This window comes from Arvicanthis niloticus, chromosome 9 (genome assembly GCF_011762505.2).
Source record: "Arvicanthis niloticus isolate mArvNil1 chromosome 9, mArvNil1.pat.X, whole genome shotgun sequence".
NCBI lineage: Eukaryota > Metazoa > Chordata > Mammalia > Rodentia > Muridae > Arvicanthis > Arvicanthis niloticus.
The window spans coordinates 49,850,413-49,922,501 of NC_047666.1; positions in this window are offsets into that span (position 1 = coordinate 49,850,413).

Sequence of the window (72,089 nt, forward strand, 5' to 3'; positions counted from 1 at the left end):
ATATATTTTTTAAACTTTGCAAAGCATATTCTTAAGAGTAACAGAGACACCAGCAATGAAGCATTGAGTAAGACACTAGTTATTACAAGTTACAGTCACCCCCACCAAACATGCATCTTCACTAATCCACAACACATAATGCCGGGCAAAAACAAAAACAACAACAAACAAACAGAAATTAAATAAATAAAATATGCCCAATAAGCAAGGATGAGGCCCCAGAAATGCAGGTAAAGATTTTTATGCATGTGTAGGATTAATGATGGTACATTCCTAATATTTTATACTTTATAAAATACAACTACATGTCAAATCTATTTAGTCATCTGTATGTAGGTATGTATGTATATATGTATGTATTCTATGTATGTGTGTATCTATGGAAGATAAATGTAGACTGGTATATGTGCTTACTAAATCATTATGTTCCTCTGAAATCCATGTTTTAAAAAACCTTCTCATACGATAGTGTTGCAGGTGGGACCTTCTGAAGGGATTAAGATTAAATATGTTGATGAGTGATGAGAATGGAACCTTTGTGAATAGAATTATTATGCCCTTAAGAGACACTGGAATATAATGAAAAATAATCAGTGGATAACTGGAAGACAGCTCTCACTCATATCTGACTAACATGCACCCAAATCTCAGATTTCCAACCTATGAAAAATACATTTGTTTTGTTTATAAACTACCAAACTTTTGCTACTTTTAAATAGCATCCTGAGCCATTTTGTCATTGTGTGTGTGTGTGTGTGTGTGTGTGTGTGTGTGTGTGCATCTGAATGTGTGTTTATATGCTGATTTTGATGTGTATGTACATGTGGAAATAAAATATTAAGAACACACTAACCATAATCTCACAAAAGTCCAAGGGATATAAAATGAGCAAATTCAGCCATCAACTTTTTTGGATTAAGAAATGCCTAGGATATCTTCAGGTATACTTGTGAGGGCATTTCCAGTGATGTCTGATGAATGGCCTTCATCAATAAAAGTGGCCCGATCTCATGGGCTGGTGTCCCAGGTTGAACAAAAACCCAGAGATGTGGGGATTTCTCACAGTTTAGAAGGTTGGAAATCTGAGATCTGGAAGCATGTTGGTCAGATATCAGTGAGGGTTGTCTCCTAGTTGCAGTGTCTCCATGATGTGTCCTGCCCCCCACCCCAAGCCCAATTTGATCTCATGATCAAGAAGCTGATAAAGGAAATCTACAGGTTATCTAAATGTAAGAAAGAAAACTATTGCATTTAAAAACCCTCAGTCCGTTGATTCTTAGTTTAATGTTCAGCTAGACATCACAGAGCCCATGCTTGTATCTACTGATGCCCAAGAGATGAACACTAGAGACTTTAGACACGGTAGCTACTAGGAGGATTTCAGAACCATAGCAGAAACCCATCTCAGAGAAATAAATATCTATGAAACATTTATTTAAATGCAGATCAGTCTCTCAGCTCATCTCCAGAAAGGTGACCAATATCGTAATGTTTAGCCTGGGACTTTCCTCACGTTAACGCTAAAGAACAACTTCTAAGGAAACCGGCCAATCCTAGACAAAATAAGATTGGCAGCCACACTATGCTTGAGCCACTCATTGATTCTATGGGATTAAGTCTCAAACTATAATAGTTCTAATTGAGGCACAGGGGTTTATATACGGACAAGTTCATACCTATTTCCAGGGAGAGAATTGATAGATCAGACAGAACATAAATTTATGTCAAAGATTCCTTAACTCTCTTTTTCTTTTCCACATTCCTCTAAAGATTTTCATTCATTCTGAAGGTCCTTCTAAAGGTCCAATTTCCACATTAACAAAAATGACACAGGGATACATATATTTTTTGAACAAAAAGCTTCTACTCTAAAGTTTCTAACACCTAAAGAATTATAATGTAAGTTGAAGTAGGATTTTAAAAAAAGACAAGAAAGGTGAGCAACATCTTAGTTTTTGCTTGGGATGCTCCTCACTTTAGCATTGATACGTGACTTCTAAGTAAGTTGTCCAATCTAGACTACCAGATGCAACTATTTAATTGACAAGCCAGTTTCTCTATATCTCATGAAGACATCAAGATCAGTTACACTAGGGAATGAAATTGCAAGAGAAGATGTGTATATGAATAGAGGAATTTTAGACCACAACATATACAGAGGCAAAAAGTCACTAGTAACATATTGCAACTTTATTTTTACATTATATCAAAGGTCTCTCATGATGGGTGTTTGCAGAATATTGTGGTTTGATCGAGAATAATCAATTATTTGATCCTCAAATAATAAAGTTTCAAGTGATCAATGAACACACCTAACATCAACTTTAGGTCTCTACATGTCTGTGCCCACCTGTACATATGCAATTTTATCTGTACCACACATGCACAAATATGCAAGCATAATATCCACATTCATATGTAACACACACAGTACTTAGACAGAAAAAAGAAAAAACCACTTTTGCAGCTGAGAATTACTTTTATATTGACAACTCAGGGACACTCCAGCACAAGGGGGATGAGGCAGGAGGATTTCAAATTTGAGATGTTGATCTTAGAATATAGAATTAATACCTATGTAAAAACCACAATTTATATAGTACATGACACTAGGCAATGATGAAAGGTGACTATGGTACAGGTTTAAATGTTCCCTGTACATATTTATACCTATTTTACAGTGTATGCTTACTTAAACATCTGCTGTGTTTTTCCAGTAGTCTCATGCACTTCACCTTTACCATATCTTTAGAGTGCATTAAGGTTATGCCAAAGTTAAGTGATAATACTTTGTATAACTTTATGTTTTAACACACATGCACAAATACACATTCATATATACACACACATGCACACTCATATACACACACACTGGATCGTAATTACATTCCTTCATCCTTCTATTCATGAAATGGCTGCTGGACTTTCAGACATCAAACCCATATCCCATGTTATAGTAAGGAAAGGGCAACAGGAATTCATCCCATGGACCATTATTCAGATGAGAAATTATTCCCTCAATGGGTGCAATTTTTTTTTTTTTTTTTTTTTTTTTTTTTTTTTTTTTTTTTTTTTTTGCTTCCAAGCATGTCAGTGTCTACTAAAACATTGCTGCTTCTGAAAATAAGAACACAAAAGTAGGTGACTGGGATAGTGTTTGTCCAGTTATATCCAGGGAAATGTCACACACATCTCCCTATTTCTAGCAACTTCTTTCATCTAACAACTATATAATAGTACCTCTAAACACTGACACTAATAAGACACACCTAGGATATCTCCATCAAATTTTAGAAATTTAATCTTAGTTATTGAAACTGGGTAGAGAAGAGATAAAGCAGAGATGGGGCAGGGAGAGAAGGAGATGGAGAGGGAGAGACAGAGACAGGAACAGAAAGAGAGAGAGAGAGAGAGAGAGAGAGAGAGAGAGAGAGAGAGAGAGAGAAACAGAGAGACAGAGAGTCAGAAGGGGGTAGATGCTAAGGGAAAGGTTACTCCTTTCAGAGACCTGGCAAATATGGGGGGCAGGGCTGGCACACTGTGTTCTGAGTATATCTATGGTAGCCTACCTGAGCAGATACGGCTACTAGACTTACTTAACTAATGCTCACCATTGAAAACAGCAAGCTGGTGAGGACCACTTTAGCACATTTTACACAGGTTGTTAGGTACTTTCAGAAGCCCATTCACTCACTTAAGTAGCAGCCACTGTCCCATGTTTGCTTCATGCTGGAATGCATTTTAAGGAAAATTTCCTTTCCAGGACCCTACTGCTAATGCTCAAGGAATCACAATGACACATTGGGTTCCTGCAAGTTCTGTGTCAAACAGTTTTAGAACAGATCTAAGGTTGGTCTCAGTCTAATCTTCCATGTTTCAATCTTATTGTATCTTCCTTAACAAAATTAAAACAGGGTAAACTTCATCTACAACTCAGGTGGCACTAATCAAAACAAAACAAAACCAAACCCAAACAAAAAAAACCCACCAACTGTATTTGCATCCTCATCTAAATAAACATGTTATCCACCTCTGCACAGATTGGAGACACATTTCCTTTACTTGTGGGTGTTCTCTACTCTCATTTGTTAACTGCCTTAGACTTTCTTAGGGTCCTTCAAAATCAACATCATCTCTGCAGTGATTTTCACTGCTAAAGTGTTATAAACACATGAAGGTATCAAGATGTTTCTGTGAATCTCTGGCCAAGTTCTATGTGCAGCTGATGTCCACACACTCTCAAATCTATCTACCCCAAAGCAGAGTCAGTGTATTCTGAAGGCCAGGGAGCACATAGTATGACTTGGACTGTGTAACGACTGTGAAAGTTAGAATAAAACATAGCAGGGTTAACCTACTGTGTGCTGAATACTGCTCAAGACCTAGTTCATCTACTTTTAACTAAGGGGTGGCAGAGCTGAAAGATAGGTTTCCCTAATGGATTTGCAACTGAGATTTCAGATACAAATTAGTTTTGAAGAAGCACAGAAAAAGACAGAGAAGTTTCATAATAATAGAATAGTATGGGGGACAATGGGCATGACTTAATGGTTAAAATCATGTAGCAACCACAAGGACCCAAGTTCAGCTTTCAGTATCCACACTTATAGCATACCTGTAACTACAGCACAAGGGAGTCTGAAGGTCTCTACTAGCCTCTACAGGTACATGTGACATGTCTACACATACGTACATACACAGCAGTATTTTTTAAATATTAAAACAATACTTTGGGTTGAGGGTGTGGCTCAATGTTGGTGTTTGCCTCACATGTGGGAGGTATTAAGTTTAAATATCCCACAAGAAGATGAGAAAGGAAGATAATAGAAAGTAAATTAATAAGATGGTTGGCTTAAGTCTAAGTAAACCAATAAGTTTGGTGAATATATATATATATATATATACCCTAAATATGCTAAGTAATAAAATATACCCTAAATATGCTAACTAAGTAATAAAAACTAAATAGTTATTTTTTACCAAGGAAAACACAATTACCAATGATCAAGAACTATTACTCAAAGACAGAGTATATAATACGTATAAAGATGCACTGATGAGTTGGATTGTGCACCAAAGGTATCAAGCCTAAGCCATGATATCTATAAGAATCACACTTGTTTTAAATGAATCATTTGTAGTTGCATCCTGTAATGGGGATGCCTTCCTGGAATATCTAGCTGGGTCCTTAGCATCTTTAAAAGGGGCAGTGGTGGCGCACGCCTTTAATCCCAGCATTTGGGAGGCAGAGGCAGGTGGATTTCTGAGTTCGAGACCAGCCTGGTCTACAGAGTGAGTTCCAAGACAGCCAGGACTACTCAGAGAAACACTGTCTCGAAAAAAACCAAAAACCAAACAACAACAACAACAACAAAACAGAGTGGCCAATGAATATTTGATGGACAAGAATGGATGAAGAGGATGCAGTGTGACCACAGAAACATAAAACTAAAATGAGGTATCTACAAGTCAAGGAAGGCTAGTAGCTACAAGAGCTCAGAGACCAAAGCCAGGAATGGACTATTCTTACTCCTGAGTCTTAGATAGCACAGGGGAGTGAACCAGAGCTCCATTTCCAGTGCCATCTCTGGAGATCACAGCTGTAGGATAATTGACTCCTTACTGGGCAGGTGCTTGTGATTCAAAATGCTCTTACAGCAAAAAAATAAGAATTGCCAGCATAACATTTGGGGAGCTTACAAAACTAGCGTGGATGGAAGAGATGCTTTCTCCACAGTTCCTAAGCACAGGAGGAGGCAACCATTCCTGTGCTTGGTCTAGAATCACTCCTTCAACCTGGCACATAAGTGTTTAAGCATCTCATTTCTAGGATTAAATATCTTCCTCCTGGAGAGATGTTTTTATACCAAAGCCAAACTTATATACCCTTCAAATGCCAATTTCTCTCCTTATGCCACTTGTATATGTACCCTAGAAGCCCAAATACTAACTACAGGTATTTCTTGACTTATAATGGGAACATGATCTAATAAACATGTGGCAAGTAGAACACACTTCAAACTATAAATGCAGTTGATGCTAATCGGCCAAACAACTAGAGCAGCACAGAATACTCTTTAGTGTCACAGTTGTCATAGATCAAAGGCTGATTGGATGCTTTTGTTTGTTGTCCTGGCCAGCACGATCAGGGCATCCTGCCCTAAGTTGCTAGCCCAGAAATAAATTTAAATTTAGAAATCATAGTACAGTTTCCATAGAAGGCTTATTACTTCTGTTACATCTTAACATTTTAGAAACCATAATCTGAGTCATCTGAATTCATGCCCCATCTGCATCTGGCTATGCATTGCTTCCTGGAGCTTCCAGGCACCTTTCCATGACCCTGTGTTGAGTCACCTCATTATTCTTTTAATCTAAAGTGCTCTGACACCTCCTCAGGGACATAAAGCTATAAAGGAGCTGAAGATGCTGCATTTTTAGGATGGTACGGGGCCTGTTCTCATATAAATATACTGCTGTTTTTTTCTCTATTACCCAGTTCAACATCACTACCCCAAGAAGCTCTTGCTAAAACAATGCCAGCTCTCCTGGTAATCTCTGTGTATGTGGATTTTCTCCTAATGATACAGCCCAGGAATAGACACTAAAACACCATAGTGCAAACAATATCTCAGATCATAAGAGATGCTAGTTGCTGTGGGCTTGATCCCATGTTCCACTTCAGAAGAAGGCAAGGAGTACAGACACATGCCCATAGGAAAGCAATGCCAAATAACACTGGTTCCTCACATGGAAAAATCAGGAACCATTAATTTACGTTCCAGGAAATGTCCACCACATGGAGACATTTGTAGCATGTTGCTTTACTATACCCATGAGGATGATGTGCAAATCTTGTTCTACTGTATATCATTTCAGGCATATGGAGAAGTTCAATAAACACCTACTGATGAAGAAATTCAGGCCAGTATAACAGAACTCCTATAAGCCTTTTTATGTTTCATACCAGGCAATCATTGGACACTTATTTAGCAATAATTACAGAAAATAACATTCCAAAATCCATTGCTGTTTTGAAGACTTGCTAGAATCCAAACCCCCCACCCCACAAAGGGCCAGGAAGCACTGTCACTCACCAGATGCCAGGCAGGTGGTTATTTAGGCAATAGGCAGCAAGCATGGTCTAGCCAGGCTTGGGGGCCACTGGTGCTTCTGAGTCAATAGGTTTCATTCTCACAGGTTAAATTACAGCATAGAGTCGTAAAGGACTATGTTCAGAAGCAAATTACCTGAGGAAGGGTAGCAACCTACACCCAGAGATTGCAGGGAGCAAGATAACAAGAGGTGAGACCAAGATGTTCTGGGACCATGGTATTTGTGTACAGGCAGAAGAGTAGGTTTCTAAAAATTCTATCATCAAGAAAATCTAGGTACCTCCATCAGGAGGGGAAAAGTGAGACTGTACTCTCTGATGTGTTACTCATCTCTAAGATCCATGGACTTCCCACAGCCTAGGCTCAGTTCTGTCTCTGCCCTGCTGTGCTTGTCCATAATTCTGCATAAAATGTTTTCACTTTAAGCACAAGAAAGAGAACTGGACATAAAAGCCATAGTAACCAAGAAGTAATTGATTATGCTTAATTCTGTGAATTAATTGCTGATAATAGTAACTGTGATGGCTACTTGTAATTGTCAACTTGACACAAACTAGAAACACTGGCAAAAGAGTCTTAAGGAAGGATTGCCTACCTTGTCTCAGCTTGTGGTCAATTCTGTGGAGATTGTCTTCAAGATGGGGGAAGGTCCAGCTCACTATGGGTGGTGGTATCCCCTAGGCAAGGGGTTCCAAACTGAGTGAGAATGTGTATATAGAGCTGAGCAAAGACAAGCAAGTGAGTAGCTGGGCATTCATTTATCTTTGCTCTTGGCCATGGATATGCAATGACTAGCGTCTTTGAGCTCCCACCACTTTGAATTCTGTGCAATAATGGACTGTAACTAGAACTGTAAGCTAAAATAAACCACTAAGATGCTTTTTGCCAGAGTAGTTTTATCACAGCAAGAGTTGTGGAATTTGCCATTATCCAGTGAGCCAACAGGAAGTCCCACCAACCTCCAATTCTGGAATAGCACTGAGAATTTTCTTTACATATAAAGTCAAAAAATACATTAATTCCACTTAAATGTCATCAAGTTTTGATCCAACTTTATCCAAAAGTTGAAATAATTTATGGATAGAATTCTAGCATCTGATTTCCTTTACAATTTCTTCTAAACTCAATGTATACATTTCCGATACATGCCATCTTTGGTTCCCCATAGACCAAACATACAGGGTCTTTTCAAATTCTTCTTCATATTATGCATGTAGGTTGATCATATAATCTAGAGGCAGAATGTTTACACAGTATGACTGGAGTACTGGGTTCCACCCTTTAGTGTAACAAAAGGAAAAAAAGGGAGGGGATTAGAGAGAGGAATGAAAGAATAGAAGAAGAAATATTGAATGAAGAAGAAAAAAGATGAAGGGGAGGGAAAGAATAAAGAGGTAGAATGGAGGGAGAGAAAGAGAGTGTAAAGATCTGGAGAAAGGGAGGAAAGGAGGAAGGGAGGGAGGAGAAAGAACAAGAGAGAGAAGGGAGAAAGAAGAGTGGTTGGGAGGTAAAAAAAAAAAAGAGTATGGAAGGAGAGATAGATATGAAAAAAGGAAGGAGGGCAAAAGGATATAAAGGGCCGTAGAGGGAAGAGAAGCCAGAGAACTGGGGGAGAGAGAGAGGGAGGATGGGAAGAATAGACAAGAGAGAGAGAGAGACAGAGAGAGAGAGAGAGAGAGAGAGAGAGAGAGAGAGAGAGAGAGAGAGAAAGATGTCCCAAAGAAGTACTATAGTAGTAGACTCAGTAAGACCCAGAGGTCCATCTGTAGCATCCAAAAACAAAATGAAGAAAGGGAAATATTTACTACATAGATGTAGTTTATTTCAATATTAGCCTCCAGCTGTGTTGTGTGCCCTCCAGCTGGAAGTTAGGCCTGGCTGCTCACTAAAGGCCTCTCCATGCCTCCTCACTGCATGGCCCCAACACATGAGAAAGTCCTTGGGTTTCCAAAACAGGTTTATTAGCATGATGGATGGTGGATGGATCTGGATGCAAGCCCCCCACCCCCAAACCCAGGGTAGTCCTGAGTTAAATAGGGAGGGGAAGAGGGGGGAGGGGTTGGGGAGGAATGCTTAATTGACTCCACCCTCTGGCCTTCAGGTACCTCATTAGTATGTAAATCTCTCTAGGGCCTGAGGCCTGTTTATCATGCCCTCCACCTGTGCACTACCTGACTGAAGGGTATATAGGTTGAATGAAGATCAAGCCTCCTGTCAGGAGCCTGGGTTCTGGGGGCATGGCTGAACCCACAACCCAAGACCCAAGATACCCTTCCACAGCCCAACATGCCCATTTAGTCTGGTTCACCGGAACTCACAGTGCACTCAAGCCTTGGCCTTGACACTGGTGACAGCAGTGTACCAAGTACCTGGCTTTCCTCCATGATTAGCACAGAGTGAGCCTTGCATGGAGAAAATACTCAACAGTAAACAAACAGATGCTGCACAGCTGCCTGGAACTCTATCCAGCCTCTTGGCAAGCCAGCAGGATGGACAGAATGAAGCATCTTGTGAGCTCTAGCCAGGAATCCCTTGCCATAGTGAGGACACAATGTAGGCATGGCTCTTCCTGCCATGTTCCTTTTCTTCAGACTCAGGAGGCCTCTGGAGTTTTTTACCTCAGGGTTGTGAGTATAGATGTTGGCTGCATCTATAAGACTTTGGGACACAGAGTCTAAAGAATCAATAGAAGATGACAGATCAAGCAGGGAAGGGGAGAAGGACAGAGGAAGCAGGGCTCTGGGTAGGAGACTGTGGAAGTTAGAAACAAAGGGTATGGAGGAACATGGTACATATGGGAAATGAGTAGAAAATAAAAGAAAATTCTAAGAAATAAATAGTGTACTGATGATGTAGCTTTCCCTTCATTCCTTCATGAGGATTTGGTTCCATTTTTGCAAAAGTTTTCACTTTGTCATCCAGGGTAGCATTGCTACTGCCCTGGCTTCTATAGAGTTACAATATAGATATGATCCTTTATTTTTAAGTTCATGATAATTTTGGACGATAATTAAAGTATTTAAATTGTTTTAAAATGATCGTCTGGTATCTGGACCCTGTTGCTTTGACTAAGTCATCATCATCATAAATATGGCCCCAGAAGTCCCTAGAGTTTACACAATCCTCCAGTTTAGGGAGATTCTACTTCAGTACAGTAGTAGAGTCAGTAAGAACCTGAGTTCCATCAGTAGCATCCAAAACAATAGAAAGAAAAAACTTAGTACATGGATGTACTTTATTTCAACATTAGCCTCCAACTGTGTGTCTTAATGGGCTGGTTCTCAGGAGGCTCAGGGAACTCACTCTTCAATCAAATCTTGGCCCTGACACTGGTAAGTTGTCTCCCATTATGAGAGCATTTCTATTTCAGGTTGTGGTGGAAACATGGCATTTACATGTCTTTTTTTTTTCTTTTCTTCATTCTGTTTTGTTTTTGTTATTGAGACACGCTTGCCTAGAACTTTTGATGAAACTCAGGCATGTGTGAAACCAAAGATCCTCCTGTGTCTGTTTCCTGAGTGCTGGTATTTCAGGAGAGCAAGCATCATGCCCAGCTTTGTTTTTCCTTATTTTCTTACAGACAAAACTGCAGAGAAGGCAGGGTGAGTGAACCTACAGTCCACTCGTGGTATGGAAAAAAGTCAGCATCATTTCCTTCCTGCATGTTACCATAAGGACATTCAGAAGGCTGCATGTCCAAAAATGTTTGTCGATTGACCAACCACCTTACCTGTCACTCCTAGAGTTTAGAAACATACTTTAGAACAGGATTTCAGATTCTAAAATAATTTTGGAGACATAAGCATTCCTTAGAGTCTTGGATGTGCCAGACTATCTAAGTTTATTATTTCACGTTCTCTTCCTCCCAGCTTTGCAAGCCTTTGTTTCAGAGGAAAGCACATTATACTGTACTAGGATTTGATCTGTATCTCCAAAGAAAGGGCAAGATGTTGTGGTACTAATGCAGAGTAACACAACACTTGAAAATAAGTTCACCGCAGATTTAGTTAGCTAGGATGACCTCATTCCCACACATGGAGTTTTATTCAGCTGTAGAGAAGAATGAAATTGTATTTTTCCTGGAAAACGGTTTCAACTTGAAATCACTGTATGAAGTAAAATAAGATATTTGTAGAGAGCCACATATGGCACTTTTTCTTTTATTCCTGGTTCCTGGATTGTATGTGGGTAATAAACACACACACACACACACATACACACACACACACACACACACACACTTTTATGAGAAAAGTAGGAGGAGATGGTTGAAAGAATAAGAGGGAACATAGAGAGGAGAAGACACAGGAAATGATAACAGGAATAATGGCCCAAGCAAAGCCTGTGGCACCATCTAACAAAACCGTCTTTATGAAATGCAGTACTGTGCACAATAAATACACACCAATAAGATGAAAGGGAACATGGAATCAGACACAGGAAGGAGATGAATAGTTATAGGTGATCACATATGGGTGTGACACATGGGTCAGCCAAGGAAATCAAAGGTTACCTGCAAAGACCTTAGTTTAAGAAAATGGAGGTAGTGGTGAGGGTAGTGGTGGTGGTGATGGTGGTGGTAGTGGTGGTGGTGGTGGTATGTGTGCATTTGTGTGCATGTTTGTATGTGTGTGCGTGTATGTGTGTGTGTGTATATATTCTCCCTCAGTCTTTCATGGGGCATATGGCCCTGTCAAATATCCTGAGGTTGAACTTGTGATCCCTAGGATTACAAGATGATTCATTTCTCTTATTTACACAAGTCAGTTTGCAGTACTGGGTAAGAAAGGCCTGGTAAATTCAGGTCAAGAGTTTTGTCTATTATTGCTTTGCCTTGGCTTGGACAAACTGTGCCTATTACATCAAGCATGATCACCCTCCAATTTCCTCAGCTGAAAGATGCAGATCATGGTGTGTACCACTGAGGGAACTTTGAAAGATGGCTTCAACTGAAATGTCTGTCATCTTTAACCACAGTGTATTTCATTGACTGGGAATTTTATGTCAACTTTTTCCAGAAATTTTACAACTCAGAGCAGAGGAGATAGCTTAGTTGGTAAAAATACTTTGTGCCAAGATGAGGACATGTATCTCAGTCCTCGAACCCAGGGAAAAATGAGGGAGGTAGTTGTTCACATATGGAGCTTCAGTGCTGGAGAGCTGGAAGCAGGCAGATCTCTGAGGCTCAATGACAAGCCAGCCTAGGCTACTGGGAAATCCTAGTCCAGTGAGATGCTATGTTTCAAGAGAGAGCAACATGGGCTGGTTCCTGAAGAAAGACATCTGTGGTTGTCCTCTTACCCATGTATGCATGTGAACCTGCACACATATGTAGTCATGTAATCTCAAAGAACATGCATTAACACACACACACAAACATACACACCTTTGCAGTAATTATTCCTTACTCTTTATGAGTTAAACAATGAAGAAATTGATTGTTCAAACATAACCATGAGTATGGCAGAGTTTGGTTGTAAAATAAGGCCTCATTGACTCCAAAGAGATCATGAAATTTTATTATGGAGACAAATGAAACTTGCTATGGCATCCGAAAGGGTTCTGAAAAGCAGGATACATAGGAAACACAAGAGACAGGGAACAACCTTCTACAAGTGCTGGTGAGTGCAGCATGCATCTGGCTATTGACAATTAGGAACCACCAGTCTCCTGTGGCACTGCCCCGTTTTTTTTTCATCCTCTGCAGTCACCCCTGGAGTTGATGTTAACATCCACTACCTCCTTTAAGAGCCCTTGTTTCCTCTTTCTGATGTGTCCGTGTTCCCTGCAAGCATCCAAGCGGAGCCCAAGCCATCCTGTTCCTGCGGTTGCCCAGCAGGCTGCCTTCTTTGAAAGCCTGTGGCAGTGCCCTAGGCAATATGAGAAGTGACAGCAGTGAGGTCTGGAGCCTGTGACACAGCCCCACTCTACTAATCTGAGCATACCTCACCCACAAACACTGCCCTGGTTCCCGAGCCTCGGTGCCTACAACACTCGGACAAGGTTTGAGTTCACTTTGGGTACTGCCATTATATTGACTCTGGTTATACCACATTTATTTTGAAGCAAGAATAGATGAAAAATCCAAACATAAGAAAATAAGACTCTGCAACCACACATACTAGAGAGCCCTGATCTGTTCTACCCCCTGCCTTTTGCAGGTTTTCACAGAAGGAAGGGATGGCTCACATACAATCTCAGAAGCATTGCCACTACTAAGCTTTCAGCTGTATGTCTCTAAAACAACCCACTAGTCTAGTCAGTGAAAAACATCATCTAAAAATAGGCTTTTGACTCTCCCTCAGGGCATCCTCATCCTCCAATTCTGGAAGACTGCACCTGAAAAGGAGCAACTGTGGCAAGAAGAAAAAAGAAAAAATGGCACAGAAATAACTCAGTTCACATTCAGGTTTATTGGACTTCTGGGTTATTCATAATCCAAGCATAATCAGTGAAGTTTTGTATGTACCTGGAAAAGATTTTATCCCTTCAGGGACACTCACTACAGAGGGATACATACAGAAGTTTGAAAACAGAATGATTTCATCTCTCCCCTTTGTGAGATAATTGCCAGTTAATGCAACTTCTGGAAAAATCTGCAAGTCCCCTCCCCCCACCTTGATCAGAGGATATCCACAGATTAGAAAGCTGCTATGTCATGTTGCTTTAACTTACCTCAAAAAGGGTGAGGTACAGGTGGGGTGACCTGCATATGGTAGAATCCCATGACCATGTAATAAGATGACGTGTAATGAGTAAATTTGCAAGGATAGAGTTAACAAATTTAAAATAATAAATTTTACAAAAGAACCTCTCAAACTAAGTTACTCGTGTTAAAACAATCAAGAGAAACACAGTGTTCTGGTTCCATAGTTGCCTGGCAAGAGAGGTACTTTCGAATTACAATGTGAATAAACCTTCCCTGACAGACCCCAGCATATTCTTCCTTCTGACTCAACACAAGTTTGCCGACTAATATCTTAACGCAAAATTTGCTTCCCTGTCAACTTTTGTTTCTTTTTCCTTTATCCTCCTGAACTCTGACTTCTATTTTCATTATGAAGAATGCTCCAGGTCATATATATCCAAGGAGTTCCCTAAGGAGACCTAGCAGGTCTCAGCTTACATAATGTGACTTCTCACTTCTGGCTAAGCTGGCCAAATTGTCCATGATCCATGGTTCCCCATGCCTTCTGCAGAAATAGAGTTGACATACTGATATATGGAGACAACAGGAAATGTAGTGTGTATGATAGTCCTTGGTAGAAGGAGATGGCATGAGATGAGTCAGTAAATACTGGAGTCATGGAGTCCAGCATGGAAAGAAGGCCGGGGACATCTCTGAACTTCAGATTTGCCTGACACATGGAGAATAGACAGGGACACTATATTGGTGCCTCCTGAGGGCAGAGTGAATAATGTGAAAACCACATGAGTTTAAGGAACACAAACAGAAAAGAGTCAAAAACCTAGATGCCTATACCTGACATCCAAGGCACACGCTTTGCTTCTTATACTAATAAGCTCAAATAAGTGCCTTGCTTCTGCATGACTCAGTTTTCCCATCTACAACAGGCAGGACTTCCATGCCCATATGGAAAAGTCATAGGATTAAATGATATATTGTAAATGAAAGTGCAGACAGTTCACTCCACATTGGCTCCCAGATCCTGTCTCTGCCATCCACACAGGACTCATTCAGGATTGTGTGATACATCACTGAATTAGTCTCTGATGGAAATACACCTTCTGTGTGATTTAAGACAAAGACATTTTTCACTATCTTTCAGGATTTAATAGGAAGGAAATGTGGAAGAGAAAGACAAACTGAAAGATGAAGAGTTCAGAGGTTACTGACAAGGAACATTCTAGAATGTTTGTTTCTAGTGCTTAACAGATGAGCTGAAACAATCTTTCTTAGTTACTGGCAAATTCACACAAGTCTGTTATCTTTTCTGTCCTCAGAACACGTACAGCCTAGACATGGAGACAATTGTACCCATAGTGATAACACAATAAAACAAGACAGAAAGCACAGCCAAAAGTCTGGGAGACACAAACAAAAAGCAACTGGTCCTTCCTGGATGTGATAAAGTAGGCAAAGAGGTAGAAACATTTTTTCCCTAAAACTTCAAGGGTAAGTAGAGGACAGAAGAGATGGGAAGAGGCTTGCTATGATGGGCAGGACAATTCTCCTCATCCCTGGGTATCCATGTACAATTTTAACTGAGGCCAGAGGGCATCAAATTGATTATCTTAGGCTAGCTATATGCTATCAACTCAACTGACTTAAGAGTAGTTCTCTCTGAGTGACTCAAGAAGATATGAGTGGAGAAAGGAACAGATTCGAGATATGAGAGAAATTCAGGCCACCATTGCTAGAAAGAATGCCTGGAAGGCATGAAAAAGAACCTAGAAGCCATCAAGACCGATAACCAACATAGAAGCCTATGTCCCATGGCTACAAATAATTGGACATGCAAATATTTAAACAATTTTAAAAGATTAATTTCCAAAAACTTCCATAAAAGAATGACCCCTTCATAGACTCCAGTTTTGGCCTAAACAGAAGACCATTGTGGTACCATTGATGTATGTGACTGAAAAAATATGAATTTTTAAAACTTTTAAAATTTAGTTTTAAACACCAAATATATTGTCATAACAGCAGTATAAAATATATGAATATTTTCAAAACTCTCTTTTCATTCCAAAAGGAAAGAGCAAATTCAGAGACACACAAGAATATGACAACTCTGTGAACATACCAATTTCTTGCACCTCTTATTTCTGCAAGTTAAGCCTTCTAAATTATTTTTATATACTGCACTCTACCCATAAAAAAATCGATGTAATCTCACCCAAGGCTTACCAAGGCTTCTGCTCTCCTCACATAGATATGCTACACTGCATCCTGAAGTGATTACCCAGATCATTTAGAAACAATTTCCTCTCTGATGTTCAAAAAGGAATATACCCATATTCACCTTGTGCTTCTGGATCTCTCAAAACCCATTAAGTATAGCATGACATAAGCCATGGTTAGCAACTACAGACACATGTGGCTCTTTTTCTTCTAGTAACTTTTTTCTCACTAGGGATGTTTCCTTAATTTCCAAACCAGAACTGAAGCATCATTCTTGCCATCTTTCTTGGCTCACACAGGAAATTCTAGATTTTCTCTTCTGTCTAAAGTTCCATCAAGAACTTCCTTCAAGCCCTCTATGAATATCATCAAGAGAAAGTCAAGAATCATATAGTACAGAGATTAATAAATAAATGAGAAGCCACAGATTATTTTTGTAACATTCTTCTACTCTGTAAAGTAATCAGGGTGGGGGTTGAGGGGAATGACCCAAAACTTCTTATGAAGACCTAGGACAGGAGAGTTAAGCCATACCATCAGCTTCAAGTTTACCTCTTTGGATTCATTCATGTGCCAAACCTTTGAGGAATCTATAATGGTGTCTTGACTTTTGGGGAATTCAGTGAGAGTCATGAGGACAGCCAGCTTTGATTCTACTGTCATTCATGCATATAATACCTTTCTAATTAAAACTAATGAGACTCATAGTTGAGGGGCATGTGCTAGAAAATGTCACTTTTAATCTTTCATCTTCTCTAAGGAGCCAGGCAGAAATAAGGAGTAATTCCTCTGCTGTTGAATATGGTCACCAAATTAAAATTAGTTGATTGAATAAAACTTCACCTTAATTTAAATAATAACTACCACTCACACTACTAACTAGACTTAACTTGAAACATCACCTGGATACTGCCAATAATTCCATCCATTCTTTAAAACTCATAATTACCAAATGCTCAGGCTGCTGGGAGCCTGGTAGAAAAACTTTGTAAGTATGCATTTATTTGGTTCCATCACAATGGCAAGAGGCACACTTTCTCCAAGATTATAACAGCTTTCTAAATGTTACCATTATTTCTCATACTTCCTTGCTTGGTACATGCTCCTCAATTCTGGAAGCTGTGCTTTGTAAGAAATTAAATATGGGAAGATAAGCTGGTAGAAATAGCTCGTGGAGTCACTTCTTAAGAGTGGTTTGTGATAAGCTAAAGAATGGCTGGAACATACCAGATGTGTTTCTTTGGAAACAGTTTAAGGGGGCTTAAAGGAATTGTGAAGAAAGTGTGAAGCAACACCAAGTTCCCTTTCAGAGAATTTTATGTACACTCAGATATATCAAAATCTCATTTTAATTAATGGTGAACCACATGTATGAATGATTAGATAAACATTTAATGGAGATTTTTCTATTGTTTCATCCATCATGGGATGAAAAACACATTGGGTTGTGTGCAGTAATATCTCATGAGAATGAATGCCCACATTACCAGTTTGCATATTAACGATTGATGATGCTTTGAAGCTGAAGTATCCTCCGCAGGCTCATGTTTGTACACTTGGTCCCCAGGTGGTGACAATCTTTAGAGAATTTGTGAAACCTTTGTGTGCAGTTGAAAATACAGGACAGTAGGGGTGACATTAGAGTGTCTCACTGCAAACCTAACTTCTGTGCTTCCTACTTGGCCACTGAGCTATAACGAACTGGAATTATCCCACCACAGACAAGGCTGCTCCCATCTCCATGACTGGAGCTGTCATGCCCTCCCCATAAGGAAACTTAGCTAAAATAAATTATTCTTGCCTTAAATTGCATCTGTCAGGTGTTCTGCCCTAGTGATAAAAAAAAAAAATGACTAATAAACTACTTGACATGTGTCCAGATATTGCTCCACTTAGGAAAAGCTTACTGTAAAATAGTAGCCATGTAATGCCTGCCGCAGTCTCCTATATCATATATTTACCTCATTCCTTGATTGCTTCAAAAGACCACATCTAGTTACTTACAAGATCTAGATTTGTGTAAGGACTCTCGGTGACATTTGTATGATCATGACATTTATCAGAGAATGGTTTCTTAGTATAATTAGGATGAGTAACTGAATCCACAAGAGAGTCAAAGAAAGAATTACAGACTAAGGTACACAGGATAGAGACATTGCCCTAGAAGACAGCCAGTTCTCAATTATTGTCTGAGTTTACCTCTACCTCATCATCGAAATGTGTTATAAAGTTAAATACTTTAAAATATTTACTGACTTTATATAATAAAAGAGTATGCTAGAGAACTTTGAAGGAATAAGATAGAATTTGATGTTAAGAAATCCTCAAGGTGTCTCCTAACACTGAATTCTATAATTTTATGTCCATTTGATTAAAATTCAAACATGCCAGTTAAATATGTCACAAGCTGCGGGCATATGGCTTCTTCAAAGTGTGGTGGGCTTATCTCCATCTTCTACCTCTAAAAGCACAGTATCAAGATGAATGGAAAATAATGTAAGGATGCTTCCTCAGAGTCATGCTATGACTTCACTGTGCTCCCCAGAAATCAGCATGTTAAAATTTTAACAGAGGAACACTTTGGGAAGGACTGAGTAAAAAGACCTCTGCCCTCACAAATGGGTTCATCCATTCAAAGGTTTCATCAATAGTAAGTAAACATCACAGAACTGGCTTTGTGTTGAAAGAACTTTGTGGTATGTTTACTCTTTCTCACTGTGATCCCTTGTGTGCTATCTATGCTGCCACACACAGCTCTCCCTGAAGGTCGGTATCATGACCATGAATGGCCCAGCCTCAGATTCATGGAATAAATAAGCTTCTACTCCAAGTAAATTATGCAGTCAATAAATTACTCAGTTTTAGCAACAGAAAAAAATGTGTTAAAAGCAGGTGGAGAATAGTATAGTTCCAATTCCTCCAAACTACTGGGAACAAAAATACGTAGATGTCTTACAGACCCTAGACAGGACTTTATTGAGTGTTTATGAATCTGCTTTCCTCTTCACAACTAGGGATCATCTGAGCATCTGGGACCATCAATTTAAGGTTCTAGTTTTCCTTTCGGCATTGGCTTCCTAGTTATTCCATCTTTTTATGCTATCTCCTCATTTACTTTAGTCCTTCATCTCTTAGGCTTTCTTCTAAGACACACAGATGGCTCTTAAATCTCTTCTTTCACTAAGCATATCTTGGTCTCCTTGGAGGTAGACACCCAAAAAGCAATGCAGCTACTCATTTATTTGTAGAGAGAAACAGATAAAACACCAGCAGCATATGGACAAGCTGGACAGAGAAGATAGGTGATGGTACGTACATCACTAAAAATGTTATCTTTGGATTCTGCCATGGCAAAATTTCACAGAGAATTCTGAGAACCAGATATCATGTTTCTAACTTATCCCACCGGAGAATCAAGATGGGTCTCATCACTTGTTTGTCTGAAGTCAGCCCTAGCAGGTACTGCTTTTTAAGTATTGGCCAAGAATCATTTCATCCATTAGAAGGAGTTCTGATGTGAAGAAAGAGATGACAGTAGGCAACGATCATCAGGAACCACTGTAATGGTGAGCTATAGAGAGTAATCACAGCAGGTAATGAATTCTTTGCCACCTTCAGAGTAGTCCTTGCATATCCTTAGCTACTTTATAGGAGTGAAACATGTAATTAAACTAGACCAGCTCTAGTACTACAGATAATTTCCAGGTCTGTGATACATGAACTAACAAACCTTTATTGATGAACTGTTGTATCAACAGTATAGAATTCGAAAGTAATATAATTGTGGGTTGTCAAACCTAAGAACAAAGAAAGTGTGAGAAAGAGCTTCAAAAATCTTACCTCTCTGGTCCAAATCCACCCCAATATCATACACCTTACCTACTCAGGGATAGTATACTATTTGATGCCTTTGTAGTTAGGCCACTTGGGCATTTTTCCTCTATGTGTACAGGATCAGAGACTTTAGATTTATAGGAATAAATAGTATCAAAATACAAGAATGAATATAGAATCCAACAGGACTGTTCATTCACAAATCTCAGGCTCTGATGACACCATCTCAGAGAGCTCCATCTTACTTGAAGGACCCACAGTTTTCCTCAACGACTCTCAGGATGGAGTCTCCTCGAGCAGCAATCTTGCTTTAATGCCTTATCTCCCCACTGTAGAATGTTTAACTCATGCTTTCCTGGGGTTTAGAGTTGCCATCCCATAGCAACTTCTTAGACAGCTGCCAGGAGTCTAAACAGTGTAGTTGTATTGGTCCTACAAGTAAAGAAGCAGCACTAGACCAGGGAACAGATCCTACAATTATTTTCTCAGTCACATGATACATTCAGCCAAATGTGGGCATAGCAATACCCCTCTGTAAGCATCATGATGGGCCAGATATACTCTACAGACAACTAGCTTGTCTGCTCACAAATCCAACCTGCATCAAATGGCTCTTGCAGGGTGTACTCCGTTTTGCAAGGCAGTAGAAAACAGAATGTCAAAAATAGTCTCAGCTGAATTGTGAGCAATTGCATTATGGAAAAAAATGTTATAACATGCCAGTATCATTGAGCTGAGGAGGCAAAAGCATCTACATGAACCTGCATCTCAATCAGTCCTCTAATGTCAATATGCAGGTGGAAGCGAGGCACATAAATCAAGATAAAGAGACTTGAACTTGACCCCCCACAAGAAGAGTGAGTCATTTTCATCTCGTTATCCTTTGTCATAGGAAGTATTGAGTCACCCTGGGGAACAACTGTGATAGGGCCCAGATTTGTCCTTGGCGCAATACCAGCTCACAGCAAACCAGCCTGCTGCACTGTCAGCATCAGGGATGAGCCGATGTCAAAAAGTGCTGTGGTGTTTTCTACACACTACAGTGTCCCCCAAGCCTTTCAGGTCTGTGGTTTTCTACTTATTTTTCTCCACAGCTGATTAGGTGTCCTAAACAAAAACCTGTACCTACAAAGATAAGGAAGACAGAAGAAAACCCACCATCAATTTTATTAAACTTTCCTTCCAAGCACGAAGCTTCATCAGCCAGTGTGGATAGGATGACAATGGGAGTATATTGCTTCCTCCTGCATTACCTAGGATGTGACAAGAGAGAAAAGAAGAGAAAATTGTCACTGGAGACACAGTGAATACTGACTCAGGTGCTCCTAGCACGTAGTTCTTGTTCTCACGAGTTTGAAAGTCAGCATTTGAAACCCCACATTGTAGAAGAAAAGGCAAGACATTAAGAAGAGGACTTTCTAGAAGAGAAATGTTAACTTGTTCTAGTACTCATTCTTTTTGTTTCCAATGTAATATTTTTACTGATTATTTGGGAAATTTACATCATAGGCCCCAATCATATTTACTTTCTAGTCCTCCCAGTTCTGCCTCCCACCTTTGTGACCTCCCTCCCCGAAAAAAATAAATGATAAACAAACAAACAAAAAAGACCAAACCACAAGTCTAATTTCTATTGCCCATATATATAAACTGGATCATTGTCAAATTACCAGTGGTCAGCTGCTTAAAGAAAACTGAGTCCTTCCTAATCCATACCTTCAGCAGAAGCCATAAATTGTAGAGAGCTACACTTCCACATCTTTATCACCACCCTGAGCTACCGGATCTCATCTGATCTCAGAAGCTAAGCAGGCTTGGGCCTGGTTAGTACTTGGATGAGAGTAAGAACTCTAAAAAGATGTAATAGAGATATTTACCCTTGAACATGGAGCACTTTCTTGCAAGGAATTAGAAAAACTTCCTGAAAGAAAAAAGATGAGATTGGAGGCATTGTGGTGGGAAGGGTTGAATTATGAGGAAAACTGAGGGTGCACTTTCAGGCAGATGAGGCAACTCTTCTTCAGTGTCAGCTTTCTAGTCACACTGTTTATCTAGGAACACATCTATAAACATGTCTGTGAAGATGTCTCTGGAAGGTTTAATTGAGGACAGAAGATCTGAATATGGGTAGCATAAGCCTATGAACTTGACAGAAGAAAATGAGAAGAGAGGAAAATGTAAGCTGAGCAGCGCTCTCTTCTCTTTCTGCCCTCTGATTACTGATGCAACTTAAGTATTTGCCACATGATTTGACTGTCATGTTTTCTCAACCATAATGGACTGTGCCCTGAATTGTGAGCCATATAAATCCTCATTTACATTGTTTTATTTTGGTTCCTCCCTTTCTCTGAGGTATGTGCTGGTGTTTGTGTGTACAGATTTCTCTCTGTTTGTGTGTGTGTGTGTGTGTGTATTTGTGCATTTCTATCTTTGTCTCTCTCTTTATCTCTGTTTCTCTCTGTCTCAATTTCTGTGTGTATGTTTGCGAGTCTCTGTCTCTGTCTTTCACTCTCTCTCTCTGTCTCTCTCTGTGTCTCTGTCTCTGTCTCTGTCTCTGTCTCTGTCTCTCTCTCTCTCTCTCTCTCTCTCTCTCTCTCTGTGCAGTTGTTCATAACTGTACGTGTAAATGTTGAGTGTCTTACTCTATCACTCTTTACCTCACTCCATTGAGACAAGGTGTTCCACTGAATCTTAGACTAATCTTGCAGTCATCAAGTCCCAGCAACATACTCCCTATGTCTCAGTACTCTACAGGGCTGGAGTTAGTACGCACCATCATCCCCAAATTCTTAAGTGCATGCTCAGGATTTGAACTCAGGTCCTAATGTTAGTGCAACAAATGCTCTTACTCACTGAATCATCTTTTCTGCTTCCTTGTCAAGTGCTTTTTTAAAGGAATGAGAGAAGTAACAAACCTGAGAGGCATAGTGTTATGAGAAGAAAGAGGTAAGTAGCACATTCCAAAGGCAAAGAAAAGTTTGATGAAATTAAATTGTGCTCAGCAGATGGGAAAATAAGCTGGAACTAGACTGTGTATGGGCATATGTGCATAGCAGGGAAAAAAAAAAAGAGTGAGAGGTTTTGCATTCTGCCATGAGGAATTGCCATCAGTACTATGACAAGATAAAGCAGGTCATTAGGGTGTCCTGTTGCTTACACAGGACTAATGCAGCAGAATCATCCAAAAGAGGAAGAAATTATCAACTGTTGCTGAATGACGGAATGGTGACCTCCTGGATTGGAAATTAACATCCACAGGAAGTTATCACTGAGCATCTGTTACGTGCTGGGCTTTTGGAGTAACAGTTGTAATCTTTCACTCCTGATGTTGTGATCTCAGAACCCCCTAAAGAGATGTTAGCACATCTAGATGGCAGAGGTTCAGCGTTTTAAAATCCTCTGCTCCTAGGAAAAGAACAAGTTGCCAGAAATGATAGGAGATGCAAGATTAAGCAACTCAGAGACTCAGTTTGCTTTCTTAGCTCTGCAGGTGTTACACTTGACAAGGTCCCCTGCATAGGATATCTTTCGATCAAATGACAATTACTAGGTGGAATCATACTTAATTGGATCATTTATGGAATGATATGCTTAAATTAATGAATGCAGTGAATTGTGAAGATGATATTACATGCTGAGAACTGTAGATTGGGAAATGACATGAGGCAGGGGCAGGATTAGGATGATTGATTGGGGTGATACACATGGACCCCGTACCCACTAGCTCAAAATAGCAAATATGGGTTGAGTAGTCCATATTTGAAATGCTTCTGAGAAGAAATGGCTCAGAATTTGGGATGCCTTCTGACACTGAAATATTTGCATATTCATAAGATATACTGGAGATGGGACCCAAGCCTAAACTTAAAATTTATTCTCTTGTAATATATTTCATTCATGTAGCCTGGAGGTAGTTGGCACAAAACTTTTAATAATGGTATTGCAGTAAATAAAAGTTTTAGATTTGGGAGATTTTAGAGTTTGAGTTATCAGGTTAGGGATATTCAACTTGGCTTTAAATCTATGAGTCTATTCAGACAGGAGCCAGTGGTTGACAGCTCACTTCACTAGCACAGCTGGTGTTGATTGATGAGGATGGTTAGAAGCATGAGCTTAGCTGGGCTGTGCTCTCTCTCTCAAAGTTAAGAGATCTCTCAAATGGTTTTTATTTTTTTTTAACACAAAATTTCAGAATTATAATGGTTCAACATGAAAGCTGCATCTTCTTAGTGAGGAAGCCCTAAGTTACCGAACCACCCCATCACATACACACAGCACACATAGTTAACCAAAAATGCCACAGGGGAGCCCAGACTAAACAGGTGGTAGGAAGGACACATGGCAAGGCAGACATTCATGACAAATGTACAAAGTGAAGAAGTTGGTAACAGCCATTTTAGAGACATTATTTTATAATGTGGACAATGACAATGAATATTGTTCTGGGACAGGGTTGGTGTCACAAATGATTTCAACAAAATACCACACTATATGTGTATTAGGCTCCATTGACCATATAGAGTTAAATAACCCATAAAGCCAATACTGTAAAATTATTATCTTTAGCTTAAAGGCTAAACAAAGTCAGACTACAAGCTCCCTTTGACCAATGACTTGCAGCTTTCTGTTCTAGAGGCTTTTATGGTTGAAAACATTTGAATCTCTATTTGTTCTGTAAGATTCATCAAGCATGTTCCCATGCTAAAGGACGAAGATCCTGAAGAAATCTTCCAGAGAACATTTTACAAAGTCATGTTGATTAATTCTTCCACATCTGAAACCTACTTAAACCAGAGTTTCAGTAGATGTGATTCCATAGATTATAAAATTAGACAATGGCCAAGGAGACTTAAAACCGAAAGATTCTGTTTATTTAAAAGGTTTTTTAAAATGATTTCTACGAAACGTTAATTACATGTAAGCAGCAAATTTTTGTCAAGTATCTAAAATTATTTTGCCAGTCTTGGTGGGCTAAAGGTCTCTTTTAGGATGATATTTTAAGTGCATATGCATTTTAGAATGCCTATTATTCTGAATTAGAACAGAAAATTTCTCTGTAGAAGATGCTTCAGATCTTATAATAAGTTAAACGTTTGAGAAACCTAAATTTGAAAACCAGGATAGTAAACTAGCTGAGCACTGTGAAAGGAGGATGAGGGTAGAGGCTTCAGACCCTCCGTGAGACACTTGTTTTCTCCTGCCCTCATTCTGTGCATTTTGCTGATGCAAAACAACTCAACCTTCATGGTTTCTGGCAGGACTTTGATGCTACCTCACTATGGGAAACCATTCTGGAGTTCCAAGTCCTGTTCAGAAAGTAAGTGGCTGTTACCCCACAGAAGAGGCATTCCCAGCACAGGTGGATTCTCCAGGAACATAGATTCCTTATAGGCCATATTTTCTATGTATAATTCTATGATAGGCTTGGGTAACCCGTGGTTCTAGACAGCCTATGTTTGACAGCACTTACTGTGTGATCTTGCAAAAGGGGGTTTTCTTGTCTTGACCTGATTTGTCTCATTTATACCAACTCTTTCATAATTCAATCTGCATTATGAGGTTTTTGACTTGTTCAATCAGTAAGAACAGTAGTTTACATGAGAACTGTGCCCCAATAGGCCTGGGTAGTTGAATCTTTGTTCCCCAGTTAGTGACCCTGTTTTAGGAGGTTATGGATGAAGATGTAGAACTCTTAGCTATTCTTGACCGTGCCTGTATGGACACTGCCATGTTCCTGCCTTGATGATAATGGACTGAACCGCTGAACCTATAAGCCAGCTCCAATGAAATGTTGTCCTTATAAGAGTTGTCTTGGTCATGGTGTCTGTTCATGGCAGTAAAACCCTAACTAAGACAAGCACCCATTGTTTTACAGGTTTAACAGATAGCAAAAGTAATTATTAGCATTAAAATTGGTAATTATTAGCAACCCTATGATAAGAATATTACTTTAAGGTTGTGTAATTTTATCTTACTTTTCCAGGAATAAGACTGAGAATGAATACCAATACTGTAAATACAGCTAAAATGATCCCCACATTCTCAGTCTGGATGCAGGTAAGTTATTGTACTTTAAATTAGGTAAGTCCTCATAGGATATTTGATATCATTCAGATGGCTCTGGAAGTGAGGCTTTTCCCCACAAGTTTTAGACCTAAGGATGTTTCTGTAAAAAGTCCTTTAACCTCTTCTGTCCTAGATCAAGCTAACCCTTCCCCCCGACCATGTAAAAAAAGGAGAGGGAAAATAGCTAGAAGCTAAAAGCATTACTGAATTTTGTATTTGTATTAAATTAACATTTAGTTAAATTTAAATTAAAACGTGTGCTTGACATATACTTAGTAAACTCACTCACTCAAAACTGAAGGCATGGCTGTAGATCATTCTCTGGACCACAAAGAATATTTACATGTATTAGATCAGCTACTCATCTAGTACCTCTAAAACACAGCTTCTGTCATTTCCCAGTGGAGCAAGGAAATGGTAAGGAAGCAGCAACTAGCAGAAAAGCTCTTCAGCTCATCCTAAAATGCATTTCCAAAACACAACGTTCTCATCCACTCTACTGCAGCACTTCTGGAAGAATAAAGATTGGGGAAAATAAAACATGAAGAAATGGGGTATTTCAAGAGAGGACACTGTTAGTCAGCCTTAAGAAATGAATCAGCCCCAGGGTTCATTATTCTTCCTTAGAGAAGCCATACCATGACCATGTATAGGTATCAAATGGCGAATGCTTTAGTCAGAAATATGTACAAGAGATTTTTCAGGAATACACAATGGTCTGTGGAGAATGAGTTAACACCTTTTCTATGTGTCCACAAATTCTCAAGAGTAATCAGAAGTATGCAGCACAAAAATCCTTGAGACTGAAACAAAATCTTCTGTGTTCCAGGTGAAACGTAAGACATGTATGTTTTTATTATCTTGGCAGCTTTCATACATCAAGGGCATCCTACTTAAATTGTCCATGCTGACATTTGCCAGCAACTCAATACACATAGAAGACTAATAAAAGTTTCCTATTAGAGCATATTATAGATCCTCAGAGAGTACATTTAACATAAGCCTTAGGAAAGTGGAATTAGGAGCTAAATCTGCAAGGGATGCCTATATGAAATGTATTCATTGATTGAATAAATATTTACTGAGTGTCTGTTATCAGGCCGGCACTGCTGCCAGCAGTGGAGACTCATCAGTAAACAAGCCAGAAAAAGACTCTATCCTCAACGCACTTGGAATCCCAAGGAGAAAGCCAGGTAAAAACAAATCGTCTCAGGCATAAGAAGGAAAGACTGCATACACACGATGAGGCAGTGAGTGTGGTGTTTAGACCTCACCTCATAGTACAGAAGACAACATGCTCTAACATTGTGGCTTAAATAAATCACTATCATATGTGGATTGTTAAGGGACAATATCTCATCACACTTGAGCTTAATCACATGAAATAGGTGTGTGTGTGTGTGTGTGTGTGTGTGTGTGTGTGTGTGTGTAGTATATGTGTATGTGCTTATAATGCTTAACACATATAAATGGAGCATGCTGCAAGTTAAGTAGGCCTGGCTGTTTATCTCTTTTCTGTACTTTCTCTCTTTTGGCATTGAAAATAGAAACAATAATCATTTTTACAAACCAGGTTTTCATAAGAACCACCTTAACAGCTTTGTAACTTTGTGTGTGTGCGCGCATGTGTGTGCGTGTGCATGTGCATGTGCGTGTGCGTGTGTGTGTGTGTGTGTGTGTGTGCGTGTGCATGTATGTGTATGTATGGTCTGTTTTATTTAATAAAGGGTATCATGTAGCTCAAGCCTCAAACTTGCTATGTAGCTGAAGATGACCCTGAGTTCTTTATTCTCCTGCCTCCACCACCTAAGTACCAGGGTTATAGGACTATGCTACCACCCTCAGCTCTTACCATTTTTAAAATATAGATCTCTGAGCTTCTGAACTAGAAATGATGTTCTGGGACATATGTTGAGAATGGGAATCTGAAATTTACTGATAGTTCTTAATCTAATATGTTAATAAGATAATATGTTTTCACTTGTTTGGGCTATAAGATTTTTCAACACCTTGTAGCCACCACAACTACCACCCTGACCCTACAAGACAACAAATGTTTTCTTCGTATCCCTAGTTGTCTTAGTTAGGGTTTCCATTGTTGGGAAGAGACACCATGACCAAGGCAACTCTTATAAAGCATAACATTGAATTAGGGCTGGCTTACAGGTTTTGAAGTTTAGTCCATTACATCAAAGTAGGAAGCATGACAACACCCAGGAAGACATGGTGCTGGAGAAGGAGCTGGGAGTTCTACATTTGATCCAACTGAAGTCAGGAGAAAAATGTCTCCTAGGCAGCTAGAGGAGGATCTCAAAGCTCATCCCCACAATGGCACACAATTCCTCCAACAAGGCCTCACCTACTCCAACAAGGCCACCCTTCCTAATAGTGCCACTCACTGGGCCAACCATATTCAAACCACCACACCAGGCTAGTCTGCCTAGGTCTTTGTGCTAATGGCAATTAAGTGAATTGGGACTGGGTGATAAGGGAAATAGAAATCAGTGCAGAAGGTGGGAAATCAAAGCCAATTGATAAAAGGGTGCAAATCCCTGGCTGCCAATTCATATAAGAAATAAGTAACTCTGCCCCATGTCAGGGGAACAACAACCCAGGTGTTCAGGGATTCAAATTGGAAGTCAGTGCTAAAAGGACTCTTCACAGGGTTTCTTCACACAAGCTCCACACTGGAACCACCTTTGTAAGGAAGAGCCACACGAGTGTGATAGTTCATAAAGACTCAGATCCACAGAGTTGAGGATCAAACTAGAAATCTGAAAAGCAACACAAATCCTCTGCTTGACTGAATTATCTGGAGTGATTAGCACCACAGGAAAATATCTAGTTGCTAAAAAGCATCAAGACCTTGGGGCCCAAATTCCTACTTGGCAGTCGATGCTTTATTGCCTTCCCACCAGACACGGCTCAGGTGCCACACACAGAAAAGCCGGTGTTACTAAAATCTACTTAGCTGGCCATATAATGATTTCATTAACTTAGCAATTGGCCTAACACATGGTTTGCTTTTTAAAGTAAATATGCCGCTGCAGTGTGATTATCCCGTAGGGACCAGTTCTCATTATTCTATTTTAAAATGTCACTTTGCTTAAGAGAAGAAAAAAAAATGTCACCATATTATAATTCAGTACATTATTACGATACGATATGATCCATGCAATTAGCCACATTCATCAGGGACACAGCCAAGTGTACAGGGAACATACATTCCAGTCGTGACAGCCTTTCACTGGAATCACATACCATGGTGTGCATGAGAGCAACTTGGGACTAGGTCTCAGTTTGAGTCTACTTTATCATTGGAAAATGGGAGCATCAGGCAAACATTGCAGGCTGGTGCCACCTATAACTTAAGAGGAAGTGAAGTTTTTCTACTAAGAACTGTGGTAATGGTGGCTTATTCTGTAAGCCAGATTGTCTCTGATGGAGCAACTCATCCTTGCCACGATACCACAAAATGTGCATAATCAATGTTCAAACATGGAGAACAATCAAGTAACATTTGCCAAAGTGGGACACTGGCCATTGTTTGCTGGCTTCTCACATACAGAATACGTGTTAAGTACTTAACATAATATAGAGTTTAGGTCCTACATGAACTTCACACTCAATAAAATATACTTACTCCTGCTGTGTGGCTCATCAGGATAAACATAGGATGGCCATTGCTATCACCATCAAAATCATCATAGCTAACGAACAATCAATAGGTATGGAATGCAGCTCTACTTCTGATCCCGACCTGAAGTGATTTTTGGTCAATTATTTTTTTCTTCCTCTGGACAATGATGGTATGAGTGACATGTGTAAAGTACCTTCAGCATTTCTCCCTAAACCATGAGCATCATAGTGTGTGTGTGTGTGTGTGTGTGTGTGTGTGTGTGTGTGTTAGGACCTGAGTTTCATCCATAGAACCCATGTGAATAAAGGAGTGAGCATGCACTTATACTCTTAGCACTGGGTGAGGGGTCAGGAGAATTTCTTGGTCACAGGCTAGGCAGCCTAGACTGACAAGTTCCATGCCAGCAAGAGACCCTGACTCTGAAAGAGTCAGTGATTAAAAGTATTGGCTATATTTCCAAATGACCCAGTTTAATTTCCAGACATGAGATATTTCCCACATATTAGCCCACAACTATCTGTACCTCCAGTTCCAGGGATTCAACAGGCACTTCTGGCATTGTCAGGTACTAGGCAGGTAAGTGGTACATACGAACATACGAACATACGAACACACACACACAATGAGAGAGAGAGAGAGAGAGAGAGAGAGAGAGAGAGAGAGAGAGAGAGAGAGAGAGAAACACTAAGTATAAAAAGAAATAAAAAGAAATAAAGTTTTATGGCTTTCACATGCAGACACATATATGTGCACATATACCTCCCCACACACACAAGGTAAATAAATATGTAATCATAAGAGACATTCAGCAAAATCTATAGCATTTTCAATTTCTTCTTGTTAGAAACAATGGCAAAGTATTTGCAGAATGAAGGAGATACTCTTCAGAGGGAAGACAAATGTCTTTTTCCTTGGAGAAAAAAATTCCATGCCAAAATATTTTCAGGAACAAATCTCCTCATCCCTCTAACGTTATTTGGTGTTTGACTGTAACTGTCACAATGGAAAGACTCCAAGAAGCTGTAGAACATGATTTTCATCCTGGGTTTTAACATGGATATTAAAAGCAGGTAAAGACTCGTGTCTTTTCCAGAAGACCAAGAAAGGTGTACGCAGAGACAGTTTAAAAGACATTCCACCCACACACTCACAAGTTACAGGCAGCTAATACCTCTGGAATTATAATAAAGATGGATTCATTTTTGTTTCAGAACATAAGCATCATAATGTTCTTAACTAAAGTATAAAAAAATGACGTCTCAGGAGCAGACTACCATGGGAATTTTTGGCAATGCAGAACCTTAGGTCCTTCACACAGAACTCCAGCATCAGAGCATAGGTGAGAAGTGGTGGTGAATTGGGTAGTACCCTGCTGTCCAGTGAATCCTGATGCCTACTGAAGAGAGTCAGTGTCAGACATTCGGCTGCCTATGACCCATAAGCATTCAAGCAAATCTTTCCGACAAGAGCTTTTCAAGTTTCTTCATCCTTTCTCCCTTTTCTGTGTACGCATAAGCACGTTTTTCCTTTTGGATAGCCCTTCCTCCTCCCCCATTGCACATAATCTTACAAAACCTATCAGTCAAAGCCCCCAACTTTTCTGGAACCTCATATGTGGCAAATCCCTTCATCTTTTAGGAACTTGTATTTTGGTAAAGAGACTCGAGGGCACAAGGTAGTTACAGTAGATTCATCCCAGCACAGACATCTCCATGTCCTGTCTACTAATTAATTGATGTGTGGTGGTGACTGAAAGCAATCAGGATCCAGAAGCTCCTGGCTCAACATTTTCTTTCTTCATCTGAGTTATACAGTATACTTACACAATAAAGCATGTGCTTTCCCTTGCTCAAAGCTGCCAGAGTGAGTTACCTCTCTTTAAAACTGCATAGTGATGGACAGAGGTGCGAGAGTATAATAGCATGGGTAGATCTGAACAATGATTGTTGTCTCTAAGCTTTGCAACAAGGCCAGACTATAAGTGCAACAGCCAAATATGGTTCAAAACAAACTCCAGCACTAAGATGCCAGGGATGGAGGCCAGCAGTGATCTAAGCAGGATAAGGGGAGGGAGGCCAGAGCAGACTGTAGGAGAACTGTGTCCAGAAAATGCATGGTGGAACTGGCTCCAGGTGGAGAGGTTTGCATGGGCTTCCTGCTAGCCTCCAGCAGGGAAAAGTAGCTTCACCAACTCTTACCATTAAAAAAAAAAAAGCAACACTGATAAGACTGTTTGTTCTAGGCTTATTATGTTATTTTTGGCTTAATACCCACTGGTAATGAACTCAGCCAAGAAAAGAACTTGTTGTTCACACAAACATACCCACGGTAAGCTGCAAAGCTTTGAGCTTGGGAATCATGGCCTTCAGCCCTCACTGACAGATAAGTGTTCCATAAGCCTCTTCCCTTTCTCAGTCTGGGCTTTCAGTGTTTCCCCTGGGCTGTGGCTAACCCTTCAGCATAGATCTACAACAAAAGAAAATCAAAATGGATTTCTCTAATCTCTCCAAACTTGGAACTGCACAAGAGGCAAGAGCAAAGACAAAGTTAGAAGCAATGAAATGGCATAGTAAGGAAAAATAGGAAAATGCGAGGGCAGATACTAGGACCATGCACATTGGTTGAGGAACTTAACCGTCACAGCTCTTATAAGATTGTAACAAAGAATACAGCATCAGTATGCAAGAATGAGCAGAAGGGTATCTGTTAATTTTTTTGATATTTTATTTATTTACATTTCAGATGTCATCCCCTTTCCCCATTTCCCCTCCCTAGAAAACTCCTATCCCATACCCCCTCCTCCCTTTTGCTTTTACACCATTTTAATTACATGCAAATATTAAGGTCAGTTCTAGTTTAAGGAACTAGCAATAGAATAGATGCAAATAGTCAAGGAACAAGCAAGACAAGCCATGTACTAGTGTAGAAATATATAAACTAGAGGAGATCGAGCATGCATTTTCTGCAGAGCCAGGGAGAAGTGGTGAAGGCTTGTACAGTCTCTGTAACATCGCTTCAACTCTTGCTGGAGTACACAGGAAGTCATGCACAAGGAATATGATAGTGACTATTTACCAAACCAGAAAATATGATAAATAGCTTTTTTAATCTTTTTTATTTTATATTTTATTTACATTTCAGATGCCATCCCCTTTCCCCATCCCCACCCCCCAGAAAATCCCTATCCCATGCCCCCTATTCCTTTTTGCATTTATACATTTTTTTAAATGGTAATCAAAGGCTTTATACATTTGGTAATGCTCAATCAGAAGTGTAACCCAATACCCAACCTAGATATATAAACTGTCTTTGACTGGTGGAGACACATGAACATCTGCCTCCATGCCCCCCTCTCTTTCTCTCTCTCATCCCCTAGCTTCTCCTCTCCATCTTCTCCTCTCCTTACTCCATCTCTTCCTCTCAGTACTCCTTCCCACTTAGCTCCTCCTACATATCACCCTTCCTGTTAAAATAAAACTTTTCTCTCAAAATACAATTAGTGCATAATTATTCCTAAATGCACCAGTGAGGTACAAGATAGTCCTAATACCCAGTCCATCATTTTGTTGACTAACCAGAACCTCTGTCATCTCTCCTAACTAAAACACTTAGTTTTGAACCTGGCTTTTTTCTTGGCTTTAGAATGAATGTCAGCTGAAAACCATCCACTCAGATCTTTTCTCTCAAAGTAAATAGCCAGGATTGGCTATGAGACTATAGGTCTTCAACCCTGTCAGAAATCCAGAATGACTGAGCTAACTGAACTTATGGGAAGCACTAAGCATAGCTTCTAAAACTTAGCCAATTTATAGAGACCGCTGAACACCTGGACAGTCCCTATACTACAGAATGTTGGAGCATCTGATCTTCAGCCTTCTGGCCCAGAATCATCTGACAGACCTTAGTGATGCAGAATTATTAAGGGCTGAGATAAATAGCTTTTAAGCCCCCAAATAACAACTACAAATGATGAATAATAATCAGAGCAGAAACCCTGTAAGCAAGCTCATGACCCTTCTACCTCTCTTCATTGCCTATTTGCCCTCCTCTTTTTTTTTTTTTTTTTTTTTTTTTTTTTTTTTTTTTTTTTTTTTTTTTTTTTTTTTTGCTAAAGATGTCCAGTACTAGTGGCAACCTCTGTTGTATTGGTATCAGCATCTGGCATTTTGGAAAAGTCTAAAAGCCTAATTACAAAGGATTGTCCCATCTGGGGAACTCAATCCTACACAGTTCATGGTGTTCTAGACTGCAGGCTTTTTAAACAGTGGGTTAGAATGTCATCTGGTGTCATTTCACTGAATGCTGAAGTCAAAAAAACTGATGGCAGCAGGAAAAACTCTCAGAACACATAATGCTCAAAAATTAATTCAAAATGAAACATGTAATGAGCCTGGGTGTTTCTAGTAGTACTTGGAGGTTTTCACTAGCCCTGGATCTGAACACACGACATGTGTAGCTTGGATTGCACGTGCCATCCCGCTGCAGGATTCCAACAAGCCTAGTATGAAACTTTGGTTCAAATTTGAGAGCATTGTATGTTTTCAATCATACTGCTGTTAATATACATACATTTTCTGCTCCTGTGGAATGTCTAATGGCTTAGTTGTGGAAACACAGACTTTGTATTTTTCTACTGCCATTCCTAAGCCTGCAAGAATCAAATCAGACTATATTCGGACTGTATTCATGTGGGAATATTGGATTAAAATTTTATTCTTTGAGTTGCTGAGTTAAATTAAATAAAAAAAAAATGGTTCAGTGAATTTTGGCTTGAGGTTATGACAGAATTTCCAACGATTTCTGAAATGGCCTTAAACATACTTCTGCCATTTTATACTACATATTGAAGCAAAGCAGTAGGCTTGGCACTGACAATTATAAAATCAAAATATCGACCAATTTTGAAAAATGTCAAAGATTTTTTTTTACAATCTGCAGTGCCCAGCATTCAGCTGAGATTTAATTATTTTTTTGTAAAAATAAACATATCTATCTCAATAGATGTGTAGTTGTCAAATTTGCTATCATATGCAATAAATGGTTAAATTGCATGCATAACAAAGAACTGTCTGAAAACAATTTCCTTGTGGTTTATTATTTTAAATGTTTCACTTATATACTTGGTTTTTATTCCTATATATCCACGGACATGTACAAAACTCCCAGGAAATGAAAATTATAAGTGAAAGCAGATTTCAAAGCCTTGGTTTAAATAAACACTAGACACAATGAGCAAACACATAGTATCTTCGGAGCTCTTCCTGCCCTTGCCTGTACTCCTCAGCTGTTCAAAGACCATCTTACCATGCTCCAAGTCACTATCTGCTATGTACAATGGGTCTTCCATCTGTTTCAATCCCTTTCCCTCCAATTCAACACTGTCTAAACAAAGCATTCTATCTGGTGCCCAGATCCACCTACCTTGCTACTAGCCTCTTTTGTTGTGTTCCTATTATTGAGCCTCGTCTGTTTGTTCTTGGGCTTCCTTCTCCACAGTTTTCTACTTCTCAATCTGGTACTGTTGAATTTTCTCATTTAACTATAATTATAAGGCGCTTCCATCCCTCCAGACTTACTGCCCTGTCTCTAATTCTGACATGTTATTATATCATACCTGGTTATTATAATTAGCTGGCTCTAATTGTCATTGATTTTAGTCTTTCTTTCCCTAATCATCCTTTCTTCATTTCACTGGACACAGCACCTTCAACAAGCCTCACTAAGAAAATACTTGTAAATTAAATGTGAACCATAGTGTCACGTCTAACATTCTCTAAAAATACATGCCTTGGCATTTGGCTGAGGAGCCAAGGTCTCCCTGGTCTTTCTCATCTGATCTTGTGTTTGGTCATCATGAAGCCCCAAGAATGTTTCTCACTTCAGACACTCTCACTTTATAATATGGTTACTCATAAACAAATAGTATAATTCAAATATATTATACAAATAAAATGCATTTATTGGCTGGAAAGGTAGCTTAGTGGTTAAGAGCATTTGCTGCTCTTGAAGAGGACCAAATTTTGGTCCTCAGAACAATGTACAGCACACAACCACTTGTAACTATATCTCCAGGGAATACACCACCTTCTTCTGGCCTCTACAAGTACTGCATGCACATGTATGTACATATACATACTCATGTGTACGCAAACATAAACATACCCATAAATAAAAATAAAATGTATCTTTGAAAACTACATCAAATATACTTAGCTTGCAGAACATGTTAACTAACCACCCTATCTTATTGTTGTTGTGTTACTGAAGGAAGCTGTGGTCTACTGTTTTTGTATATATTGTGAGCTGCATTTTTCATTATCTCCAGCCTGGGAAAATCCAGAATTGAAATATGCTTCTACTGAAAATGGCTCCCTATCCTGCTACTCTCAAGCCCAAAGAAAGGCCAGTTGAAACATCACCAGTACAAACCCATGTGTATGCATTTCACTATTCAATGAGGCCTCAACATCAAGTTCAAGACCTTTCTCATAGATTGTCAACTTTGTTATGTTTTGTGTTTTATTCCCCAGCCTTCTATGATAATCATACTTGAGCCTATCAGCTAAAGCTCCCAGGAAGAAGGCATATCTATGCTGGCCATTCTACAAAGTTCTATTTACTGATTCAAATTTAAGTGATTGTGGAGACTGAATCTGTTGTGAATCCAGAGACTACTTACACACTCTCTTGAATTTAATAAGTTGTTTGTTACTGTGCCTCTCTGAACAAGACTTAACATCCATGTGACTATTAGGTAAGTATTGTCAGGATGTACACAGGCCTCTACTTTCCACTATCAGGAAAGCTAAGGATGTCATCACATAGCATGTGAAGCTCACCCAGAAGTTTCCTCATTTGGCTGTAATATGCCCATCTGATGTTGTCACCAACACATTATTAATTTTTTGCTTTATGGTTTTTCTTTGTTCTGTTTCTATAGAAATTTTATTACTAAGCTGAATATGAACTTTAGGATAAACCTGCATCTGTTCTCAGGCCATGGCTGCTCATCTATGGCTCCTGAGTAAATCATCTCTTATCTTCTCTGTGGTGAGAGTTGTGTGTCTTGTTTTGTTGTCTGTGGGGCCAGGGAGCCATGGAGGCATGGGGAGCAGATCTGGTGGGAGAGTGGGGTTGAAGCATGTTCAAACCTCAGAAATCTCCTGAGATTGACAGTAGAACCATTCCCTCCCTACGAAAGTCCTGCATGCCCTGTGCCCCCGACCTCTATCCCACCAGGGGAGGTCACATAGCAAAGTAGCCAGGATAAACGTCTTCTCTTCTTATAAGGTCACATGAGCAGCACGTGGAATTTCTCCTTATGCTAGCATCCCAGCACCCTGGCCCCAGACAATGATGTTCATTCACCTCTTATTGAACCCACAAAGATTTACATAGCCTTTGTTTCTCCCACTAAAACAAGCTGTCTTCCTGAAGATGCCTCCTGAGAGGCTGTTTTCACCCAGCTCATCACCACCAGAGGCTTCTTAGCTCCAGGACTTCTTGTCTGCTTTCCCATTCAGGATCTATGGACTGTAGTTTTGGGTTCACCCATCTGCTATGGTGGGAAGGCAGAACCTGAAAGGCAGTTGTTGTTTTATATCAGCATACATATCCTACCCCAATCTTTCCGTAGTTTCAGTTAAGCCAATTACTAGGTCTTATTGTCTTGAAAACTTAAACATCCACATAGCCACGCCATGTTTGTTCGCCTTCTCTTAAGTTGCTGACTCCCACCACTGCATGGACTTCTACCATCACTTTCCTCCATATCCTCTTTAACTCTGGTTCTCTGATTCTGTTTCTTACCACATTCAGTCTCATTTAAAAATAAAACTCTGATCGAGTCACAACACTAGTTAAGCCTTGAGGTGCTTTCATGCCACTCACTCTCTCCCAGGGACTATCAGTTAATCAGTAGGGGGGGGGGGCATTGAGGCCTTAAGGGTGTGACATGAAGCTCTATTCAATCACAAATTACTCCTGAGCTCCAGAGAGAGCACTCAGCTAGGGGACCTTCTTTTTAAATATTTATTCACAGTTCTCCAATTTTACCTGTTCTAGTGTCCCTGTATCCTGTCCATGTGGTCCTTTCAATAAGTATTTGTATCACTGTGAAGACACAGATCAGTCCCAACCCTGCAGCAGTCCTTCCATACTGATGATTGGGAGCTAGGACTGGGAGCTAGAATTTGAGCACCATAAGAGATCTGCCCTTTGCACTTTGCCACATACTGCAGGAGACTGGGATGTTGCTCACTGGAGAGGAGTAATAGGTCTATCAATTCCAAGGTCATTCTCAGCATCAGGTTTGCTAAGGTTTTAGCTACTTCCAGACTCTAAAATTCATTTCCACTGAAACAATCTCATAGCGGTCTCACACAAAAACAAACACACAAACAACAAACAAACAAAAAGCCACCACCACCACCACGAAAACCCTACACTTGCCTAGCTTCTCTCTGTCCTGAATGAATTATAGAAGATAGTATCCCACATAACTACAAGTCTGTCTGACACATAAGTCATAGTTTGTTTGTCAGTTAAGAGCAACCTAAGCCATAGCTGATATCTTGAAGAAATTACTTCCCAAAAGTTTTGTATTCGTCTCAATTCACCACTTTACCCAGCCTCAAACACTCTCAGCAGAAAAGCCATGATGGACAGCAGTATTTACTGGGCACGTTTCCAATGCTCTAGTTTTTGGATTTTCTTTCTTTTCTTTTCTTTTTTTTTCTTTTCTTTTTCTTTTTTTCTTTTTTTTTTTTTTTTGCATTTTGTTAGCAATCATCCTATCAAGCCTGAAAACAGTTCTGTTCTTACAGTGCATTGCAGATACACATGTGCCTTACATATACTATATATCTACATCAATGCAAGGAAATGCAAGTCTATATAACTCCACAGTTGAGCTTCATGAGGCTAAACACTATACAGTAATATATATATATATATATATATATATATATATATATATATATATATGTATTTTGTTGTAGTTAGCCCAGAAAGGGTTCACATTTCCTGAACCCTCCCCTTCCATACCAATTAGCCAATCATGTCAGTCTGGGAAGCCAAGGTTCCACCGGTGGGATGAGACACAGACACCTCTATGACCCAAGTCAGAAATATGAGACAAATACCACCTTGGTCAAGTGTGCTTGGTCCCCAGCCCCCTCCCCCACCCCTTTTAATCAGAGGGAATTTTTTTTTTGCCATATTCGTCTGCTTTGGTCATGTATTCCCTTGCTGAACACTGAAATTATTCGTTGTTTCTAACAATATCACTTTTCTTTTCTTTTCTTAAAAAGTTATCATCATGCATATATGAGGAAAGGTCAGAGGACTCAATTATGGTATCAGTTCTCTGCTCTGGGTTCCAGTTAGGGAACTCAGGTAGCCAGGCTTGAGCTGTAAGTACAAATACCAGCTGAGACATCTCAGCATCCCGGCTTTCCTTTTTAATGCATTACTTCTCAAGCTTAAATTTCCCTGCACCAGGCAAACTCACACCCCTTCCTTTCTTTCTGCAGTTCCAGGGGCTAAAAGGATAGAGAGCTTCAGGCAGATTTGGCTTTAGGAATATTTAAGGTTCCTCAAGATGCAAATGTAGAAGGAGGGGCCTGCATAAATTAAACCACTAGCATGGACTCCAAGCTGGAAAGCTGGATCTGTCTCCTGCCTGTTTCTCTAAGGTCATGGCTAATGCCTAATGTTCAAACATGTTATGTCTGTTTGCAACACCAAAGGTGACTAAGATAGACTTAAATTTACTTGATTGTAAGTAAACAGAAGGCCCTAGGCCCCTGCCCTAGCAGCTGACACCCGGTGCTTGTAATTTATTTTAACATTGAAAAATCGCAGTCAGCTTATATGTGACTCAGCCCAAGTATCCTCGAGGAGGAGGGAAGCTCCAGAATATATATTAAATAAGACCCCAGGAGCTTAGGTTATAGAATCAATGCTAAGTGTAAACTAAGCAAACAGAATGAAAAGCTTGGGGTGGAGCTATACCAGATAGCCTGGGAGACTGTGCCTCTTCCAGTAGCAGGGCTCAGACAGTGAGGAACACGGTTTATGATACATATACCTTAGGCCTATGAATAGTCTTTCTGTGTGCGCCAGCAGCACACCAGCCTTTTACCTTTGTTTAGGATAGTCTCTTTTTTTCTGTTCTGTAGAAATGAAAATGATTTTCCTCAATTTCAATACTTAGAGACTCTCAAATTCATCATTCTGAGTAAGGGTCTTATTTCTTACAGTGTTACAACATTGTTGTTCTCAAACTTGAGTGGTCATTAGTTATCCCCTGGGCATCAGGCTAGAACACCGAATCTGAGCAGCACTCCCACAGTGCCTTATTCAGCAGAAGTAGGCCAGGTTCTGAGGATTTACAGCACCATGTTCCCACACAATGCTAATGAGACTTGTCCACGGAATGCACAATGAGAGACCTCGGTCTAACCTAATCAGCACAGTTCTCAAACGCTGTCGACTTAAAACTGAGTCCCTTGAAGTCTCTGTCTTGTTTAATAAAGGTATGGGATGATTTTGTATCAAGAGATTTCTCATTATAATTCAATTTTTCAACTTGTTTCTTTGGGGGGAAATAAGGAACAGAGCTATCAACGTTGGGCTTCCCTTTCTCCAGCCACCACCGGTGTAATGAGAGAAATGCATGCTATTCAGAGCACAGTTAGGCCAACATAATGTAGGAGGGCCTCTTTAGCTGGTGCCTGATTCCTGTCTGTTTGCTTTCGAGATAGAGTCTCATTATGTAGGTCAAGTTAGTTATAAATGTTTGATCCTCTTTCCTCTGTCTCTAGAGTGCTTGGGTTACAGGTGTATACCACGGCGTCTGCCTGTGCCCCTCACCCTACTCACACACTTCTTTTTCTCTTTTCTTATTCCCATAAAGGATATCTTCTAATGGGTGAGTGTCTAGTCAGATTTTATTGTCAACTTGACACACTCTGGGAGAAGAAAATTACCTTGATCAAATAGGCTTTGTGGGCATGTCTGCGAGGCACTGGCTTGATTTTCAAATTATGTAGGAAGACCTAGCCCATTGTGGTGGTACCATTTCTTCACAGCTGTTCCTCAGTTATATAAGAACATGAGCTGCATATGAGCACAATAATAAGCCAGTAAACAAAATTATTGAGTCCCCACTCTTTCTTGAGTTCCCATCCCGTTTTCCCTGAGGGCAAGGGGGAAATGAACACTTGTCTCCAAGTTGCTTTCAGTCAAGCGCTTTTATCAAAAAGAGAGACCAAAAGAAATTAGACCAGTTCAAGAATTCTTCTAGGGATCTCGCAAATATCTCAAAGAGCCAAAATAAATAAATAAATAAATAAATAAATATAAAGTTTACCTCTGGGTGGTAAAGGAAGAGACATAATCACTTTGAAATCGATAGAAAAGGTTTTCCTTTCAGCAGAAAGGGATGGAAGGACCCTCCTTTGTCTACAGGATTTTTCTTACTCTAAGCAAGAACTCTCTTGTCTTATCTGAAGTGACAGTGTGGGCCACGATGGGAAGGAAAAGATACGCAGCAAGTTTAGTTAAAAAAGGGACTAGAGTCTGAGGGTAAAAACTACAGAATTCTGGTTTAGATTAAAATATCCTCCAAAGGTCCATGCATGTAAACACTGACTCACAGCTGGTGGGAGGTGGGTCACTGTGAGCTGGGGCTTTGGTGGTCATTGTTCAGCCCTGTGTACAAAATTAAGTTCCTTCAGGATAAGAACCATCAAGCAGGCAGCTCCCTTTATGACAGAGCAAGACACAGTGCCAGGCTGTCCCTGCCACAATAGACTATAGTTCCTAAAAGTGCAAGCTTCAAATAAAACCCTCCTTTCTAATGTTGTTTCTGTCAAGCATCATGTCTCAATGATAAAAACAAAACAAACAAAAGAACAAACAAAAAACCCCTACCATATACTACACTGAAAAAAGAAAAAAAACATCTGTGAAGGTACAGCCAGAGATCACTGGCTTCTGTAAAGCCCTCTACTCTGCAAAGAATTCCTTGAGCTGCTCTAGTCAGCAGTGTAAGATAAAGTTTTGGCTCCCTAGCTTCTCAGGAAAGAGCCATTCTCCCTGGCTCCAGGAAGTAAAGACTAGGTTTAAACAATAACATTCTCCCTGTTGATTGTCCAAACACTATTTAGTTTCAGGTATCCTTGTCCCATGAGTGGAACTTTCCAGGGAGGACATAAGTTATTCAAAACAGGCTTAGTGAAAAAGCCCACAATTTGACTATTAGTCATGGAAACAGAGAAACGCTGCTAGAATCCTCCAAAGGCTTGGTACCTGCATGAGGTCCATAGATCTGCCTCTTCCTCCAGGATGCTCTCTAGGCTCAATTGTCACGTTTTCAGCACCGTTTTAAACGTTCTGTATAGAAATATGTCCATCTGTTTGTTACCTCTTTCTGACAGGCTGTTTGTACTGTTTATGTTTTGAGTGAAAAACAAACTCATCTAGTCCAGGAATGGCTTTGCATTTATAATATTGAAAGCTGAATGGAATGGTATTTCAACCAGTCTAGAGCACATCAATGATGTACAAACTTGAAACATCTCTGACGTTTCCCAGGTGATTCTCCACTTCCCACTGCTCTTGACCTTGAGTGCCTCATATTCATATATATACATATATATATATATGTATATATGTATATACATATATATATATGTATATACATATATATGTATATATACACACAGAGATACATATAAAGAGAGTATATAAATATACAATTATATATATATATTGGTCTTTGTTATATATACATACATATATATACACACAATTGGTATATATATATATATATATATATATACACACACACACACACAATTGGTATATATATATATATATATATATATATATATATATATATATTTGGATTTTGTTTGTTTTATATTCTAGTGAAGAGATGATGCAAACCAGAGCACTAGTTATAGGCATTACTCCCAACAAGGAAATGCTATTAAATTATGACAGTGACAAATTGGTTTACACAAAGTAGGGGAATTCCTAAAAAGACACAAATGAACAAACAGGTCTCAGAAGGGAAATAGAAAGTGTTTTTATCTCTACATGAGAAAAAAATTTAGGGCCACATGTTTTCTTTGGTGGGTTCTATCAAACATGAAAGAAATAATACCAATCACATTCCAATGATTTCAGGGAATAAAAAGAATTGAGAGGATGCCTGTCAACTCATTTTTGATGAAAATATTAGAAATAGCAAATCAACTGACATGAGAAAAAGGTTTGGGATATAACTCATTGGTTCTGTGTTTCCCTAGTATATGCAAGACCCTGGGGTTTAGTCCCTAGAATGTCAAGCAAAGAACTACAACTATTGCTTCCTGTCCCAAGGGAACATAGATCTAACAAGAATTCTTGATTAAAGTAGAATATATATATAATATATATATATTATATATATATTAACCAAAAAATTACTTTATAAATTTGATGTTTATTTATCTTTTGAGGATCAGTTGAGATAATATGCCATATTATTAGAATAATAGTTAAAAAGGCATAGTCGCATTGGTGCTTGCAGACAAAGCACTTATTAAATGCCCTATATTATTCAGAATGATAGGAAAAAAAACAATAAAGGCCTCTACTCTGGGATTCTGGACAAAAAAATATTCAATACCAGTCCATACGATAAGCAGGGTGGAAATTAACAAGAGATTGTAGGTGGGTGGGTGTGCATATGTGAGTGAGTGGGGGTTCTAGTTCTACTGGAGGAACTTTTGGCAGTTGATGGAGGGTGGAAGAAAGTCGTTCTTTGAGACACGACTGCTGGTAGATTGCTCACACCTTGGTGGATGACCATACACTCATGCTTGTATTGGTCATCATTAATTGGATTCAGTAAGTTATTAATAATAATTTTGTCGGAAAGACATGAAGTGACCCAACACACTAGACTGAGGAAAAGAGAAAACTCCTTCATCTGGAGAAAACTTACCACCATGGTATAGTGTTCATGGCCTCACTGATCTTCACCTGACCCTCTAATCCCAATTTGTGTGTCACAGGCCTAACTGGCAGAGGACACCTGACTATCTCTGCAGCTATAGCTCAGATCAATCACTATATTGACACAGTATTCCCAAACTGTCCTTCGTCTGACCACCTGTTTTTGTTTCTTGTTTGCTTGTTTTCAATCGTACTTTATCTAGCTACACATCTGGACCTGACCCTTTCCTTGGCTGTGTAGCTTCCAAGTTCCCACATTTCTCTCCTGTAGCTCAGCTCTGCAGCACAGCCTGACTTTGCAACAACAGCAGGGGCAGAAGGAGGAGCAGACAAAAATCACCGCCATCAGAAATATATCTTATTCCAGGGTTCACTGTCTTATTTCCCAAAAGAACCAGCTTCCTTGCTTCTGATGCCTTGGGAAAACCTAGTCTACTGTGCTCTCTTTAACCCTTTGTGGCTGTTTCATAACTCATATATGCACAAATATACAAAATATGGTATGAGAGTTTATATTAGTAATTAAGATCAGAAAAGAAACATAAAAAAATTGTCTCTGCCAGCAATATCAAGGATATCATGGACTATGTGGTAACAGCTACCAATGAGACTTTATTAAATAAATGTGAATTTATTAATCAAAATCTGATGTTTTGGAAATCTCAAACATGTTTCTGACATAGCAAGGTCACAGCATCTACAATAAAGGCTCTATCTTCTCTTCTTTCCTTGCATCCAGACCAATTCTGGTGATTTCTAGCATGGAGAGTATGTTCTTCTTCTGGGGAGCTGTGAGGGTGACAAACTATCTTTACAATGGCAGTGGTCCCTAAACTTGCTGCTCGTATTAATATAAGTAAGACAGTTTAAAACATTCAATGGGCAATGTCACCCACTCTGAGGGAACCAGATCGATCTACAGTGCTTGAGGCTTGACTGCGCACATCTTCAGGGAAAGACCATTATTTTCTCTGTTGATAACAGCACAGACTGTTTCCTGGAGTTTGATCACTAAGATACCCTCAACATTAGACAGGAAATGAACTTTAGGAAGATGCTGAGGACTTAATTATTTCCATCAGCTCCCAGAGTTGAGGTGTCAAGAGGTTGATTAGAGAAAAGTTACCTGCTTGCTGCATTTATAAGACATGGTCTCATTCGCCCTCTTGGGATTGAAACTTGAAAGACAAAGAAGCAGGGGACAATTTTCCCATTACTTATCACCTACCTCAGTAAACTGTTAGGTGGCATCCCAGTGCACACAGGACAGGAGCATTTGTTAAGAATTGTGACTGAGAGTTACCTTAAATTACTGTAGCTATTTTTGTCTTATTTACCAATATCCTCAAGCAAGTTTATCTGCCTTGTTTAATGTCAGCTACACATTCTACATGTCTCACACAGAAGTATTAAGAATATGTGTGAGGGTGTGGTGGGGATTTGGATGTAGACTGTCACCTTAGTGATCAACAAGGTTGATTTTACTGTTGTAGCTTACTAGGCATGCCCTTGCTCTCTCACAGACCCCATCAGCATCTCTCGTGAATCTGTAAGCTCAATCAAGGAAGATGACCTTCCTGAATAAAGGAGAACCAGTCTTTGCTCAAGGGTATATAATTAGCTGCACTCCCTTCTGAGAACCTCTGAACAATATGTCAGGAGTACATGTGAAATATTTTTAAAAACTACACTCCATGTTTATCCCACAGAAAGTCCAGTAGCAGTTGATTAAGAAGCAGTGATTAAGGTGATTATTATTGGAAGAAAGAACTGCTGAGTATATAATTTTGAAGATTAGTTATTATTAAGAAAAATAATAATCAGACCGGAGGATCCAAGTATGGTTTCAAGTACCTGTATAGGGAAGCTTGTGGTCTCCTGTTGCTACAACTCCAGGGTTCTGATACTTCCGGACATGGTAGTCATCTGAGCTCCTGTGAGCATGCGCTAGTACACACAGATACACACAGATACACACATACACACACACACTCTTAACTAAAATTGATAAATAAATCTAAAACAATCAAAGGTGATTTTGACTATCATATATATATATATATATATATATATATATATATATATGTGTGTGTGTGTGTGTGTGTGTATAGAACTTAAGTTTTAAGCAAAATCAGACTTTGTTAAGTTTGTTCCTTCCTATGAGTAGGAAATGAGAACAGAGACACACTATAGATACGAGGAGACATCCAGGCTCCACCTAATTGTCTAAGTACATCTACCCATTTTACCCTACACTTAAAAAAGTTAAATAAAATTAAGACCAGTGTCAATGAATAAAAGCAATGATACATGAGTGGGGCCAGGAAGCAGAAAGTAGGTTTTTCTATAAGACAGGAGGAATAAAGGGATCTCCAAGCTGGGGAAATTTGAATTAAAAAGGGCATATGAAAAATCCTGGCAAGTTTTTCTGTCTGTCCACTCCAGCTAAGCATGGAGACCAGCGAACTGATAGAGAAGATAAGAGCAAAAGCGAATACTGGCAGGTGAAGGCACTGGCTATGAAACACTACCTCTTAATACAGTAGAGTTATGGTTGAACACACGCACAAGGAACCCTTTTCATTCTCAAAGCAGATATGTCAAAATATAGCAATAGCCCAAGTACTCATAGGCACATAAAATGGTAAATAAAACACAATAGGAAATTGCTGTAGACATCCAAAACCACTGTTGAGCAAGAAAGCAAATTATAAAATAGTGCACATAGTTATGCAGCATGATACCATGAACAAAAATGAACTTCAGACACTACTATGGGATCTGAAGTCTAAAGACTACACTGGAACTAGATACAGCCAAACCAAGAATAGTGGGCAGTTCTGGGAGAGGTAAGAGGCAATTAGGATTGACTGGGAAATTAGAATTTATTTTTCTTTTTAAAAAGTATTTTATTTTTTGTGACTATAACTACATCATTTCCTCCTCCCTCTGGGGAGATTTGCTCTTTCCTAGGGAAGATTATTTCTCCCACTATAAGCTTTCCTTAGTTATCTGTAGTTCTCAGGGTGGGACTGAGGCCTCCTGGGCTGGTTTTTTTTTTTTTTTTTTTTTTTTTTTTTTTGTCTGTGTTACTTGTTCAGCTCATGTTTAGGCAGCCATGATTATGAAACTTTATGGGGGTAACTTCTGACATTCCTGGGAGACAAAAATCTCATGCCAAGCTCCCTCTTCTGGATTTTACAATCTTTCTGCCCTATCTTCTGCAATGATCCCTGTACGTTTGTAACGTTTGTATCCACTGTGACTGGGCTCCACAACTTTGCATTTTGACCCATTATGATTTGGAGTTTTAGTAGCTTTGGTTTGTTGTTTCATTTTTATGGTCTATGTCTGTTACATTGGAAACTGTCCTTGATGAGGGGTGAGGACTGCACCTATCTGTAAGTATAAGGACAAATATTTATAGTATAGTCAGAAATTACACTGATTTAGTAAACAAAAAAATTTTTCTGTAATACTTTCCCATTTTTAGAGTATGTATTTCATATACTACTTTTTTAATTAAAATATAAAATATTATGCAAAGGTATATGGTTTTCAAAACTTGGACTAAGAGACTGAAGAGATTACCAATTAAGAGCACTGGCTGCTCTGTCAAAGGACTCAGGTTCGATTCTCTCATCACCCACATGATGGCTCATGAACATCTGAGTACCTCTAGTTCCAGAGGATTTGATATCCTCTTCTGGCCTCTTCAGCCATAAGGCAAGTCCATGGTATACAGACAAACACTCAGGCAAAACAGCTATATGTATAAAAGATAAACATAAGTTAAAAACCAGGTAATGATAGTACTGACTATAACCAAAGATGGACTCCCAATAGAAACATGAATGCCAACATCTATTTGGTATTCTGATTTCTTCTCCATCAATCAAAGCTGTATACTTTCCTGACTTCGAGAATGTAATTAAATTAAAAATAAAACCCATAAGCCTAACCAGAGATACAGAGGAGACAATTTAAATGGCACCCCAAAGAAGGAGGCTTATAAAATGGGGTCAGATCATAAATGGGTGCTTGGTTACAAAAGCCTTTAAAACCAAGGTTACAAATTCCAAAATCTCATTGCCTCCCCAGCTGGAAGCATTGCTCTTTTTAAACTGGTGATCAAACTGAATCAAATGGATGTGTCAGTGTCCACTCTTCACTCCTATGCCTGCAAGCATATCTTATCTTTATCAAACCCTGGTTTGACAAATAGCTTGGAGAGACTTCAGAATCCAGACAGCAACTTAAAAGAGACATCTGCTTCTCTCCAGAGGGGATTACTGTTTAAGGAACATTTAGACTCTTGAGGCTTTCAGAAACACATTAACAACTGTCCCCCTCATCTCTCTCACCTTCCCTTCCCAGTGTGCATTCACCACAAAGGCACTTGAGGACAATGGCCCTTTTCAATGGTAAGTGCAACACATGTGTCCATCAGAAGGAAGAGGCACTATTGTGTTCCTTTCATCTCTACAGCCTCCCAGGTTCTGCTTCACAAAGCAGAAGGGAATTATAAATCACAGGGAGAAAGAAACAAAACAAATACAAGTAAGATGGCAGTAAAAAAGGCCCATGAGCTTCCTTGCTGAAAACCCAGACATTGCTAAGTTCCTGAACACCAGGTAGAACAAAGCTAGAGGGCAGAACTAGTTCAGTTTCTAGAATTCAGACTGTGTCTTATTTATCCCCAGAACTCTTGATGGATGTCTAAAAGAAGGTGTTAGGTTGGTTCGTCAGACTCCAGAAGGGAAGTCTTACAACTTCTGGAAAGCTAAACCTAACAAAGTTCACAAGGCCAATCCTCAAGCTGATAATAAACAGTAGGCAAATGCTGGGGAGAAGAAAGGAGGCTGATCTGCTTGGGGGTTTTGTGTGTGTGTGTGTGTGTGTGTGTGTGTGTGTGTGTGTGTGTGTGTGTGGTGGGGGTACTCTCTCACAGGCCAAGCTGCCTAGAGGAGACTTAGACCTACAGGCAGGGCTGTCTGGGAGGGGCTTTCAGACCTGTTGAGCTCCAGGACTGCAACTTCTATGAGTCACCACTTAGGTGGCAGTGGGCTTTCCCTTGGTGATGCTGCCATTAGGTCACTCATGTTCCTGCATGTGACCCCTCACCCACATTCCTATAGGGAACATCACTGGACTCCTAAGTTTCCCAATTTGGACTTCCATGGGATTGTCATTTGGTCTCTCACTGATGCCCTATTCAGAGGTGACATTTGCATCTCTTCTTCCCAGGAATGCTATCACACTGCACACACAGGTACTTAGTCAGAACTCTTCAGGGTAATGAAGGGGGCTAACAGGAAGCTCAAGGACAATGTGCTAAAGTAGTCTGTACTTGTATGAAAATATCCTTATGAAACTTGTGAAATGTACATGAACAAACATCAATGAAAGTTATTCACAACTCTTCAGAAGGATCACCAGAAAAAAAGAGCCTGCTACCAAACCTGACACAGGAGTTCCACCCAAGTGCCTGCCTCCCAATCCTCCCATGGTAGAAGGAGAAAATCAACTCTCTCAGCTGTCTTCCATTGTCTGGCCAGTGTTTCTTGCTTTTTATACCCAATTAGATAAGTTTGTTTTCTCTAGGCTCTTTTTCTCGCTGTGGTTTCTTTGGCCATTTTGAGCAAATGCTTAGAAAATACATAGAAAAAGAATGGTATCAAAAATGGCCACACAAGCAAGCATCGATTCACTGACTGGAGAGGTGTTGGGGTTTCTTTCTGCATGTCTTGTGAATATGCATATGTGCCAGTTCATGTAAGTGCATTCTTGTGCCTATGCCTAGGAGTGAGGGTGTGTGTATCTGTGTATGGGTGTGTAAGTGTGGAAACCAGAAGTCAGTCTTGGCTGTTGTTCCTGAGTTGATATTAACCTCGTTTATTGTTAGTTTACTTTCTATTGAGGGAAGGTCTCTCAATGTTCTGGATACAAGTCTGGCTGTTTAGCAAGTCCTATAGATCCACACCACGTCTACCTCGTCACCACTGAATTGCAAGCCCACACTATAACACTTGACTCTTAAAATATAGATTCTGGGGATCCGACTTGGGCCCTCACACCTGTGCCCCAAGCTCCTGAGTGACTAAGCTATTTACCCAGACCTAAGAATTTCATACTAATAGATTTGCTCTTCAGGTCTTCATTATGTGACACATCATGGTGACTATAAGCACACAACTGAACAATGACAAATCAAGCTCCCATTCCCAAGAAAGTAGAATATTAATGAGAACAAGAGAAAGAAATTCATGGCATCCTGATTTACCTGTTGTAGAAGTGAGGAGACAATCGCATGAGTGATGTGGATCCTGCCTTGAGTCCGTACCTATGATCAGGCTAAGCTTCTGCACGCACACTGACACAGCTTAGCCTTCCTGTTGCTCCTGCCCAGAACTCTAATCATCTTAGCTGTGTAGAGACGACCATGGCAGCCCACCCTGGAGATACTTCAGAGTAATCACTCTGGTCTGTTCCTTTTGTTGAGACTTACCACCCAGAGTGAGCCTAACTGAGAAAGAAGAACCTTACATTGCTGTAGGAGACAGCATGCAAGTCAGTTTTCAAACCTGACTGAAATACACAGCATTAGCACTAGAGGGCAAGTTGACATACACATTTTTATTTTTATTTTCTCTCTCTCTCCTTCCTTTCTTCCTTTCTTTCTTTCTTTCTTTCCTTCCTTCTTTCTTTATTTCTCTCTTCTTTCTTTCATTCTTTCTTTCTTTCTTTTTTTCTTTCATCTTCCTATTTCCCCCTTTTTTCCTTATATAGAAAATACAACACTGCATGTTGGAAAACAGAAAGACCTTGAAAACTCCCACAGTTATCACATCATTCTCATTCTGACTAAATGCCTTGCAGAGGAATCAGGCTGACAAGTGAGATTTTAACACACCTTTTATGAAGTACATTACCAAGTTTACTGAGCACATCACAGCATATAGCCCGCCACTACCAACAACACAGAGGTATTTGTCCCTCATGTGAGAGTTTTTATGACAAACACTGTTGTACTCAAGGCTTCATGGAAACTTGTATTTCCCTTCTCTTCTTTATGTACCTAAAGTCTAGAAGTGTCTAGTATTTTTGCCATGGCTCAGCTGACTTTCTTTATACTTCCAGGCCTCTCCTATCTCACTTTTCTTGGCTTCCATTGCCAAGTACAATGTGTGGGCTGCTGTCAATCAGAGCATTGTCAAGACTTTCCTAGTATCTCCCAGTGCTCTGGCATCTCTCCATTCCACATTCCGCATATATCCAATTTGATCACTGGTGCCACTTTCACTGCCCTTCACTAGAGCAATTGTTATTTCACAGCTTGGACTTAGTAGAAGTCTGGAGTAGTTAAGAGACAGCAATCAGGTCATGATGCTCCTGGCATAGACATTGGTTAATATGGTTGTAATACACTGGATGGTCTCTGAGATTGGAATTTCATCCCTAAGGGGTTCCTTTTGTTTACACAGGACATATGTAACTCAAATTACATCGCATAAACAGATGTTCCCAGTCAACTCAAATATGCTGCTCATAAAATTGTGGGAAGGCTGAAGTCTCACAGCATGTAGGAAGTCTCTAGTTCCATGATGGTCTCAGACAGATCCATAATACATTCTTCTTATTATTGTTAGAATTCTATTGATCTGTCAAATGGGCATCAGCTATGAACCTAAGTCAGAAATAAATTTCTCACCAAACACTATACAGCATGTAGTCCCACCCCAATCTCCAACATTCCCTGACTTGCCTCAGCCCTACTCCCAGACTACATTCCCAACTTCCACACTACTTTGGAATCCTGACATACACTGTTTCTTTGATTGAGGGCATTGCTCTTAGATCTCTTTTAGACATTAAATTCCATTTTTTAAATATTTTTGTTTCTTAGAGCAACTTCCTGTGACTACCCTGGAGTGTCACACGGTCCTTCCTGCCTTGTCCTAGCCTATGCATCCCTCATTCATCATGTTAAAATTCTTCCATGGTTTCTGCTGTTTACCTGCTTATCTGCTTTGCCTCTGTTTCCTTCAGCTCTAGAAAGTGCCCAAGGACCATTTTCTGGTGGACTGGCACACAGTGGGCACTCAATATATATAAATTATATATATAAATTATATATATATATTTATATATATAAATATATATATATATATATATATATATATATATATATAATTTAGAAGAGTAGATAGATAAAAGGATATGACATTAGAACTAGATGCTAAAGTCTGAAGCCTGGGAAATGAAAGGGAAGCTGGGCAAGGGATGGGTGGATAGGATTGGTTTTTGATCTGCATGTGTTTGGAATCAAACACTCATGGGTCTGCTGTCATGAGACAGAATCTACTGTTGCCCATATACAATCACATACTTTCTTGAAGAAAGAAACAAGCACATGTGCTTCTTGTCTCCAAGACTCCAGCTGACTGAATGAACAACAGAATTCTGTGAACCAGGAAAACAGCTCTTTCTTTCCACCATAAAGATGACTTCCAGTAACTTTCATCCTTATGGGTGGTTTCTATGGAGACTCAGGAATTCCTGATTCCTCACTCTAATCTTTTCTCTCTCTCTCTCTCTCTCTCTCTCTCTCTCTCTCTCTCTCTCTCTCTCTCTCTCTCTCACCAACTCTTTAGCATCTACTGCTTTAGAGGCTCCTCTGACAGCTTCTGCTCACAGCACATACCCTTTATTCACAGGGCAGGTATTTCAAGAGCTCTAGTTAAACACTTGCATAGGTTAGAAATAAAGCCTGCTTTGTCAACACAGCTATGATTAAACTGCCTGCAGCCAGGCCTGCTACTCTGAGATGTGGGTTCAGTCTTGTTCCACATCTTGACCTTTCTTGCACAACAGCCCCATGAGAACAGGCCATATAACTCACAAAGCCCCACCGGGACCACAGAGAACAATTCACACACAGACTCTGTTAAGCTCATTCAGCCTTAGATTTCTTGAGAGAAACTGAACCAATGGGCAGAGAGAGAGAGCATAATGAATGAACTGGATTGAAAGCAGAGAAAGGCTTTACTCACCCCACCATAAGGGCAAAGGTCCAGCGACTTCCCTGGGGTATAAAAGTTTATGTCCTGGGGTTCAAAGGCTGAAGAATCTGATCTAAGCACAAGAGTATGGAGATGCTTGGCTCAAAAAGACAGCTAATTTGCTTTTACCTCTTTCTCACCTTTCTGTTTTAGGCTTTGCTCACCTGTCTGTTTTTGCTCACTTGGGTGGGTAGGAGTCATTAATAAATCAGGTGATGTCTACCCATGCTCCTCATACAGGTGAGGCTGGCTTTCTTGTTTGATTGTTTGTAGTTTGTTGTTTTGAAACAAAGCCTCCATCTGTAGCCCTGGCTGGACTGAAACTCATTATGTAGGCCAGTCTTGCCTAGAAATTACAGAGATCTGCCTGGGTCTGTCTGCCCTGTGCTGGGATTAAGGTGGTAGGTGCTTCCTTTTTGCACCACCTTACTGACTCAAATATTGATCTCTGAAACACTCCTACCATCATATCCACAATGTTTTCCAGCTCTCTGGGTGTCTTTTAGTCTAATCAAATGGATGCAGCAAGCAGACTATTATATCTGTGATAACATTCATCTGTGAGTGTTTGATACTACCCACTTCATAGAATTGTTCTGATGATCATGCAACAAAAAAGCTCGACCTCCCTTGGGACGCACAACTGAGACTTGAAATTGTCATCTTGTCAGTTTTTCAGGTTGTACTGCAGTAATACTTACAGCTACTTATATGCATTCCACAAACCTCTTCAGAGATGCTTATGAGCAGAAAGAGAAAAGCCACTAAAGTCTTGTTTTCCATGTGACCCTACAAGTATAAGTGTTGATGACATCTTTAGAACTGGCCTGTGTAGATCAGGCAATAGTAACAGCAATGAGCCAACTTGTATATGAATGAGCTCACTTAGTACTTACAGCAACTTCAAGAGGTTAAGGTTATTCCTGCTCTTACCATGTAGATGATAAGTATAAAGAAATATAGACCATATGATAGCAAATTCCTAGTTCTTAAACACTACCTAACCTTGCCTTACTAACTATATGCCTTAAGTATCATGCATGAGTGTGGGTCTGGATTTTGCTTCATTGCTGGGGTGTCAGGACAACACTCAGTGAGACAAAACACAAAAGTGCTAGGCTATGTTCCTTCCTCTCTTCCATTGGGGTGCTGGGCTCATAGACAAGCCCACACGACCTTCAGGGGAGGTAGAATGTAGGCTAAGATGGGGGCCCTAGCTTGTGTTGAATCCAGTTTACCTCACAGTGATTGTCAGGAGTGTGGAGGGGCCTTCTGTGGGAGACTTAGGTTCAGCACTGTATGATGAAGGCTTCCCCTGGGGTGGTCCTTGCTTGTCCAAAAGAGACTGTTCAAGGAGACAGTCCTTGCTTGTCCAAACTGTTTATTCATGGTGGAAAATGGATGTATACATGGATGTATATGACTTACTCAGGGTAGAGCAAAGACTAAAGATGTTTTGCAGGTGGAGATGCCTGGAAAGGGAAGCTCATTAGCTAGACATTTGGGGCTTCTTTAGATACTTCATTAGCATGGAGAACTCTAGGCTCTATGCTATGTGACCAGTTGTCACTGTCTTCTTAGTGGGTTATCATGGTCACATGCTCCAGGACAAGAACCAGGTTGGGAGCAGAATCAAAAGCCTACCATTCTCAATTATGAGACTTGCCCAGGTTCCTTAATCTGCTTGACCTTACCAGTTTTTCTGTCTGGTGACACAGTTCCACTTAGCCCACACATGGGCCTTCGTAACTCACTCTGGTAAGGTCACTTAGGAAAATATGCTGCTGATCTCTCTAACCAGGTTGAGGTGATGACCAGAAACATGTATTCCAATGTGTTTTAGAAACTGGACTCGAGATGGATAAGAAGATGAAGAAATTGCTGTGTAAGCTTAATAACCTGAGTTCAATTCCCAGAATTTTAAAGTTATCCTCCAAATTCTACATGTGCAGAGTGGTGTCTATGCACCCCAACAAATGTCTTTGGTTCTCTCTCTCTCTCTCTCTCTCTCTCTCTCTCTCTCTCTTTCTCTCTCTCTCTCTCATTATGAACAAAAGGGCTTCCTAAATCATCAAATTTCATACAAATGGTGTCAATGTAATGACATGGAAATACCTCCCCTCAAATATTGGATATCTTCAATAGAATTCTATGCAGTGTTCAGACCAGAGCTTCTCTAGATACCTGTGCTTAGCCTCTTAAAGCTTCTTAGCTATGTTGCATCTCTAATTTATAGATAATTGGTAATTATAAAAATCAGATAAGTTAGATAGCCAATGACAATAAAACTGACTTTGACTCTCATCACATAGGAAAAGACAACTTGGTATCTCTTTGCATATTTTCTCCAACCTATCTTTGTGTTCTATCAATTTGTATTTCTTAGAGCTCTCCTCTGAAGCCCTGTTAATGGTTGGGGGGTATGCTAATCAATAATTAGGTAAGTCTTTAAACAATGCTCATTTTATAGATGTAAGAGAGAAGTGATTTGAAAGTCATACATTCCTGTTACTTAGAATAAACATGGCTTTTGGGGACTTACTTATTCTATCCACACAGAAGGCCTCAGTAACTCTGAATTCCCTTTGCATCATGCTCAGTTACCTTTATGTTAGTAGATGCAAACCAACATGGTGACATTGTGACATACTCTGGGGTACAGGTGACAGCCACTGTGCAATACCATCCTGTCACTGCATTTTAGGATTAAAGAAAAATGGGTCAACTGCTGAGACTAAGAAATTTCTGTGAGAATGTAGAAACATATCAAGTGCAAACATTCGCTGTCCTGCAAATCTGAACAAACAGACCTCAGTGTAACTGTCAAGACCAATGCTGCAAATAGTTTTTCATAGCTGGCATCTCAGTGAATCTGGACTTACTGGCTGGAGAGGAAAATAATAAAATGAATACAACAAAGACCCAGCCCTGCACCCAGAATGACCAGATGAGACACTGAAAACAAACTCTTTAATAAAGCCTAGCTGGAAACAGAAGAATAAGAGAAGTGAATAGGCCAAGTCCCTGCTGTCAAGAGAAAGTTCATAAAACCCAGAGAGAAAAGGGCAAAATTCTCAAAAGATGCTCTACAAAAAAACCCACTTGACATTGAAAGGCACAGTGGTAATAACCTAGCTGAGCAAGAGGGAACAAATAGCCATGAGAAGATGTACTCAGTTGAAAAGAAAATAAAGAAATAACCCAAACGGACTGTTGTTTCACTTATGGGGAAGAGTCAGACCCAGTTTGGGAAGGCATTCAAAGAGGTATCAGGTCAGCTTTTCATGCCTTTTAAATAGGAGAATCTATGAAGGCACAAAAAGTAAGCATATTATCATATAGATATACACTATGAATCTTTCAGTAAGATAAACTAGCATGGTAAGAATAAGGTGGTTAATTAAAATGCTAAGAGGAAATGATTTCATGTACTTATCATCAGCCTTGACTGTACAGTGGAAGCATTTGGGTAACATGAGAGATACAAATCCCTGAATTTTATACCCAGACATTTTAACCTAGTTTGCTTGTACACTTGATATCGAGTCCTCTTAAAATGCCTCTAGGTAATTCTATGCTGTGCCTAACATGAAAAGCTATGAGGAAGCGTTTGTTATCAAACGCTAGCATATACCATTATCCCATGAGGGCTTGTTCAAAAAGAGCTGTTCGGAGTACTTGATGGGACCCTAAGAAGTAGAATTCTTAGTTTGGTTTCATATGCCTCTTCTATTATTGACCCTTTTTGTTTTCGAAAGAGTAAACTGAAGAGACACAGCAGTCACAAACAGTATATGACATTGTCTACATATATATGTATATGTGCATGTGTATGTATATGTATTAATATACAAACAAATATATCCACATGTGGACACACAAGCTTTGCTCTATACACACACACAAACATCTCCACATGTAGACACAATCATCTCTAATTGCATACAAACAGATAAGTCCATATACATATAAACAAACATCTCCATGGATATGTGTGTGTATATGTGTATGTATATACATATATATGGGTATATATGTGTGTGTTTGTATACATATATGTATGTATATGTTCATAAGTTGAGACAGAATCTAAGCCCAGCTTGATCCTTATTCTCTATGTAGATGTGGATGAATCTTGTGAACATCCTGCTTCCATCTCCAAGGTGTTTGGATTATAGACTTAGGCATCCATATCATTACACTCATGTACATTAACTGATGCTTATCTATCTAAGGGTTTCGTATATTCCAGGCAAGTACTCAACATACTGGGCAGCCTACCTAGATCCATCACATCCTGATTATAAAACAAATCACATAAGGATTTTAGGCAGATATAAAAATAAGTTAGGAATTAAATATTAAAAGATTTATAGTGTTTCAGAGGATTGATAACAAATAGTATTTGGCCACAGAGAAATCTATAGTTTTTATATTATTTGGGGGCTAAAGGAATTAACAGAAGTTTCTCATATTTTTTGGTATTCTGTGGCAATCAGCTGGAGCAATAATACATTGTAGTATAACTTAATCTTATTTAATTAGGAATGTGTAATACCTCACAACACAAAATTTCTTAAATTTTATATCGTCAGGTTTACCTAAATCACAAATATCTTACATTTAAAAAACAATAAATATTAAGCCTTGTTCTCAAATATCCCCTATCAAAATCCCCTGAGCAGAAGAGGAATTTAGGTATCTAATTATATGCATAAAATTACTCATGCTAAAACTCAGAATTAATGTACAAAACAGAACTACGCTTATTAGAAAATTCTTAGTAGACAGAAAATTCAATTGAGGTGGTGTGTGTGTGTGTGTGTGTGTGTAACCTAAAACTGCATATAACATGTTTAATTTTCTATCATTAATGGGAGCACAAAGGTGTCTGAGCTTTCATAAATCCTGAAGGATGTCAGTAACCTGAGCTGTCACAGCCTGCAAGCAACAGACCGAAAATGAATCCTCCCAAATGTGGCCCAAAAAAGCCATTCTTTGCTTTATTGCTTGAGGCCCCCCCAAACCATCCAAGATTGATGTCGACTCTGCATATTTTGTCTATCTCTGTCAAGTCCTATCAACTCTTCTTTCAATTCCTATTCTTGTCCCTCCACCCCAGCCTAACATTTATTAGCTTTCCACCAAATTCTCTCCTCTGCACAGAGCTGTCTCCAATCTTCTTTCTATTCTTTCAATCAATCTGTTTTCCACTGCAAGAATGACTCTTCTAAATGAGGGGTTAGCAAACTGGGGTTTAAAGGCCAAATCCAGCATTCTGCCTACCAAGTACTTGTGTGTGTGTGTGTATACATGTGATATCTATATCTATGTGTGTACAAGTTTCTGTGTGTGTGTGTGTGTGTGTGTGTGTGTGTGTGTGTGTATGAATGTTTGAGAGAGGCCACGGGCACATGTATATGCAGATGTGTTTGTGTGTAAGCAAATGGATATGTGTTAGGGGTGTACATAGATGTATTTGTGTATGAACATGTATATATTTGTGAATATGATTATGGTGTGTGTGTTTGTGTGTGTGTGTTTGGGAAAGAGGTGATATTTGTGTGTGTGTGAATGTAGAGATGTTTGTGTGACCCCCATGGGTGTGTGTGGGGGGCTTGTGAATATATTTGTTTGTGTACAATTAGAGATGTTTGTGTGTGCAAATAAAAAATGTAAGTATTCATGTGGAGATGCTTGTGTGAGCAAATGTGGAGGGACAAAGGAAATATCAGTCGTCTTCCTCTGCCATTTTCCACTATAGTTTTTGAGAGACCATCTCTCAGTGAACCTGAAGCCTACCAGTTTAGCTAGACTACTTGGCCAGCAAGCTTTAGTACTTCTGTCTCTGGCCCCCCAGTGTGTACTGACAGACCAAAGTTTTCACTTGGGTTCTAAGGATTAAACTTGACCTTCATTTTGACAGCAAACATTTTATTGACTGAACCTTCTTCCCAGCCTTAATTGCTTGTTTTTGAAATTATACTGGATTATAAGCATACACATTGACTCATTGTACAACTCTGCCTTCACGCTAAAAAGGTAGCATCGAGTGGTAGCAACAGACACCATGATCATCCAAACATCCAAGATATTTACTGTCTAGCTCTTTGAGAAAACCTTCTTAAAGTTCTTGCCTTTCAACATGTGACCCATGGACCTTAAACATCAAGACCACCTGAAAATTACCCTAGGCCCAATAAATCTGATCGTGTATTTTAAGGAAATCCACAATAGAGTCAGAACATTCTACACTTAAAAAGCACAAGCAGCTCTCAGGCACCCATGTTATCTTACAAATTACCTGCTCAAAACCTTCCTGAGACTTAACCAGATAGCAGTACAACATGTGGTTGGCATATATGTGTCATTCACTTAAGCCTTCTTTGGGCCACGGAGGATCCAGGCCTAATAGTCACACTTCACTGGGAGCTATGGACAAGGATTCAAGCGTCTCTGTTTAAATTAGCAACAAAGAATTTTGCTCAGAAGCCTAAGGGCTGATGAGATGGACTTCTCTGGATGAAATGGATTGTACAAGAACACACGGATGGGAATAATGTTTGAAACAGGACTTCTACTATCAATGAATGAGAGGTAAAGACTAAGTGAATTCAGTAACTTATTCCTATAAAAAAATACCTTAAGTCAGGGTTGACCTATGTGATCCCATATTTTCTGTAAGAATTCTGGGCACCTCAATTAATCAGAGGGCAATGTGACCAACCATGAAGATACTAGACATCTGCTGCAGAGAAAATCTCATTTGTGAGATGCTTGACTCAAGAAATGCTTTACATAGTTTTCTAAAACTGTCTCTTTCTTTTTATTTTTATTTTTATTTTTATTTAGCAATAATGTCTCTAGTAGTGGTATACTTTCTCAGGGACCCACTACCTATATTCTCTAATAGCAAAGCTATAGAGAATGAGAAAATTCATGCATTTATTTATTAGAGATGATGACATATTTTCCATAAAATGAATGACAACGGGGTAGCTGGGGTCAGCTTGCGACAGTGTCCTGGAGCCCAGAAGACCTGGCTGTATCATACCTCCAGGACATTACTACATGCTACCTTTTAAAAAGACAGAATTCTAACTTGACTTTTTAAAACAAATATAAAATGAAAACATGTCCAAGATTTCACTTAATCCATTATTCATGCAGAGATTGGTGAGATATTCTAAGTTCAAAGGAAAAGTCAAAGTAGAATCTGTCTACAGGGACCCACGAAATGTGGAGATGAATTTAAAAATAGATGCAGGAGGAAAGGAGGCTGGAGCGATAGCTCCACAGTTGAGAGTACTGGCTGCTCTTCCAGACAGCCTGGGAGAGATTCCTAGCAACCAAATGGTAACTCACAACCGTCTTTAACTCCAGTTTCAGAAACTCCAACACCATGTTCTGGCCTCTGAGAGCACTGCATATACAAGGGATACAGACTTCCATGCAGGCAAAATGCCCATGCACATAACACAAAATGACAAAAGAAAATAGATGCAGGGTGAGGAGAGGGGACCATTCTCCATTGGGCTAAACTTATGTATACAGACAATAATTCTTTTACACCACTGCCATTTATCTACAAAATATTCAGCTACCATGTATTCAGCGAATACAGAATATTCGCATGGCAGCTCTGCAGGAAACAAATCAGAATCCATTAAGCTACACACTTAAGTTTCTGTCACAGTCCAACACCCTTTCTTGTCGATCCTAAGTTTCTTCAACTAGGAAGACATCAGGATGTCCGTCTGCATCTCACATTGTTCCCACTGTGAGTCCACTCTGTTCTCACTCCCACCATGAAAATCCTTAGCCTGGCAGCTGCTCACTAGGTTATGTGTAATGTTTCAAGTACTGACCACAGGCAAACTTCAGCACATAAGGGAAAATACTGACTGGAATTTAATATGTGCTATGCTTCGGTACCATAACGTCTATTGGAGATTATATAGGAGATATATATATATATATATAAAGAATGGGGATGATACAGGGACAGAAAACATGGACTAATACCCCAGTAAATTATTAAAGAATGTTGTGAGTTGTCTGTGGACAAAAAGCAACTAGGAGAAGCTTCTTGCTGGAGTGCACCAAACATTTTTAAACACTAAGCCCTTGGAGTCCCTATATTGACATTATCAATAGGGAAAAGGAATGAGACCTAAGACAAAGGCATAACACAACACAGCTGTCTGCAGTATCCCAAGGGTCTGGCAGCAGGCATCCCTGCCAGGTGCTCTTTGTCTTCCATAGCTTCTTTATTCAAATCCCAAAGAGACCAAAGTTCCTTCAAGGAAACAGTACAATGTATGTGTTTAGTCTACATGAGTCCTCCATATATTTTTAAATCATCTTCATATTACTTTCTGTACTTAACACAGCCTATGTGTGATGGAGATAGGACTTATACCATATTGTTTATAAAATAATGCTTTTGAGAGTTTGCACATAGCCAATACAGGCACATTTTTTCTCAGAATATATCAATCCCAATATTGGTTAATTATATAATAACTTATAGACAAAAAGGATTACCCAAAGATAGTTTTTAATTTCTCTAGTATTTACTATAAATGCAAGTCTTATCTTGACTCCTGCCTCTGGCAACAATTCTATCTCTGTTTCCTGCCTCACATCCTGACCAAATTTCAACATTCAACACTGCTTCCCTTCCTTAACTTAGAGTCATCCGCAAATAAATAAGTTCTCCAAATAGGGTGTAGGTGCATGCTATAGTCCTTTAAGTGAATCTGAGTTAAGCACAGCCTGCCAACCCCACACCACACTCTCTTACAGCAAAGCTCCATATCCCACATCCCAGCTTCCCCTTAGCCGGCTACACATTACATCCTCAATCTATATTCATCATGTGCAGCTATTTCTATCAAGACCTACACACAGCAACTACACACCCTTTTCAGTCACTCTTAATGAGATCACAGTACCTTGATACCCCAAGTTTACGTCTGTCTCATTCCACCCTCTCATTCTTAACACTACTGTTGATTGTTGCCTTAAGACAATGTGTACACAATTTTGAGGTCTTTTTGTGGATGTTTAACATTAACCCTTGGGGAGTTTAGGCATGATGAGTAGTAGCTGTTATAGGGAAAGAAAAATATCTTTCCCATTCTATGTTCATGGCTGAGATACTATATAACCAAGATGAAGCAATATAAAGAAAAGCGTATGTTTCAGGAGACTTACGGAATTGAAGAGCCAACGATATAGAAAATTGAAGCATTTTATAATGGGTGACTTGCTTAGAGTTTAGATAGTCATTGAGATGCCTGGTGGAAAGAGTTCTGGAATCATAATTCCTATTCACATCATTTAAGTGTACATGAAGTAATAGAAAACTTGAAACCAAAAGGAGAGCATTGATGTCCGTTGGGTTAAAGCTGTGTCACACTGCCTCTGCATACTATATGCACATACTGTGTGTGTGTGTGTGTGTGTGTGTGTGTGTGTGTGTGTGTATGCCTGCAAAGACAGTATATGCAGAGAGATCGAAAGATGAATTTGGTGTTAGTGCTTAGGTTCCTTTGATCTTCTTTTTGAGACACAGTAGTAATTTACTTATCTGAACTTTACCATGTGGGCTAGGCAAGCTGGCTTAGAAGCCTCTAGAACTCCTCCAAGCTCTGCACTTCATCTCACAGTGCTGGGATTACAGGCCCATCCCTCCACACTTGCTTTTGTTTGGTTTTTTTTTTTTTAATTTTATTGTTTTAAAGTTTTTAAAACTAAAGTTTTTAAAATTACATTTTTAAAATTAAAATATAGTTACATTCCTTCCTTCCTTCCCTATGCTCTTTCCAACCCCTTCCTATCTTTCCCCCTCCCTCCTCTTTCAACCTACGGTATTATTTATATTATTGTTTTACATGCATATGTATTATGTTATTTGTGTATACATGATTTTAGGACTGACCATTTTGAATTAGATAACCAAATATGGGGCTCACCCCTGGTGAGGCTAATTCTTCCTCTCTCAGCAATCACTAGTTGCCTAAAGTTGCCTAGGGGTGGAACTTCTCAGCATTTCCCGCTTTCACGTTAGCATGCATATTGATATTGTCATTGTTTGGTCTTGTATAGGTACCTATATTTTTGTAGTATCATGACTGAGGCATCCTAGTTATTTCTAGGAGATACAATCTCACAGCAGACTTCCTAGCTCTTTGGCACTTACAATCTTTCTGCTCCCTCTTCTGAAATGTTCCTGAGCTTTTGGAACAGGACTTATGTGTATTCTCAGGCCCCACAGTTACCTAGCAACGTCCAGGTATGCCTGACTCACTATAAAGGAGGCTGCTCACCCCCTCTGCTCTCCCTTGCTCTTCCCTTCTTGTTCCCACTTCATCCTCTTGCTCCTTCCTCCCTCTCTATTCCCATTCACCTCCCCTCCTCTCTCCATGTGCTTATGGCCAGCCGCTACTCATCTACTCATCTACTTTCTCTCTCTCTCTCTCTCTCTCTCTCTCTCTCTCTCTCTCTCTCTCTCTCTCTCTCCATTTCTCTGTCTCTAGTACCCTCTCAATTCCCCTTCCCATGCCCTAAGTAACTCTATTCTATTCTATTCTATTCTATTCTATTCCATTGTGTAGCTGGTCCCTCAGGGTGAAGGGGTGCCTCAGCATAGGCCCTTGGAGGCACACCTTCCCCCAACCTGACTACACATCCACCAAAAATATTACTTCCCTCTTTATCTTTTTATAAACACAACATGTATAATCATTTCAAGCTGGCTCCCCGAAATCCATTGAACTCTGCATTATGACCCGTTGTGTTCTGACTTGATCTCTGTTTTCTGTAATGAGTTGGGTGTGAAGAGCTGCGCTGGTCAGAGGGTATAAGGATCAGCTTTAAAATGCACGTAGGAAGTAAAATGGAGTCATAGGTTCTTTTCTAAGATAAGTGACTTCACTAGCCATGGGAAGATTGGTTAGTATCAGGCATGATTTCCCTCCTATATTGGGGGCCTTAAGTCCAAACTCAGCAGCTGTTAGTTACTACCAGGATGTGAGTACCACTGTTGCATGATTAGTAATACCTTGTCCTGCTGGTCACTGTTATAGTTCAAACTCAGGCTCTTATGCTTGTGAGTCATGTGCCTTGATAATTGAAGCATCTCCCTAGCTACATAAGGTTGATGCTACAGTAAGAGAACATCATGCCATGGCATCTTCAGATGGGAATAACTATCGCATTCCACAGATGAGGAAAGCCATGCCAGAAGCTTAGCAACTCACCTCACATCATTTAGCTAACAGGTGTTACAGTCATATTCCTGACTTAGGAGCATGAAAGGACTCACCTCATTTATTTCTTCTCTTCTTCATGATGATTTGACATCAGCAGAGGGAAACTGGTCCCAGTTTACAGACCAACCACTCCCCATGCAGCTTGTCATGGCTGTAGTTTCAAATCCACTCTCATTTTGTGCAGATGCCCTCGACTTTCAGTGACACTATGAGAGGGCTCTAAGCTTCAGTGGAGCCACAGATTTAATATTATGCCTGGCTTAATCTTATTTAAACTGAAAACTTTGTTTTTTCTCCCTTTCACTGCCTCTGCTAACAGTCAGATACAGAACTTTAGCTATGGCAGCCAGTGATTTGGGAAACAAAAAAAAAATGTACATATTACCCATTTATTTCTTCACAGAGAAATTGCTGTATTTGATAGCAACAATAAAGTCCATTAAAATTATTCTGTAGGAGTTTTCTTGAAATATTAATAGCTGGTGTTTTTTTTCTCCCTGACCATGTGTAATAAGCATAATCTGTCAATAATTAATTACAAGATAAAAAGATCCAAGAGCAGGTTGCAGCCATTTTACAGAGGCAATTCTCTTTCATTAACATTGTGCTTGCCCTAGAAGTAGTAATAAGAAATGTACTCAACCTTCACACCTGTAATTAATTCTATTACAAGGCTGTGTCTCTGTTAAACAGCAAAAAGCTAAGAAGTCTGAGTCCCTGGTCAGACCCCATGACAGTGGGTTTCAGTGGCATAGTTCAATGCATTTATATTCTATCAACATGTTTTTATTAAGCATTGATTCAGTGCAGAATATCCCTGCAAAGGTGAATCATTTTTAAATGTGAAGAGCATCCTCTATCTGTTACGATGTCCTGGGGCATGGGACAAGCAATCGGATTGCTTTCTACTATGCACTCAAACACTCAGAAAGGAAAACAATTCCATCCTGGGAAAAGACTAATTACCATTTAGGAAGTAAACAATTCATAAGACTCAGGATGTTCCTGAACCAAACAAGATTCTCAAGACTTCACCCTCTCCAGGGTTCTGTAAGCATCAAGACCTGCTATAGAAAGAGGAGACTAACATGCTCAGATGTTTACAAGTTATTGTAAATAAAACTCCAGAAATACAGGTTTAATGAGCTGCCACACCCCACCTACACTTTGGGGTGCGATTTGCAGTAATGTAGCTTCCTTTGAGTCCTCCATGCTCCTTTCAATAACCTTCACCCACATTCCTGTAAATCACCCTGATAATCTCAATGGCTTCCCAAGTTAGACTTTAGTGTAATCATTACTTCGTTCTAGTGTCAGTTCCTTATCCAAACTGCATGGACCTTTGTTTGTATCTCCAATGGAAAGGTCACAGAGCATAACTCTGTGTCCCCAGTTCTTAGGAGGCAATTTAAAATCTCTAGTTTTCAAGGCAAGGTCATATTTTTGTCACTCAAAGCAACCTCCTTCCAGCAGGCCTCAGTCCATTCTAACAAGGTGACTTGCTGTGTGTCACCAAAGAAAAGAAGCTAGTGACTCAGGATAGAGATAGATACATGATTAGAGATTTAGACCATGTGGTATCAGTCAACCTCTGGGGAGAAGAAAAGGACTAGAAATGGAGTTCAATTTCATGGCTGATGATTTAATCCATTATGCTTGCATAATGAACTTCCAATAAAACCTGTGGTTCTGAAAGCATGTTAGAGAGCTTCCATGCTTAGCCTTATACTGCTGAGAACATCAAGGTGACAGGAGGGTGGAACATCTCTGTGGATACTGAGGACCAAGATGCTGTTGGGCCCCTACCTCCTCTTCTGGCTGCTGTCATTTCCATTTTTGTCCTGCAATAAAATAGAAGGTAAATTGCTTTGCTGTGTTTTCTGAGTCATGATAATGAAGGCTGAAACCTGGGGGGACTCCTGACTCTCTCAAATCCTGTAGTCAGCTGATCATAAGTAAGAGTGTCCTGGGGAACCCTGATTTACAGCAGGTATGTGATGGAAGAACAGTTTCTGAGGACTGGACTTCATCTCCAGCATAACTGAGAGTAGGTTCAGAAGTCATTACAGAAAAAGAAGGAGGAGGATGGAAAGGAAGAAAAGGAAGAAGAGGAGAAGGAGGAAGAGAAGGAGGGAAGAAGGATAATGCATAAGGGTGGAAAGAGGGCACATTTGTTAAGAGAACATATTTTTGGCATTTTGCAGAAAAGCTGAGTATGGGTCTTAGTCCCACCCACACCCTGTTTTTCATCACTGTGTGGAGCTCCATCTTCAGGGGCTCTAACACCCTCTTTATGGACACCAGGCATTACACTCATATGCTTATAATGCCCTCAACATACACAGAGATACACATAATTAAAAATAATGTCTTAAAAAGAAAAGAGAAATGACTGAATAAAAGAACATGTAAAGGTCCTAGGTTTTTGAACTTGATTCTAGAGGCAAAGAATGTAATGAACGGGAAATAACAAGTTACTAAAGTTTCAATAAAAAATGATAATGAGTGCTAAAGAGATGGCTCAGTGATTAAGAGCACTGGCTGTTCTTCTAGAAGGTGCAAGTTCTGCTCCCAGCACCCACCCAGATGCTCACATAGCTATAACTCTAGTTCTAGGTGAGCTGACACTCTTTTTTTTCTTTCTTAAATTTCTGTGCCCAAGTAAAGCATAGGCATGTATGCAAGTGAGATATTCAGACACATAAAATGCAATAAAAATAAAAACCTTATTTTAAGAAAGAGGTGATGAAGTCAGCAAAGAAGAAGGTAAGGGAGGTGAGTAGGAGGGGCTCTGAATATAGGGCATGGCTTCCTGACTTCACAGTCTAGACTCAGAAGAGCAAATTGATCAATGAGATGGTTAATTTTGGTTCTTGATTCATCAGGATTAAGCATCAGCGAGGAAATGAACCTCTGTGAACTTATGTGAGGGATTTTCCAGATTAGGTTAATACAGGTAGGAAGACCCTGCTGCCATCCCCTTAACTTAGAGAAGCACCATCCCAAAGGCGGAGATCTTGGATCTTATAAAAAGAGAACTGAAGAACAGCATTCATCGCTCTCTGCTTCCTAACTGTAGTTTCAGTGTCACCATCTGTCTCATGCTCCTGCTGCCATAGACAAACCAACCCAAAGAACTATAAGCCAAAAACCCCTTTCTTTCTTAGTTGCCTAAGCTAGGCATGTTGTCAAGGCAATGAGAAATGAAAATAATACAGTAAGTAAGGACACCTGGCTCTGCCCTCACTGAATTACCACCAAGAAGGATAATCATAAAAAAATTAAAGTAAGAACTAGCAAAATCAGAATAAAACAGTCTATTCCAGAAATAATTATTCTCAAATGTTATCTGAAAAGTACATATTCTTTTCTTCCATTTGAGTAGCATCTTTTTCTCCTAGTTAAGAATAGCGAAGACTCAACTCATAGACCACATGAAGCTCATGAAGAAGGAAGACCAAGTGGGGATGCCTCAGTCCTACTTAGAAGGAGTAACAAAAATACTCAAGAGAGCAAATATGAAAACAAAACATGGGACAGAAACTGAAGGAGGGGCCATCTGGAGACCATTCTACCTGGGTATCCATCCCATGTACAGTCACCTAAGCTAGACACTGATGTGGATGGCTGGAAGTGCATGCTGACAAGAACATGATATAGCTGTCTCCTTAGAGGTCTGCCAAAGACTAACACATTCAGAGGACGATGCTCACAGCTAACCACTGATATGATCAAGGGTTTCCAAATGGAGAAGTTAGAGAGAAGACTGAAAGAACAGAAAGGGTTTGTGACCCCAGAAAGAAAGCAACAATACCAAACAACCAGAGTCCCCCAGGGTCTAAACCACCAGCCTGGGAGCACATAGGGAAGGACCCATGACTCCAGCTGTATATGTAGGGGAGGATGGCCTTGTCAGGCATAGGTGGGAGAGGAGATTCTTGGTCCCATGAAGGACGAACACAGAGTAGGGGGGAATGTGAGGGTGGGGAGGGGATATTGGGGGCAGGGGTAGGTGGGGGCACAGCCTCATAGAAGCATGAGGGGGGTGGGATAGGAGGTTTCTGAGTGGTGGGGGAAGTGGGGTAAGGAGATAAAATCTGAAATGTAAATATAATACCCAATTAAAAAAAAAAAAAGACATGGGCAGAAAATTAGGGCAAATATGAAGTCATGAATTCCAGATGATACAAGGGTCTGAAGAACTTTCCAAAAGTTTCTCAATCATTCCCTTTATCTGTTTTACACTCCAGGACTCTAACACTTCACAGTGCATACGAATCAAAGTAAGCAAAGGAGAATTTTGCTTATGTGCAGGAGGTTTCGCAGGAAGCTTTAGGCTTTACATCTGTAACAAGTATGCACACTGAGGCCCCTGATTTGGGCATCACTGTTGCTCACAAACTTCAGTACTGCGGGATGGAAATGTGAGCCATGGAAGAAAACTGAAGATGCTGTTTTCAATTTAATGGTAGCAACATGTTAGGAAAATTAATGAGAATCTATTCATGGTGTTAGCTCAACCTCAGCATGATAATATCTGTGAGAAGTTGGGACTGATGGTATTCGATGACATATAAGCCACAGCGAGTGTGAGGCACCAGGTTCATGAGTTGAAGACTTCCTTAGGAAGCTTCGTGAGAATCTATTTCAAAATATACATTAAAAAGAGGATCCTTAGTCCCATGAAGGCTGGACGCTGAATGTGGGGGAATTCGAGGGTGGGAGGTGGGAGTGGGGGGATAAGTGGGGCACATCCTCATAGAAGCAGGAGGAAGGGGGATGGGATAGAGGTTTCTGGGCAGGGGGTGGGAGAAATGGGGTAAGGAGATAACATCTGAAATGTAAATAAAATATCCAATAAAAAAAATAAAGAGGAGGGCTGGTAAAATGTCTAAGCAGTTAAGAGTACTTGCCACTCTTGCAGAGAATCTGGGTTTCATTCCCTGAACGCATGTGGTAGCTCACAACTCCATATTAACTCCTGTTCCAGCAGATCCTTTGCCCTCTTATGTCCTCAGGCACTAGGCACACATATGCTACACATACATACATGCCAGTATGCACACATATAAATGAAATGCATCTTTAAAAGAAGGACTGAGGGTAGATCTAAGGGTATTGCATTTGCCTAACCTGTAAACAACACTCTGTGCACATTTAATAATTAATAACATAATAAGCTTGTTGCTTATATACATTTTTTTATTGCTTTGCTTGTTCTAAAACAACCCATGCTTGTCTTGAACTCACCGTGTAGTCTAGAATAACCTTGAGCTTCAATAATGTTAGTTTTGCCTCCTACATGCTAGATTATAGATATGAGTCACCATGACTATCTCATGGTGCTGGGTATCAAACCCATTGCTTCATGCACACCAGGCAGGACTCCACCAACTGGGTCAAATCTCTAGCCCTGAAGTTACCACATACTGAATGTGTAGTTGGTTCTGAGGAAGGGCTGTCACAGTGGTCACCGAAGCTGTTAATGTGTCTCTAGCTAGCAGCACCTATAGAGCTAAGGTCTTTTACACACAGAAAAACCAAAGACGTTGGTTACTTCTGCCAAAGCAATTCAATTTGAAAGTTGTTTGCTACCTTATAAGCAGCCTTTATAGCTCCGTGTCAAGTCTACTGCTTTTCTTGTGTCTTTGGTAAATTGTTGATTAACCCACTTTTCCTCTGCCTATTCTAGAATAGCACCAGTTAGTTAAAGGAATCCTGGTATAGCACAGGAATCTGCCCAGAATGCTCCTCTAAGCAAAGCAGCCTGGATATAAGAAATGGACTGTATTTTTTCCCTAAAAATAAATTCTTCAGGTTGTCAGCCTACAAAGTCAGCAGGTGATCATTCAGATGCCTGGCCTCCCAGGTAAGGCTATTAGCATCATTTATCCAAGTCTCACAATCAAATTAGGAGCAAATGAATGTTCTGCTATGCCCCAGTTTACAAGCAAACTGAGACTACAGGCCAACCCTGAGGTCCATATCTGCAGATGGGTAGTGGGATTCTCTTGCTTGAGGTGCTTTCCACCATCACTCTGTTTTTTGAAGGGCATTGCATTTTCTCCCTCTAAGTGATTTTTCTAAGTCACTCAAAGCAATGATACAGTAGAGAATGATCCTGGCAAGGGGAGAGAAAACAAACTCTGATGGTCACTAAATTGAGGACTGTACAGATAAAGTTGGAAGTAGACATAGCTGCACATTAGGAATTATCCATCATGCCATCAAGAGAAAATAGGTCTGTGATCCAAAATCAATAAACTGCGCATAAGGGACCGAAAGCAGAATTTTACTTTTTTTTTTGTTATTGTTGTTGCTCTGTTTAGTGCTAAACTCTCTGGAGCAAATAAAATGGGTTTGTAGAAGTATCCAGGTTAGGAGAGAGCTCAGTGTCAATCAAATGCTTGCCACATAAGTATCAGACCCTGGGTTCACTTCCCACCACCCACATCAAAAAGCCAGGCAAGGTGGTATGCACTAGCAATCCCAGAACTGGAGAGGCAGACACAGGTGTATCCCTGGAACTCATAAGCCAGATAGCCCAGCCAACAAAGTGAGTCCCTGGTTCTAGTAAGTAGACAATAACTCTCTCTCTCTCTCTCTCTCTCTCTCTCTCTCTCTCTCTCTCTCTCTCTCTCTCTCACCCCCCCACACACACAATCCCAAAACAAAATACAGGATGGCAGCCATTGAGGAAGATACCTGAAGTTTACTTCTGTCCTCCATAACCAAAGCTTCTACAAAACGGACTGATTCAAACTTTATCATATTCGAGAGTTAGAATGTTGCAGGTCCAGAACCATATTATATTGGTTTATCTTTAGTCTCCTTAAATTCATTACCTACCTATATGTCTGATTCAGCATCCTTCTGACTAAAACCTTTGGAGATATATTAACTTGAAAGACCACTACTTTCTACCAATCTATAGCATAAATTTCCCTTACATGATGTTCCCACCAGTGTATCTTAAAATGCCTGGATGTGTTACTTATAAAAACCACTTACTATTGTGACCACCTGGATTTGTGTTCCTGGGACATGGCTCCACTTATTTGGCAGAAACTCCATGTCTTTCCCAGTTTCTTTTCTTTTTTAAAATTTCTTTTTATTTCAGTTAATTAGTTTAATTTTAAATTCAGCTCAAAGCCAAGCCAAGACACATTCCCAGTGGTGATACACCAGGACAGTGACAAAGTATGTTACTTTTGTGTCTGGTGCACAGCACCCTCATCCTGTCCTGTGGGAGCTCAGGGCGTAATGTTCTTCCCATCAGCTTTAGGTTGGAGAACAGTGTTGACACATCCCTTTAGTTTTAATCTAGTATTCAGAGCCAAAGACAGGCTGATTTTTGTTAGTTCCTATCTGAAAGAGTGTGTGTGTGGGGGGGTAGAAACAAAGGAAAAAGGGAAGGGAGGAAAAAAGAGAGGAAGGAGGAAAGGACAGAGGGAAGAAAGGAAAGAAGTGTAAGGCTCATATGAAATACTCAGCTAAAGGCAGAGAACCTTTCCAGACCTCTTCTCTCACACATCCTGCAGGTGCCATAAGGATTAGGCCTCTTGTGTTTGTCATATTTCACTTAGCATGAGGAATTCTTCTCATCATTATCTTACCGCCTGTACTTCTTTTCTTCCTCTTCATCCTCCTCCTCCTCATACTCCCCAGACTCTGCTGAAGAAGTTGACCCTCATCTATGTACTAAAGGGATTTTTCCCTTTCTTGGATATTTGTTGAGATTGGGCATTTTCAGGGCAGTATGGTTACAGATCCCAGAAACTGTAGCTGTCTTACATCATCATTTCCAGTTTGAGAGAAGGCATCATATTTTCTCAATAGCCACCATTGCAATTGTCTGCTCACTGATCAAAGTGTGCACAGGCAGAGGTCAACTGTATATCAGAAGGTTTGGTTTGCCTTCAAGTGCTTAAGCCTCTTAATGCCTGTCCCAAAGAAACCAAGGTAATGTTTACCAAAGGTGATCTTGTGTGACAGATGCCCCAGGTGACAGGAGGTCCCCAGCTTCCTGGGTATTTCTGCTATTCATGTAACCCTGATGCTTCAGAGTCTTCCTCAGTGTTAACAAACACAGCCTGGACTATAGACAAAAGCACGATTTAAAAAAAAATCACAAATGTCCTCTGATTTTGAGGACACCTGACTGGCATTACATTATTTTTCTGATTTTTATTTTAGACAGTTATAAAGGTAGGAACA